This window comes from Hyla sarda, chromosome 7, assembly GCF_029499605.1.
Source record: "Hyla sarda isolate aHylSar1 chromosome 7, aHylSar1.hap1, whole genome shotgun sequence".
Taxonomy (NCBI): Eukaryota; Metazoa; Chordata; class Amphibia; order Anura; family Hylidae; genus Hyla; species Hyla sarda.
The window spans coordinates 180963934-181036022 of NC_079195.1; the positions used below are offsets into that span (position 1 = coordinate 180963934).

The 72089-nt window shown below is 44.2% G+C and overlaps 1 protein-coding gene across 1 annotated transcript; it reads left to right on the forward strand.

Annotated features, from left to right (window-relative positions):
- The first annotated feature begins 28736 nt into the window (after window positions 1-28736).
- On the forward strand, window positions 28737-44568 carry LOC130282833 (zinc finger protein OZF-like). The gene is made up of 5 exons (XM_056531658.1): window positions 28737-29991; window positions 31391-31551; window positions 33088-33167; window positions 37724-37829; window positions 38889-44568. The coding sequence occupies exons 2-5, from the start codon at window positions 31425-31427 to the stop codon at window positions 40001-40003; spliced, it is 1428 nt and encodes a 475-aa protein (XP_056387633.1). The 5' UTR covers window positions 28737-29991; window positions 31391-31424; the 3' UTR covers window positions 40004-44568.
- The last annotated feature ends 27521 nt before the right edge of the window (window positions 44569-72089 follow it).

Sequence of the window (72089 nt, forward strand, 5' to 3'; positions counted from 1 at the left end):
AGTGAAGCATTTTGTGTCCTGAAGTGTTTTCACACTGCCGCTCAGACTATCGCCGGCCGAGTCGGACTGCGCTGCGGCTGGTGATTGGCTGATTCATCCGACCACCGGCAACCACGAAGTGGATTGCGGCAGAGACCGGAGCCGGTTACCGGAGGCCCCGGGGGAGCGGAGGAAAGTATGTACATCTTTATTTTTTTACTGCCGGCACTATGGGGGACAATTTTTATGGTCTGGAGTTCTCCTTTTAAACTCTTTTCTGGCTGGGTACAAGGTATACAACGTCCAGCCATAGCCGTGTGCTATTCAAAGCTGTATACAGCACATAGGGCTACATTTCTCATTCCATGTGCCATTCATGGAATGTTAAATATGTGCACAGCCCACACCACAACAACGATGGCATTTATACCAGGTCTTGACTGGCCTTGGCTGTGTGAAAATCTTTGCGAATTTTTAACACATGACAAAAAAAAAGTTGAACATGACAAATCCTGGCTTTTAAATGGCATCAGGATTAAATTGCCCACCCTCTGCCATTAAATATAGGCCAAAGTACATTAAGTTCTGTGTATGTGATGTGGGTTCTGGGACACTATTGGAAAGATTCATCAAAGCCTGTGCAGAAGAAAAGTGGTGACGTTGCCCATAGCAAGCAATCACATTGCTTATCTATTTGCTGCTCTATGCACTAAGGCTGCGTTCGCCCCCAGTAAAGAGACCGACTAATTATCGTCATAAGTGGCTCATTTCAGGCTGGTCTCATATGCCGTTTAATAAGCAGTGCTGCCACATTTTTACTACTATACATATTACTATACTACTATACATATGGAATTGCCCGCCGCTGAAATTACTCAGTGTGAACGGGTATCACGGAGACCTGTTAACACTGATGCTATGTTCACTGCGCATAATTAATTCAGCAATTCATAATTGATTTCAGCAGTGTGAACATACCCTAAATGTACTAACCCATTTTTGTTTTTTTCTTCTCATTTCAGATACGTGTATCCTGTGGACTACTTCAGATTCAGTGGACAACAGTGAACAATGTTTTTTTGGTTTAATGTTAATAAACTGGTTAATGAGGGCTTTTGGGGGAGTGTTTTTTAGAATACAAGTTTTTTTAAATGTGTTGTTTTTTTAATTTTTTTATTTACTTTACAGGCTTAGTAGTGTAAGTCATCTTATAGAGTCCATTACTAAGCCGGCCTTAGCGTTAGCCCCAAAAACAGCTAGCACTTACCCCCAATTATTACCTCAGTACCCACTGCCACATGGGTACTGGGAAGAACAGGTACCAGCAGGCCCGGAGCGTAAAAAATGGCGCTCCTGGGCTTAGGCGGTAACATGCTGGCATTATTTAGGCTGGAGAGGGCCAGTAACAATGGTCCTCGCCCACCCTGGTAACGTCAGGCTGGTACTGCTTGGTTGGTATCTGGCTAAGAATAAATATACAGGGAACCTTATTATTTATTTATTTTTAACATAAATAAATAAATAACGCATAGGGTTCCCCATATTTCCATTCTCAGCCAGATACGGAAAAAAACAGCAACATACTGACGTTACCAGGGTGGGCGGGGACCATTGTACGATTGTTACTGGCCCTCCCCAGCCTAAATAATGCCAGCCTGTTACCGCCTAGGCCCAGGAGCGCCATTTTTACCCTCTGGGCATGTTGGTATCGGCTCTTCCCGACACCCCTGTGGTGGTGGTTACTCGGGTAATAATTGGGGATTCGTTTTTGTGGCTAACTCTAAGCCCCCGCTTAGTAATGGACTCCGTCTATAAGACAGCTTCCACTACTAAGCCTGTAAAGGAATAAAAAAAAAATCTTTAAAAAATGTTATTCCAAAAACCACTCCCCCACAAGACTTCGTTAACCATTTTATTAACTTAGAAAAAAAACGCTGGTCATCAATGTAGCACCAAAATCCACCAGATCTGAAGTAGTCCACAGAATACACAGATCTGAAATGAGAAGAAAAAAACCCCCACAGAAAATAGGTTAGTACATTTATTGTCACCTGTCTGCACATCTCCCGCCTGAGCAGCACAACTATAACTTCTTACAGTAAAGGCATGCTGGGACATTTCTACCTGAGGAGCACAACTACAACTCCCAGCATGTCCTGTGATTTTTTGTACCACTTAAAAAAATGCTGTCAAAAGCAAGTTTTTTAAGCTAGGTCTGACCGTGCTTACACTTGCAACTTTTTAAAGGGGTTTTGCAACTTTTTTTTTTTGCTTAACTCCTTCAGGACGAAGGGCGTACCTGTACGCCCATCTCCCAGTCCCCGTGTTTAAAACGGGGTCACGCCGTGACTCCGCATCACACCGGGTCGGTCCCGGCTATCGATAGCCGGGACCCTGGGCTAATAGCGTGCGGCACCGATCGTTGTGCCGCGCGCTATTAACCCTTCAGACGTGGCGATCAGAGTTGACCTCCGCGTCTGAAAGTGAAAGTAAACGCTTCCCGGCAGCTCAGTCGGGCTGATCAGGACATTGCGATAAAATCGTGATGTTCTGATCAGCTACGACGCAAGCGGAGACCCCCTTACTTTGCTCCGTCGCGTCCGATCAGCGTTTGATTGCTCCAAGCCTGAGCTACAGGCTTGAGCAATCGAGCCCCTCTCTAAAAAAAGTGGGGAAAAAAGTTAACAAAAGGTAATTTAACCCCTTCCCTAATAAAAGTTTGAATCACCCCCCTTTTCCCATAAAAAAAACTGTGTAAATAAAAATAAACATATGTGGTATCGCTGCGTGCGGAAATGTCCGAACTATAAAAATATATCGTTAATTAAACCGCACAGTCAATGGCGTACACGCAAACTTTAAAAAGGCAAATTTCCCTGGGCTGAGAGCAGAGATGCAAATTCCAAAGTCCAAAATAGCGTATTTTTGGTCACTTTTTATATCATGAAAAAATTAATAAAAAGCGATCAAAAAGTCAGATCAATAAAAAATGGTACCGATAAAAACTTCAGAACACGGCGCAAAAAATGAGTCCTCATACCGGCCCATACACGGAAAAAAAAAAGTTATGGGCCGGTTTTTGCAATAGTTTTTTTTCAGGTTTTTGATAAAAAAAACGGATTCCTCAAAACCTGACTAAACTGTATCAAAATGTGTGTACAAAGTTTTATCTGTATACGGTTGAAAACCGTATACGGTTTGAAAAGTGATGTCCGGTTGCATCCGTTTTTTAAGAAAAAAAACGCATACGTTTTGAACTTTTCACTCCATTATGAATAAAGTTTCACTTGTTTGATTGAAATTCCAAGAAAAAAAACTGTGCAAAGTCAAAAACCGTATGGTAAAAACTGGATGGAACCGTACACACATACAGTTCTGTATGGTTCCCATTGACTCCCATGTAAAAAAAAAACATATACAGGTCAATACGGTTTTTCACCTGGACCAAAAACCGTGGTAGGCCACGGTTTTCTGTCCAGAAAAAAAAAAGTTAAAAACTGTGTGGTGCGAAAAACGGAGACAACCGTATGCAATATGGTGCATACGGTTTTGAATGGAAAGTCTATGGGCACGGTTTTCTGTACAGTTGCATACGTTTTTTGTTTTTTTTTAAACCGTATCCAAAAACTGTATAGAAAATCGTGGTGTGAACCCACCCTTATAGGGGTTAGAAGAAGAGAATTTTTAACATATAAATTTTCCTGCATGTAGTTATGATTTTTTTCCGAAGTACGACAATATCCAACCTATATAAGTAGGGTATCATTTTAACCGAATGGACCTACAGAATAAAGATAAGGTGTTATTTTTATAGAAAAATGCACTGCATAGAAACGGAAGCCCGAAAAATTTACAAAATAAAAAAAATTCTTCAATTTTGTTGCACAATGAATTTTTTTTCTGTTTCACCATGGATTTTTGGGTAAAATTACTAATGTCACTGCAAAGTAGAATTGGTGGTGCAAAAAATAAGCCATCATATGGAATTTTAAGTGCAAAATTGAATGCGTTATTATTTTTAGAAGGTGATGAGGAAAAAATGAAAATGCAAAAACAGAAAAACCCTGCGTCCTTAAGGGGTTAAGTGCGACTTTCGCACTTGATAAATTCCCAACCACAGCAAAGTGAAAACTGAAAATTGCTTAGATAAGGCTGATAGGTACCTTATACTTAACCACAAAAGTCGCACAAAAAATTGCTTAGGCGCATGTGCAACTTTTGTAAGCAAAAAAAAAAACCTCATATATATATATATATATATATATATATATATATATATAAAACTCAATGGGGGGGGGGGATTTATCAATGCTGTCTATTTCCCGCATCAATATAGACCAACCTATAGAGGGTTAGGCTGGTCTATTGTGCACCTAATTTATCAAAAGCCGCACGGCACTTGGTAAATTCTGCGCACAGACCTCGGGATCTACGGTTTAGACTGTATTTAAACCTGCTCCAGCATGGTCTGACATTTCAGCGTACTTTCGCCCGATGCATATTTTTGCCAAAAAGTTGCTATTGATAAATTCAGCACCAATGCATTTTTTTCCCATCTAAAATAGACTAGAATGCATTATGTTCTAAAAAACCTCTAAAGCAATGTATACACTGCGACTTTCTGTGCGACAATTTTAGACAGGAAAAAACTGTCTAAATCCTTTGATAAATCTCCCCCAATGTGTGTGTGTGTGTGTGTGTATGTAGGTGTGTGCGTGTGTGTATGTGAGTGTACATGTTCCAGCATCACGTCCAAACGGCTAAAGATATTAATGTGAAACTTGGCACACGTTACTTATATGTCAACAACAAACATAAGATAGGTAATTCAACCCTTAATCCCCCCCATTTGCCAGGAGCCGTTTTTTTTTTTTTTTAAAGTCCCATACAAATCTATGGGAAATATATGTTACTGCATAACTTCCAATAGGCTGGAGATATTTTGATAATACTTGGACTGCCCAGAACATTGATATAACCATTATAATATATATGTGTATAACTATCCCCGATACTCCGGCCCCGTGGTCGGCACCCGGCAGTTTATGAGCTGGTAGCGTGGCGTGCAACTCAAAGAGGTGAGTGCGGTGGGGCCTCAGCGGCGGGACCCCTGCGGTCAGACATGTCTTAGGGCCAGAGTACCCCTTTAACCCGATAACGACCACGGACGAGTATAGACGTCCAGGTTGGCGGCCGTTCCCGCACCTGGACGTCTATACTCGTCCATTATTCTTGTGGGTGCTGCCCAGTGCACCCACGAGATCGTGGCAGGGACTCGGCTGTATCACACAGCCGGGACCCTGCTGCACTGCCAGGACCGAAGTAAACTTCGGTCCCGGCAGTTTTAACCCTTACAGTCGCGGTTGGAAGTGACCGCGGGCTGTAAGTGTTATGACAGAGGGAGGGAGCTCCCTCTGTCACTCCTGCAGCACCCCGCATCGCGATCGCGGGGTGCTGTGTGTGGCCGCGGCTGGCCGGGACCTGCCGCACTGCCGGGAGTGAAGTTCACTTCACTCCCGGCAGTTTAACGCTTACAGCCGCGGTCAGAAGTGACCGCGCGCTGTAAGGAGTTCTGACAGAGGGAGGGGGCTCTGTAGCACCTCGCAGCGCGATCGCGGGGTGCTGCTGCATACCTGGGCAGCCGGGGGTCCTACAAAGACCCCCAGGTCTGCCCTGGGTATTGCCTGAAAGGACGTGCCAGAGGCACGTCCTAATATGCTGCCTGCTAGTGATAACTGGCAGGCAGCATATAACTGCAATGCTTTGGAATACTAAGTATTCCAAAGCATTAAAAAGTGTAAAAATAAATAAATAAATAAAATAAAAGTGTAAAAATAAATAAAAATGTAATAAAAAAAAAAAAAAATATATATATATATATATATTAAAAATACATTTATTAAATGAATCTAATTTAAAAAAATAAAATGCATAATGTGTAGGATCGCATTGGCGGACATCTGCAGCATGTAATATGTTGCGGATGTCCACCATATGATCCTACACATTATGCAGCAGTCACGGTAATGAGCTCCCTGCTGCGGCTGGGTAGCTTTGTGTGTCCACTCATAGCGGCGGATTTCCCGCCAGCAGTCATGAGCGGACACACTGAGCTACCCAGCCACAGCAGTGATGGATATATTCGCCATGAGCGGGTGCTTATTCCCACAACATGGCGGATATATCCATCAGGAACCTTAACTGTCACAGACAGACGCGTTATACTGCCAGCCGACCAAGGACTAATCAGAGTGGTCCCTGGTGCAGCCAATAACTTGTAGGGGTGCGGTATATAAATGGGGTCACTTGTGGGGGTGGGGGTACTGTTCTGCCCTGAAAGCCAAATGGCGCTCCTCTCCTTCTGAGTCCTACCACGCGGCCAAGGAACCATATATGGCCAAAGCGGGGGTATTTCCGAACATGGGACAAGCAGCTAAATAAAATATAGCATGCATTTCTTTCAATATCAGAAGTGATGTACAAAAAATATGCCCCCCCAAATGATGCATTTGTGAAAAATTGCAAATTTCGAATTTTTAACACTGACTTTGTAATAATTCCTGCCAAAAACTATGGTGTTAAAATACTCACTGTACCCCCTAGCGAATACCTTGAGGGGTCTAGTTTTTAAAATGGGTGCATTTGGGGGGGTGTTCCTATGTTCTACTACCTTTTAATTTCTGCAAACCTTGCATAGCACATAAAAAAGATGTAGGTACTTTTCAAATTTTCAAAATTTTCAAAATTTCAAGTTAAATTGTTAGGCTTCTAACTAATTAAAAATGTTAATTAAAAAAAATGACGTCAAAATAAAGTAGACATCTGAAAGTATAAGTTTCATAAACTATTTGGTCAGTATGTATAAATATATGCAACCTATTAGTGTTAAAATAGCAAAAAATCTTAATTTTTTGTAAAAATTTCATGATTTTTTGCATTGTAAAAAAAAACTACAAATGATATCGGCTTACTTTTACTATGTACATGAAGGACAACTTGTGACAAAAAAACTATGTCAGAATTATCATGATTGGCAAAACATTACCAGAGTTATTCTCTAATAAAGACAGACATCCCCGATTTGAAAAAACAGGCCTGGTCTTTCAGGGGCATACAGGTTTATTTGTATTGGTTCTTAAGGGGTTAAGGACTCAGGGTGTACCTGTACGTCCTGTGTCCCGCTAACGTGGTTCAAACCGTTCTCACAAGCAGAGAACGGGTTAAACCCCGTGGGTCCCAGTTGCTACGGGCAGCCAGGACCCATGGTTAATGCCGGACACTGCTGATCGGGCCGATGCCTGGCATTAACCCTTTAGCCGCCGAGATCAAAGTTGATTCAGTCTAAACTGAAAGTGAAACTATCTCGGCAGCTCAGCTGGGCTGATCGGGACTATCGAGACAGAATCGCGATGACCCGATCATCTTACTGAACGACAAGAAGGTCCTCACTTGCCTCCTCATCGTCCGATCGGCGATCTACTGCTTCATCTGCTGCTCCATAGAGCAGCAGAGCGCCGGTAACACTGATCAATGCTGTGCAAATGCATAGCATTGAACAGTGTATACAATCAGAAGATTGCATAGTATAGCCCCTTAAGGGGCTAAAAAAAAAAAAAGTAAAAAGTGGTAAAAATAAATAAATAAGAGAATGCATGTGAATAAGCCCCCAATAAAAGTTTATATCACCCCCTTTTCCTATTTTTAAATAAAATAATGTAATAAAAAAAATAATCATATATGGTACCGCCGCGTGTGTAAATGTCCAAACTATTAAAATATAAGGTTAGCTAAGCTGCACGGTCGATGGCGTACACGTAAAAAAAATACCAAAGTCCAAAATAGTAATTTTTTGGTCACTTTATATTCCATAAAAATATTAATAAAAAGCGATCAAAAAGTCAGTCAAAACAAAAATGGTACCAATAAAAACTACAGACCACGGCACAAAAAATAAGAACTCATATAGCCCCATATGCGCAAAAATAAAAAAAGTTATAGGGGTCAGAAGATGACAATTTTAAACATACAAATTTTGGTGCATGTAGTTATAATCTTTTAAAAGTAGTAAAATAAATAAAACCTACATAAATTGGGTACCCCTGTAACCGTATGGACCTACAGAATAAAGATAATGGCCCTGATTTACTAAGAGTGGAGTGTTTATTGTGGAGTGTTTTCAACATCACTCGTCTTTTTTTTAGGCTTATTTACTATTCTGTCGCACATGTCGGTTATTTTTCTGTTGCATGTTTTTTTTGTGTCGCACTGGTCAATTGTGTCGCACAAACTCCGAGCTAAAGAAATTAGTTGTGGGAGGCAAAATGGTTTAGACTTGTTTGTTTAAAAATGTTTTAATGAATCAAAAGTATTCATGTGTTATCATTTTTCAAACATTACAATAATTCTCCTTGTTTATCAGCTTGGGTGTTAAATGTATTTAAACCTAATATTGCAAATGTGTTAAAAGGAAAAAAAAATATAGAAACATTAACTATCACAAAAGCATTCAATATTTTAGTCATAAAAGTGTTGAACTGTACAAAATGTTTTCCGGTTATAAAACAAGTTACTTTCACACAAAACACAATGGTAAACAGTCCCTTGTTAGAAATCACTCAATTTTTGGAATTTCACTCGCCCTCTTGGCTGTCGGTTATTGTGTGAGGCAAACTCCCACTTTTTCTCGAGTAATTTTGGAAGTACTCTGAGTATTTTAGGTTTTTTGTCAGTAAAACGCCTATTTTTGCATAAAACACGCCCATTTCAGAGTGAAAAAAAAACCACTCCAAGTGTTTTCTAAAATGTTGGTTGTGCGACTAAAATTTGGTCGCAAAATTAGTCGCACAAGCGTTGCGACCAAAATTTAGGCGACAAAGAGACGGTTGGACTTTAGTAAATAAGGGCCAATGTGTCATTTTTTCCGAAAAGTGCACTGCGTAGAACCGGAAGCCCTAAAAAGTTGCAAAATGGCAATTATTTTCTTCATTTTACCCCAAAAATATTTTTTTTTGTTTTGCCGCAGATTATGTTATAAAATAAGCAATGTCATTACAAAGTAAAATTGGTGATGCACAAAACAAGCCCTTATATGGGTCTGTAGGTGCAACATTTAATGTGTTATGATTTTAAGACGATGAGGAGGAAAAAACAAAAATGCAAAAATGAAGATTGTTTTGAGTCCTTAAAGGGGTAGTCCAGTGGTGAAAAACGTATCCCCTATCCTAAGGATAGGGGATAAGTTTGAGATCGCGGGGGGTCCAACCGCTGGGGCCCCCTGCGATCTCTTTGTACGGGGGCCAGGCTCTCCGGCCACATAGCAGGTGTCGACCACCGCACGAAGCGGCGGCCGACACGCCCCCTCAATACATCTCTATGGCAGAGCCGGAGATTGCCGAAGGCAGCGCTCCGGCTCTGCCATAGAGTTGTATTGAGGGGGCGTGTCGGCCGCCGCTTCGTGCGGAGGTCGACACGCCCCTTCCCGCGGGCTGTCGGGGCTCCGTACAGGAGATCGCAGGGGGCCCCAGCGGTCAGACCCCCCGCGATCTTAACTTATGATAGGATAGGGGATAAGTTGTTCACCACTGGATATCTCCTTTAAGCTTAACCTTAAGGGGTTAAATATATAGAACTTATTCAATACAACTTCAGTTTGACCTGCTTCTTCTTCCTGCTGTAGCAGTATGCCAGCCACCGGCTCCCCGACGGACAGGTGTGCCTCCAGCTTCACCGCTTTCCGATAATATTCCACCGCCAGCTGTGACATGCAATAAACGACAAGGAACAAACTGAGTAAAACAACAAATAAAACAATAATAAGCCACCAGATAGAAAAAGAGAGAAATTGTACCCTCATATATATATATATATATATATATATATATAATATATACATACACACAGTGACCCCCCGACCTACAATGGCCCCGACATACGATAATTTCAACATGCGATGGCCTCTTAGGCCATCGCATGTTGAAGGCAGCATCAACATATGATGCTTTTGTATGTCGGGGCCATCGCATAAACGGCTATCCGGCAGCACAGACTGCTTCAGCTACCGCCAGATAGCCCCGTGTGCTCCGGTGATGGTCTCTTACCTGTCCTCGGGGCTCCGGAGCGTCCTCTTCTGGATCCCCTCCATCACCAGCGCTCTCCGTGGTCATCACGTCGCCGCGTAGTGCGTAGTGACGTGATAGCAGCGACTGAGAGCGAGGATCCCGGGGAAGCAGAGACGTCTGGAGTGTCGGGGACACCCCGGGAATGTGGCAACAGCGATGGAGGGCAACATCCAGGGTAGCGGTGACGAGCGGTGACGGTCCGGAGCAGCGGGGACAGGTGAGTATAACATCCTATACTTTACATTGCACGGATCCCTCAACATACGATGGTTTCAACAAACGATGGTTCTTTTGGAACGGATTGCCATCGTATGTTGAGGGACCACTGTGTGTGTGTGTGTATATATATATATATATATATATATATATATATATATATATACACATATATACATTTTTTTTTTTTTTATAAAACAGGGGTAACAAGAGCAGAGCGGTCCAACAATGGACAAACCCCACTAATAGGACAGAAAAAACACAACATATGATAGGGAAGGAGGGCGGGACAAAATTCTCCCCACGCTGGTAAGTGCCAAAAGAGGGGGAAGGGGAAGAGTAAGGAGGGCCAATATATCAAATGGGTGTACTCTGGACTTCTCTCCCAGGATGTCACAGTTAACCTCTTGTGGTCCGGCTGCTCTCTCTTCCTACTCCATTAAAGGGGTCCTCCACCATAAGGTGATTTTAGTACGTACCTGGCAGGCAGTAATGGACATGCTTAGGAAGGATCTGCGCTTGTCTTGGGGCTAAATGGCTATGTCATGAGATTACCATAACACTGTGGCTAGCTTTTTGTGAACTGGTATTTCCTGTTTGACTTTTCTTTTTTTTTACTACAAATCCCACAATTCCATTTTCCTCCCTCCCACACATCAGCCACCCCGCCCATTGAAACATAAATGAGCTGCATCCATTCAAAAGACCTGTGGTTTTCAATTAGGGTGCCTGCAGCTGTTGCATTAGTTGCAGATTGATCCCTCTCCCACCAAGCGATCCCTCCACCCACTGAAGCAGACAGACTCCTGTCATCAGCTGACTAGTGAGTCAGGTCTCGGCCACATTGCAAGCTGGGAAGAATCTGAGACAACAGTCATTTTGTATGCTGATAAAAAATAAAAATTGGAGTGAAAATTACAGAAGAATTGTGAGAAAACCGTCACACACAGGTACAGACACTATATTATGAATTACACTAACTTTACAGCCCCTGTAGCATAGTCAAATAAAATAAAATCCTGGAATACCCCTTTAACCCCCAATGCCTTGCCAGTCAGAGTCACCTAGCCCTATGTGGTCTGGTGACAGAGGTCACATGTTACTTATATGTCCACTTAAAATAAAGGATTGTCAGTTCAACCCTTAACTACCCCGATTTGTGAGGGTCGGGGGTTTTGTTTAAAGTCCCATGCAAATCAATGGGAAATGTATGTTCCCACATAACATCCGTACGGCTGGAGATATTTCAATAATACCTGGTCACATGTTACTTATATGTCAAATAAAAAATATATGATAGTTAAATTAACCCTTACCTACATATAAAAGATGGGTTTTTGTTTCAAGTCCCATACAAGTATATGGGACTTCCATTACCTTACTCCACAAGCTCTTCATCTCCTGGTGAATGTGTCATTCTGGCTTGTAAGCTACACCCCATCTCACAAAGACATGCCCACTGTTTAAGCCCCACCCATTTTATTCTCTACCCTTTTTGTGCATCTGTCTGGCTTGCAAATCATGCCCAGTCCCACAAAGCCACGCCCCCATCTATTTTCAACTTACAATATCTTCATCACAAATCAGTCCCACCTGAGGACAGGATATGAGGATGGAACATAAGGATGGGATATGAGGACAGGATATGAGGATAGGATATGAGGATGGGATAGGAGGTCGGGATATGAGGTCTGGATATGAAGAGAGTATATGAAGATAAGGAGGGGATAGGAGGACAGGATATGAGGATGGGATATGAGGACGGGATAGGAGGTCGGGATATGAGGATAGCATATGAGGACAGGATATGAGGTCGGGATATGAGGAAGGGATATGAGGTTGGGATATGAGGACGGGATATGAGGTCGAGATAGGAGGCCAGGATAGAAGAATGGGATATGAGGACGGGATATGAGGTCGAGATACGAGGACAGGATATAAGGTGGGGATGTGGGGACAGGATTTGGGGTCAGGCTATGAGGAGGTCGGGAAATGAGGACAGGATATGAGGTTGAGATAGGACGACAACTTATGAGGTTTGTATGGGGAAGAAAAAACAACAGGGAGAGGAGGGAAGAAGATGATGATGCGGGCCGTGTGGGCCCCTTAGGCAGTAGCTGCTCACCTTAAAGCAAGTTTAACCGCTTAAGGACGCAGTTCATTTTTACCTTAAGGATGGAGCCCTTTTTTGCATATCTGACCACTGTCACTTTAAGCATTAATAACTCTGGGATGCTTTTACTTTTCATTCTGATTCCGAGAATTTTTTTTCCGTGACATATTCTACTTTATGTAAGTGGTAAAATTTCGTCAATACTTGCATCCTTTCTTGGTGAAAAATTCCAAAATTTGATGAAAAATTAGAAAATTTTGCATTTGTTTCAACTTTGAAACTCTCTGCTTATAAGGAAAATGGACATGCCAAATAAATTATATATAGATTCACATATACAATATGTCTACTTTATGTTGGCATCATAAAGTTGACATGTTTTTACTTTTGGAAGACATCCGAGGGCTTCAAAGTATGGCAGCAATTTTCCAATTTTTCACTAAATTTTCTAAATCTGAATTTTTCAGGGACCAGTTCAGTTTTGAAGTGGATTTTAAGGACCTTCATATTAGAAATACCCCACAAATGACCCCATTATAAAAACTGCACCCATCAAAGTATTCAAAATGACATTCACTAAGTGTGTTAACCCTTTAGGTGTTTCACAGGAATGGCAGCAAAGTGAAGGAGAAAATTCTAAATCTTAATTTTTTACACTCGCATGTTCTTGTAGACCCAGTTTTTGAATTTTTACAAGGGGTAAAAGGAGAAAAATCTCCTAAAATTTGTAACCCAATTTCTCTCGAGTAAGGAAATATATCATATGTGGATGTGAAGTGTTCTGTGGGTGCACTAGAGGGCTCAGAAGAGAAGTAGCAACAATGGGATTTTGGAGAGTGAGTTTTTTTTTTAATGGTTTTTGCATGTCACATTTAGGAAGCCCCTATGGTGCCAGAACAGCAAGAAAACCCCCACATGGCATACTATTTTGGAAACTACACCCCTCAGGGAATGTAACAAGGGGTCCAGTGAGCCTTATAACCCCACAGGTGTTTGACGACTTTTCGTTAAAGTTGGACGTGTAAATGAATATTTTTTCACTAAAATGCTGGATTTTCCCCCCCAAATTTTTCATTTTTACAAATGTCCCCAAAATTTGTGACCCCATCCCTTCTGAGTATGGAAATACCCCATGTGTGGACGTCAAGTGCACTGCGGGCGCACTACAATGCTCAGAAGAGAAGGAGCGCCATTGAGATTATGGAGAGAGAATTTCGTTGGAATAGAAGTCGGGGGGGGGGGGGCCTTGTTCATTTACAAAGCCCCGTGGTGTCAGAACAGTGGACCCCCCCACATGTGACCCTATTTTGGAAACTAGACCCCACACAGAATTTGATAAGGGGTGCAGTGAGCATTTACACCCCGAATTCTTCATTTTCACGGACCACTGTTCCAAAAATCTGTCAGATACATGTGGGGCGTAAATGCTCACTGCATCCCTTATTACATTCTGTGAGGGGGTGTAGTTTCCAAAATGGGGTCACATGTGGGGGGGGTCCATGTTTCTGGAACTATGGGGGCTTTGTAAACACATGTGGCCTTCAATTCCGGCCAAATTTTTTCTTCAAAATCCCAATGGCGCTCCTTCTCTTCTGAGCATTGTAGTTCGCCCGCAGAGCACTTTACATCCACATATGGGGTATGTTCTTAGAAATGGGGATACACATTTTGGGGGGCTTTTTTTTCCTATTTTCCCTTGTGAAAATGAAAAATATAGGGTAACTGTTACGCCGAGCGCTCCGGGTCCCCGCTCCTCCCCGGAGCGCTCGCTACACTCTCGCTCCCGCAGCGCCCCGGTCAGATCCACTGACCGGGTGCGCTGCGATACCGCCTCCAGCCGGGATGCGATTCGCGATGCGGGTGTCGCCCGCTCGCGATGCGCACCCCGGCTCCCGTACCTGACTCGCTCTCCGTCGGTCCTGTCCCGGCGCGCGCGGCCCCGCTCCCTAGGGCGCGCGCGCGCCGGGTCTCTGCGATTTAAAGGGCCACTGCGCCGCTGATTGGCGCAAGTGGTTCTAATTAGTGTGTTCACCTGTGCACTCCCTATGTATACCTCACTTCCCCTGCACTCCCTCGCCGGATCTTGTTGCCATTGTGCCAGTGAAAGCGTTTCCTTGTGTGTTCCTAGCCTGTGTTCCAGACCTCCTGCCGTTGCCCCTGACTACGATCCTTGCTGCCTGCCCCGACCTTCTGCTACGTCCGACCTTGCTTCTGTCTACTCCCTTGTACCGCGCCTATCTTCAGCAGTCAGAGAGGTTGAGCCGTTGCTAGTGGATACGACCTGGTCACTACCGCCGCAGCAAGACCATCCCGCTTTGCGGCGGGCTCTGGTGAAAACCAGTAGTGACTTAGAACCGGTCCACTAGCACGGTCCACGCCAATCCCTCTCTGGCACAGAGGATCCACCTCCTGCCAGCCGGCATCGTGACAGTAACAACAGCATTTTAGTAAAAAAAACGTTTTTTTTCATTTTCCCATCCAACTTTAACGAAAATTCGTCAAACACCTGTGGGGTGTTCGGGCTCACTATACCCTTGTTATGTTTTGTGAGGGGTGTAGTTTCCAAAATGGGGTCACATGTGGGTATTTATTTTTTTGCGTTTATGTCAGAACCGCCGTAAAATCAGCCACCCCTGTGCAAATCCCCAATTTAGGCCTCAAATGTACATAGTGCGCTCTCACTCCTGAGCCTTGAGGTGCGTCTGCAGAGCATTTTACACCCACATATGGGGTATTTCCGTACTCAGGAGAAATTGCGTTACAAATTTTGGGGGTCTTTTTTTCCTTTTACCTCTTGTGAAAATAAAAAGTATGGGGGGCGTGGCTAGCCATGGAGCTGTGAGGTCGCACGCACTCTGAGCTCCGAGCCCGGCGCCCTGTTTTGCCCCGTTCCACCAGCTACTTCTATGAGGAATAAGCACAAGAACACCCAGAAAGGGACCGGGACCCGTCCCTCGTCCCCTCAGGCGGACATTTCGTGATATTTCACCCGCTCAAGCCGCGGAGAAGCTCCTCCCTGCCTCCCTCCAAGATGGCGGCGGTCCCTGACTCCTCACCTGTACTACAAGAAGCGGAGCCGCAACCTGCGGGCAGGTCGCCTCCTCCTGCTGCCGGGCTGGTCCCATCCTGCGGCACAGTTCCTACGTCCTCACCGGAGTCGCTGGACCCACCTGCTCCTGCTACCTTGTCACCGCCGGGGCCTCCGCCTCCTCCACTGCCCGCGCCGCGCCTGATGAAAAGGCCCCCGCCTCGTTTTCGGAGAAGGCCCCTGCTGTGGATTCAGACGTTCAGCCGGTGGGGGACCACGGCACTGCTCCGGCTGTCCCTCCATCTGTTGCTTCTGAGGTGAGAGTGTCGCGGCCCCTGCAGGCACTAGGCCACGCTGAGGCAGGGGGGAATGGCCGGCTGGAGTCTTCTCTCCCCCACAATATCAGGGGGGGGAGCTGTTACCTGCGTCTCCTGTGGAGAAGGTGTCAATGGGGGGCCTGCCATCCCCCCGGTGATTGAGGGGGGCCATATCCAATGCCATGCCCGAAACGACACCCCTGTGGGCCCCATGCTCACCCCTGTGGACTGTCCGCCTCTGCCTCTTACTGGCCCCTCGCCCATGACGCTCATATTGAATTATCCCCCACACTCCAGGGGCCTCAGCAAGCAGGCGCACCCCCTTCCTCGCAGTGGCCCTCGGGCTCCCCCTGGGGTCCCACAATGTTGCAGGCTACCCCAATGCCTGGCCATGGCCCGGGATCCCCCTCTCCTGCTCCACCGACACTAGCCGTTGCCCTGGATAATGGGACCTCACACTCCTCTCTGAGAGTTCCCCCCTCCAAGTCTCCAGGGGACCCCGCTTGCCTTCCGGACCCCTGTCCTGGACTGCCCTTCTCATGCTTCATCTATGAGCTCTGCTCAGGATTCTTCCAGGGAGGCACGGTCTCCTGCTGAAGACATTGACAGATCAATCACCCTAGCGGATCTTCGCTCCCTGCTCTCCTCTCTGCCTACTAAGGAGGACTTTTCTGCCATAGCTAAACAACTGGTAGACTAATGTAAGCAGGAGTTTGTACACCTTCGCTCTGAAGTGACTGTCTTATCATCTAAAGTGTCGGTGATTGAGACTGTTCAGGACACTACTGCCACTGCTGTTAAAACTCTCCAAGACACGGTTCAGAGACATAGTGAACAATTATTTGTACTGCAACAACATCTTGATGATGTCGAAAATCGCAATAGGCGCAATAACATCAGAATCTGTGGTTTGCCTGAAAGGGTGGGCCCCGATGAACTGTATCCGGCACTGTTGGCGATATTCAATGACTTGCTGAACAGACCTCTGGACGCTCATATTGAATTGGACAGGGCTCACAGAGCCCTGCGCCCACCGAACCCTGATGATAACCGTCCCAGAGACGTCATCTGTAGATTGCACTTCTATGCCATCAAGAAGGACATTCTCCGTTTTGCCAGGTCACGGCGGCGTATTTTGTACAAGGACGTTGAGATACAATTGTTCCCTGACCTCTCCCGCCATCCATTGGCTCAATGTGCAGCCTTGAAGCCCCTTCTTGAGGTCCTTAGAGGAAAACACCTCCCCTACCGCTGGGGGTTTCCCTTTGCCCTTCTGGTTCGCAAGGAGGGCAGGACGCATACTCTAAGTTCACCGGACGTTCTCCCCGGATTTCTGAAGGACTTGAACATTCCTCCTCTCTCTCTTCCGGACTGGCCCTCTCTGACACCCTCAGCACCCAAGAGACAGTTGCCACAGTCTCCTCAACAGTCCCCAAAGCAGGCCCACTCAGGCGCCCCCTCCAGGGGTCGCCGCCGTCAGAGATGGGTCACCCACTGGTACTCCATTCCCGTACCTTCTAGAGCGGACCGAGCCCCTGATGGATAAACTAATTATTGCTGTGACTTTGTTTTGATTGCCATGATTGTCTTTTCTCTCTTTTGTATTTGCGGATCAGTATGGGAAGGACTGTCACCTCTCGCTCCTGTTTGACCTCATGTTACCTTCCCTTCTGGGTCCTGTTCCGCCTTTCCCTCTTTTTTGTGCTTACTTGTTTCCTCTACATCTGATCCCTTCATGTCTGCTGGTGTTGCTCTCATGCTTCCTTTTTCTGCTGAGCTTCATCCTGGGGATGCTGGGCTCGGGCTCTCCCTCTTGCTTCTTCGCTACCCTCTTTCCATTCGTAGGTTGGAGATCTCTCCGAGGGTTTCTCCCGGTTGTGATCTTCCTTGGTTGAGTGCCACTTCTTGTTTAGTTGGTGCCGCGGCAGTTTCACTGCTGTTACCCTGTTCTTTTCTCGGGTGTGTGGTTGTCTCTGTCTTTCTCATCTTGTTGGTGTTTTCTCCTCTACACTGTTTTTCCATCTTTCCTTGGAGGCTGCTGCCCAGTAGTGTTGCTCGCGAATATTCGCAATTCGAATATTATTAGCGAATATCGCATATTCGCGAATTCGCGAATTTCGCGAATTTAGCGCTATATATTCGTAATTACGAATATTCGTTTTTTTTTTTTTTTCTCTTCACACTACACATCACAGTGATCACCCCTCTCTGCTTCCAGCTTGTGTGGTGTAAAGAAGGCTGTAATACTACTGTGTGAGACTGGCGTGCAAAAATTCGCATATACGAAAATTAGCATATGCTAATTTTCGCATATGCAAATTTTCGCATATGTTAATTTTCGTACACGCGTATTTTCGCATATGCGAAAATAAAACGAGAATATAACGAATATGCGAATATTCGCGAATATATGACGAATATTCGTCCATATATTCGCGAATATTCGCGAATTCGAATATGGCCTATGCCGCTCAACACTACTGCCCAGCTTGCTTGCAGAACCTGTAGCTTACGGAGTGTGACATTTGGGTGGGGGACATCCTCTTCGCATGGCAACTCTTAATGTGGCATCGTACAACGTAAAGGGGCTCAATGCGCCGGTGAAGAGAACCCAGAAACGTAAGATACACATTGCTTGTTTTCAGGAAACCCACTTTAAGACAGGCCATGCGCCGGCGCTCACCAATAATAGACATTATACAATTTGGTTCTGTGCCAATAACTCAGAGGCGCGTGCTAAAGGGGTAGCCATAGCAATACATAGGTCCCTGGCCCATCAGGTCTTGGATGTTACACTAGATGCGCATGCAAGGTATATTATCTTGTCCTTATCGCTTAATGGTAGACTCTTCACTGTCATCAATGCATATGCTCCTAACCAGGGCCAGGTGGAGTTTTTGCTTAACCTAATAGATGTTGCGCTGCCCTTGGTTCGGGGGACGGTGGTTCTGTGCGGGGATCTGAACTTGACTCTTGACCCTACTTTGGATAATTCCACGGGTCGCTCTAGCTTGTGCAATGCGGCCATCAAGCGCGTGAAGCGGGCCTTGGCTTTATTGCAGTTGAGTGACGTTTGGCTGTTGCAACATCCCCTGGACAGAGATTATAGTTTCTTCTCTTCCCCGCACGGAACCTACTGTTGACTAGATTATGTGCTGGTCCAACATGCTGCCCTTCCCTGGGTGGTCTCTTCTTCAATTGGCAACATTTTATGGTCTGATCATGCTCCTGTCTTCTGCTCTCTCCATCTTCCTTTCCTAACTAAGTCGGCCTGGTCGTGGAGATTGAACGAATCCTTGTTACTGGACCCGCCTTGTTTGGCCGATCTGTCGGCGGCTGTTGCCGGTTTTATGAGAGATCACGAGGGAGACTCTACCAGTCCGTTTATGCAATGGGAGGCTCTTAAGTGTGTCCTCTGAGGGGTCCTCATTAAACATGGGTCCCTCGCCTCAAACAAGGCAAGGCTCAGGCGCTCGTAGGGCTCTTTCTGCTGTTTCTTCCCTTGAAGTTCTACACAAACATTCCCTTTCCCAGATGGTACTCCGGGACCTGCAGCTGGCTAGGCTTGAGGTTAAAAGGCTTCTAGAAGAGTCTTGGGGGCGCTGGCTACAGATGGGTCGTAGTAGGTTCTATGAGTATGGGAACAAGAGTGGCCGCATGCTTGCCAGGGCTCTGCGCTCCAAGATAGCTCAGTCACATATCACTTGCATTCGCACACCTTCTGGCCAAGTAGCTCACTCTACTGAAGACATTGCCTCCACATTTAGGTCCTTTTTTTCTGATTTGTATAATCTTCCCTCTCCCTCGGCCTCCCCACCCACACTCCTGCCCCTCCATTCCTTCCCTGCCCTCGGAGGTCATAGACGGGCTTGAGACTCCTTTCTCTCCAGAGGAACTGGACCGTGTTGTTCGGGACCTCCCGGGCGGGAAGAGCCCTGGTCCGGACGGCTACACGTCCAAATTTTATAAAACCCTTTTTGCTAGCTTGTCTCCCCTCATGCTTAAGGCCTTTAACTCCGTTTCCCCTTCAATGCCCCTCCCGGAATCTTCCACCCTTGCCCACATTGTGGTGCTCCCGAAGCCTGGGAAGGACCCTCAGGTTTGTGGCAGTTACCGGCCCATATCCCTTTTGAATGTAGACATCAAGATTTACTCGAAATTGTTGGCAGTTTGTTTGAATTCCATTCTCCCCAGTTTGGTCCATTTAGATCAGGTGGGGTTTGTGCTGGGGAGGGAAGCCAGGCATAATACCAACAAGACTTTGGATATTATTCACCATGCCAAGTCTTCTAAACTGCCTCTGATGATTCTTTCCCTGGACGCCGAAAAGGCTTTTGATCGCATTTTCTGGTCCTCCCTGGCACAGACTCTACGACATATTGGTTTAGGCCTGGTTTTAGCAGCTAAAATTATGGCCCTGTACTGCTCCCCTGCGGCCCGACTCAAAATTAATGGTGCCATGTCCTCCCCCTTCCAGATAAAAAACGGCACGCGACAGGGGTGTCCCCTGTCCCCGCTCCTCTACGTTCTGGTGATGGAGCATCTCTTGGCCTCTATTCGATCAGACCCCAACATTCATGGTGTGCTGGTAGGTGGGCACGAGTACAAGTGCTCGGCATTCGCCGACGACCTCTTGATCTACTTGACGGACCCCATAGTGTCCCTGCCGAACCTTATGCACAAGCTCACTGAGTTTGGCTGAAGGTCAAATTTTTTTATTAATTTCTCTAAATCGGAGGTTTTGAATGTTTCATTACTGGGGCGTGTGGAGGCTTCCCTTCGCTCTGCATTTCCTTTTACTTGGGATTTCATACCTGGGCACAAGGATCTCATCCGACCTTTCTCAACTGTTCTCCCTTAACTTCTCCCCACTGCTGGCCCGTTTCCACTCGGACCTGTCGGTCTGGACTAAGAGGGAATTTTCTTGGTTTGGTCGAATGAACATCCTGAAAATTACACTTATGCCCCGTTTATTGTACCTCCTGCAGACCTTACCCATTCATATACCCACTTCCTTTTGGCGCTCGATGCGTACTTGTTTCGGCTTATTCGTCTGGTCCTCGACACGTCCTCGCCTGAATCGCATCCTTCTCTCCAGACCCAAGTTGTCAGGAAGAACTGGATTGCCTGACTGCCGCCTGTACTATTTGGCATGTGTAGATGCTCGTGTCCTGGACTGGTTGCATAATCTTGAAACTAAATTGTGGGTTCGCCTAGCCCAGGATCTTTCTCAAAGACCATTAGCTACCCTGCCGTGGACATGGTCTCCCGCCCGACAAGACACATTCCCCTCCTCGTTCACCGCACGCCACACTCTAGCCTCCCTGCATGCGATAGGTGGTGAGGAGAGTCTGATTGACAGAATGGGCCCACTTCTCCCGGTGTCGGGTAATCCATCCTTCCCGGAGACCCCTCGGGAGGTGACTTCTTTGGGGCCACACCAACACATCCTCTCAGGCTCCAGGATATAGTGACGTATGGGAGACTCAAAACCCTAGAGGAGCTGCTCGCTGATAGGCCCCCATCCAGACACGCCCCATTCGCTTATCTTCAATTACATAATTTCTTTTCCTCGCTCCCCCATCAAGCTAGGGTGCACCGCCCACTATCACCCTTTGAGAATCTCTGCCTTGCCTCCTCTTACCCTCGGCATGCCACCTCTTTAATGTATGATCTTTTACTATCGACCAGATCTAGCTCCCTTTCGGCCTATTGTCGGGCTTGGGAAACTGAATTAGGCAAATCATTTTCTGATGAAGAATGGGCGAAATGTTTTTACCTAACACACAAAGCGGTTATTGCCTCTAAATCCCAAGAAACATGCTACAAAGTCCTTTCTAGATGGTACAGAGTGCCGTCGATGTTACACCGCTGGTACCCTTCTGTACCCAGTACATGTTGGAGATGTGGTACTGCTGAGGGTACGATGACTCATATTTGGTGGGCGTGTCCGGTCCTGACCGGGTTTTGGAACTCTGTACTCCGGGTCGTGGGGGAGGTCACGGGCATTAAGGTACCTCACACCCCAGAGGCTACGCTTCTCTTCATGTTTCCCATGGCGGAGGCGAAATTTAAACGATCATTAGTCAGGCACCTTCTGCAGGCTGCCAAATCAATCATCCCTCGGAAGTGGAAATCCCCGGACCCCCCCCCCCCCCCCACCACCACCATAGAAGAATGGATGGCTGAAGTGGCACAAACGCATCGCATGGAGGAGCTATTAGCTGTCCTCCCGAACGACGTTGCGAGAGTGGGTGCCACCTGGCTTCCATGGGGGGAATTCTGTTCCTCCGGGGGGTATAGTTCGCTGTTGTAATGTGAGCCTGCTTCATCCCCTGCTCTTATGCGCTTCTTTTACTCGTGTGCTGTCTGCCCCCGCTGGTACTCTGGGTAGCGGTCTCTGCCTACGGATCTCTTGTCCTTTATCTTTTACATGTTCTGTCTCGATGTACTTCCTTAGTCTCTCTTCCTTGACCCCTTTTCTCTTGTGTGTCTGTGAGTGTGCTGTCTATCCTCTTCTTATTCATAGTTTTATCTTTCTGTTGTATCCTTGCTACTTACATCTTGTGCATCCAGCGAGTCACCTTTCTCCATACTCATTTATTTTCTGGTCACTCGAGCAGGATCTAATTGAACCTTATACAGTATATGCCTTTTGCGTTCTGCTCATTGTTTTGATGCACTTGTACTCCAAGATTAAGTATCAGTTTGACTTTCTGCCCCTTATATTTTGGGTCTCTCCAGACCGACAGGCTTGACTATTGTTGGTTCTTTTTATGTACACTTGTTACTTCTTTGCTAATAAAATTTCTTTTGAATTTGAAAAATAAAAAGTATGGGGCAACACCAGCATGTTAGTGTAAATAAAATGTTTTTTTTACACTAACCGGCTGATGTAGACCCCAACTTTTCCTTTAATAACGGGTAAAAGGAGAAAAAGCCCCCCAAACTTTGTAACTCAATTTCTCCCAAGTACAGAAATACCCCATATGTGGCCCTAAACTGTTTCCTTGAAATACGACAGGGCTCCGAAGTGAGAGAGCGCCATGCGCATTTGAGGACTAAAATAGGGATTGCATTGGGGTGGACATAGGGATATTCTATGCGGGGGATTCCCAAACAGGGTGCCTCCAGCTGTTGCTAAACTCCCAGCATGCCTGGACAGTGAGTGGCTGTCCGGAAATGCTGGGACTTGTTGTTTTGCAACTGCTGGATGCTCCATTTTGGAAACTGTTGTATGATATGTTTTTAATTTTTATTTGGGGTTCACAGTGTAAGGTAAGTGTATATGTAGTATTTTAGCCTTTATTTTGTGTTAGTGTAGTGTTTTTAGGGTACATTCAGACAGGCAGGGGTTTACAGTGAGTTTCCCGCTAGGAGTTTGCGCTACGGCAGAAAATTTGCCGCAGCTCAAACTTGAAGCAGGAAAGTCACTGTAAACCCGCCCGTGTGAATGTACCCTGTACATTCACATGGGGGGAGAAACCTATAGCGGTTGCAAAACTACAGCTCCCAGCATGCACTGACAGACCATGCATGCTGGGAGTTGTTGTTTTGCAACAGCTGGAGGCTCCGTTTTGGAAACACTGACATACATTGTTTTTTATTTTTATTGGGGGGGGGGGACAGTGTAAGGGGGTGTATATGTAGTGTTTTACCCTTTATTATGTGTTAGTGTAGTGTAGTGTTTTTAGGGTACATTCGCACTGGCACAGGTTTACAGTGACTTTCCCGCAACAGCTGGAGGCACACTGGTTGGAAAACCTTCCGCTAGGTTCTGTTACCTAACTCAGTATTTTCCAACCAGGGTGCTTCCAGCTGTTGCAAAACTACAACTCTCAGCATGTACTGATCGCCGAAGAGCATGCTGGGAGATGTAGTTATGCAACAGCTAGAGGTACACAACTACAACTCCCGACATGCCAAGACAGCTGTTTGGGCATGCTGGGATTTGCAGTTTTGCAACATCTGGAGGGTTACAGTTTAGAGACCACTGCACAGTGATCTCCAAACTGTGGCCCTCCAGATGTTGCAAAACTACAAATCCCAGCATGTCCAGACACCAAACTGCTGTGTGGGTATGCTGGGAGTTGTAGTTTTGCAACTACTGTACAGTGCAGGCAGATTTTAGCACACTCAATGAAAATTTCTCCTTGTGTAATATAAAGATGCCCTTCCACACAAAAAAAATAATAGCACTTGTTTTTTGGTCACTACCTTTTTGGATATAACATAGGGGCCATTATTCTTTTTATTTCTTTCCTCACTTTAGTGACCCATTGGCGTTTAACCCCTTAAAATCACTAGTTACTTATTCAAAATGTAGAAAATGTATATAGTCGGCAAGGTTGGCACCTGTTTTCCTGCCAATCCACAGTTTGGACCAGGCTGGATACATTTGTGTATTATGGAGGGGCCCTTACTCTTTATAATTCCACCCATAGGTCAGTGGCCCAACAGCATTTAACCCCTTAAAATCACCAGTTACTTATTAAAAATGCAGAAAATGTACACAGTTGGCAAGGGTGGCACCTGTTTTCATGCCAATCCACAGTTTAGGCGAGGCTGGATACAGTTGGGTATTATGGAGGGGCCCTTACTCTTTATATTCCCACCCTTAGATTAGTGGCCCAACGGTGTTTAACCCCTTAAAATCACCAGTTACTTATTCAAAATGCTAAAAATGTATATAGTTGGCAAGGTTGGCACCTGTTTTCATGTCAATCCACAGTTTGGACTAGGCTGGATACAGTTGAGTATTATGGAGGGGCCCTTACTCTTTCTAATTTCCACCCTTAGGTCAGTGGCCCAACAGCGTTTAATCCCTTAAAATCACCAGTTAATTATTCAAAATGCAGAAAATTTGCATAGTTGGCAAGGGTGGCACCTGTTTTCATGCCAATCCACAGTTTAGACGAGGCTGGATACAGTTGGGTATTATGGAGGGGCCCTTACTCTTTATATTCCCACCCTTAGATTAGTGGCCCAACGGTGTTTAACCCCTTAAAATCACCAGTTACTTACATAGTTACATAGTTAGTACGGTTGAAAAAATACATAAGTCCATCAAGTTCAACCAAGGAATTGAAGGGTAGGGGTGTGGCGCGATATTGGGGAAGGGATTTTATATTTCTTCATAAGCATTAATGTTACTTTGTTCCAGGATTTGTATCTAATCCTGTTTTAAAGCTGTTAATTTTTCCTGCTATGACCAGTTCCTGAGGTAGACTGTTCCATAAGTTTACAGTTCTCATGGTAAAGAAGGCGTGTCGCCCCTTGAGACTAAACTTTTTCTTTTCTAGATGGAGGGAGTGCCCCTTGGGGGGGTTTAACCTGGAACAGTTTTTCTCCATATTTTTTGTATGGGCAATTAGTATACTTATATACATTTATCATATGCCCCCTTAAGTCTCTCCTCAAGACTAAACAATTGTAACTCCTTTAATCGCTCCTCATAGCTAAGATGTTCCATGCCCCATATTAGTTTAGTCGCACGTCTCTACACCCTTTCCAGCTCCGCAGTGTCCCTTTTATGGACTGGTGACAAAAACTGAACAGCATATTCCAGGTGAGGCCGTACCAATGCTTTATAAAGGGGGAGTATTATGTCCCTGTCCCTCGAGTCCATGCCTCTTTTTATACATGACAATATCCTGCCGGCCTTGGAAGCAGCAGCCTGACATTGCATGCTATTCTGTAGTCTGTGATCTACAAGTAAACCCAGATCCTTCTCTACCAATGACTCTGCCAGTTTAACACCTCCTAAGACATACGATGCATGCATGTTATTAGTACCCAGATGCATAACTTTACATTTATCCACATTGAACCTCATTTGCCAAGTGGATGCCCAGACACTTAGTCTACCCAAGTCATCTTGTAACTTATGCACATCCTCTATAGACTGTACTGTGCTACAAAGCTTGGTGTCATCTGCAAAGATAGAAACAGAGCTGTTAATACCATCCTCTATATCATTGATAAATAAATTAAACAACAGCGGTCCCAGTACTGAACCTTGGGGCACACCACTAATAACCGGGGACCAATCAGAGTACGAATCATTGACCCCCACTCTCTGGGTACGATCCATGAGCCAGTGTTCAATCCAGTTACAAACTAAAATTTCCAAACCCAAAGACCTTAACTTACCTGTCAGACGTCTATGAGGGACAGTATCAAATGCTTTAGCAAAATCCAGAAACACTATATCCACAGCCATTCCTCTGTCAAGGCTTCTACTCACCTCTTCATAAAAGAAAATTAGATTGGTTTGACAACTTCTATCCTTAGTAAACCCATGCTGGCTATCACTTATAATACTATTATCCCCTATGTATTCCTGTATGTATTCCCGTATAAGTCCTTCAAACAATTTACCCACAATGCACGTTAAACTTACCGGTCTATAGTTTCCTGGGGAAGACCTAGAGCCCTTTTTGAAGATTGCCACCACATTCGCCTTGCGCCAGTCCCTTGGCACAATACCAGACACCAGTGAATCTCTAAATATCATTAACAAGGGTACAGATATTACTGAACTTACCTCTCTAAGAACTCTTGGGTGTAGTCCATCCGGTCCTGGAGATTTGCTTACATTTAAATAACTTAACTTACCTTGTACCAACTCTACATTAAGCCAGTTCAGTACATTACATGATGTGTTACCAGCACTGACCCCTGGCCAATGTCAGCTCCTTCTTCCTTAGTATATACAGAACTAAAGAACCCATTCAGTACCTCTGCTTTCTCTTTATCGCCTGTGACAACCTCCCCATTATCATTATTAAGGGGTCCTACATGCTCTGTCCTACTTATTCAAAATGCAGAAAATGTATATAGTTGGCAAGGTTGGCACCTGTTTTCATACCAATCCACTATTTGGGCCAGGCTGGATACAATTGTGTATTATGGAGGGACCCTTATTCTTGATATTCCCACCCTTAGATTAGTGGCCCAATGGCGTTTAACCCCTTAAAATCACCAGTTACTCATTCAAAATGCTAAAAATGTATATAGTTGGCAAGGTTGGCACCTGTTTTCATGCCAATCCAGTTTGAGCCAGGCTGGATACAGTTGAGTATCATGGAGGGGCCCTTACTCTTTCTATTTCCACCCTTAGGTCAGTGGCCCAACTGTGTTTAACCCCTTAAAATCACCAGTTACTTATTCAAAATGCAGAAAATGTATATGGCTGGCAAGGTTGGCACCTGTTTTCCTGCCAATTCAGTTTGGGCCAGGCTGGATACAGTTGGGTATTATGGAGGGGCCCTTACTCTTTCTATTCCCACCCTTAGATCAGTTGCCCAACAGTGTTTAACCCCTTAGATTCATCAGTTACTTATTGAAAATGTATATATTTGGCAAGGTTGGCACCTGTTTTCCTTCCAATCCACAGTTTAGGCGAGGCTGGATACAGTTGGGTATTATGGAGGGGCCCTTACTCTTTATATTCCCACCCTTAGGTCAGTGGCCCAACTGTGTTGGACCCCTTAAAATCACCAGTTACTTATTCAAAATGCTAAAAATGTATATAGTTGGCAAGGTTGACACCTGTTCTCCTGCCAATCCACAGTTTGCGCCACCACTGCTCTGCACTAGAGGTATTGGGGGGGGGGGGGGGGGGGGTTTCAGGGGAGCGCCACCACCACTGCTGCTCTGCCGCCGCTGCTCTACACTAGAGGTATGGGGGGGGGAGCGGGGTTCGGGGGGAGCACCTCGGCAGGCTCTGCACTAGAGGTATTGGGGGGGGGGGTTCGGGGGAGCGTCGCAGTGCTAACAAAGTTATTGTTTTCACCACAGGGTGCCTCCAGCTGTTTCCCCACTACAACTCCCAGCATGCCCTGACAGCCAGTAGATGTCAGGGCAAGCTGGGAGTTGTAGTGGAGAAACAGCTGGAGGCACCCTGTATAGTGAACTAAGGGCGGAAGTGTCAGCCCCAACAGGTATCAGTGACGTCACGCCTGCTGGGGAAGTCTGCCTGGTAGTGAGCACACTACCAGGCAGACAAAAAGGCGTTTTAATATAGTAAAAAAAAAATGTAAAGGCAGGGAGGGGGTTAGGGATAGATGGGCAATAGGCAGGGGCAGAAAAGAAAAACGGATGGTGGGAGCTACCCTTTAAATTCCTCAGTTACTTATTCAAAATCTAGAAAATGCATATAGTTGGCAAGGTTGGCACCTGTTTTAATGCCAATCCACAGTTTGGGCCAGGCTGGATACAGTTGGGTATTATGGAGGGGCCCTTACTCTTTCTATTTCCACCCTTAGGTCAGTGGCCCAATGGCATTTAATCCCTTAAATTCCTCAGTTACTTATTCAAAATGCTGATTTTTTTTCATCCATTGTTTAATATTGTTTTTTTCAATAGAAACACAATCTGGATTTTTTTTATTTATTCATCTGATTGTTCCAATATTTCACATTTATGTATAAAAAAAAAACAGATTTACTGCAAAAGAATAAGAGGAGAAAGGGTTTATTTTTCATAGTCATGTATAAGAAATAGAGATGAGCGAATTTACAGTAAATTCGATTCGTCACGAACTTCTCGGCTCGGCAGTTGATGTCTTATCCTGCGTAAATGAGTTCAGCTTTCAGGTGCTCCCGTGGGCTGGAAAAGGTGGATACAGTCCTAGGAGACTCTTTCCTAGGACTGTATCCACCTTTTCCAGCCCACCGGAGCACCTGAAAGCTGAACTCATTTATGCAGGATAAGTCATCAACTGCCGAGCCGAGAAGTTCGTGACGAATCGAATTTACTGTAAATTCGCTCATCTAATAAAGAAACCAACTTCAGCCTCGTCAGATCCCTAAGCAAATTCAGTAAGGTGTGAACATACCTTTAGGGTACAGCAGTGCTTCCCAACCAGGGTGCCTCCAGATGTTGCAAAACTACAACTCCCAGCATGCCCGGACAGCCATTGGCTGTCCGGGCATGCTGGGAGTTGTAGTTTTGCAAAAGCTGGAGGCACCCTGGTTGGGAAGCACTGGGGTACAGGATAAAGATTATCCATAGATATGAAATGGACAGAGTCATGGAACCCGTGAATTATTTCTTGTATTATTTCCTATAGGTCAGTCAGGAGGGCCGCTGACTATTACCAGAGGATAAGGGCATTGTAGCCGCCCGGTGGTGACTTTCTGGTCACGGGGTGTCTTGTCCAGTTTCCCTCCGCTTTACTGCTCACCCTTCACTTCAGGCTGTGAAGAAGTAGCGGCGCGGCAGCTGCTGAGGACTTCCTGTTTGCGCCTCAAAGGACGGAAGTGATGCTAGGAAATGCGGGGGGGGAAGAGGGGGCACACGGAAGCAGGAAGGACTATGAGCTTTTCTTGTTCTGCTCATTGCTCTTCCGATGACGCTCTCTCGGCTCCTCGGCCGTCACCCGCAGACGGTAACCTCCCGCCCGCCTCCTACGTGACCCGGCAGCCTAATCACGTGACAGCTGAGTGGCACATGCCGATTATACAGGCCCATCCTCCGCAGGGTTGGTGGAGCACGCTCCTCCCCGCAAAAGTCACGTCCTGTTAGCTCCGCCCCTATCCTGCTGCCTAGGGGCCCCTCATTACCTCAGCCCTAATAGTGTTTTACAATGTATAAGGGGTTGTAATACACAGTCTGCCTCCACCCCAGTGCTGGTCAGTGTCAGGCAGCCTGGATCATTCACATTGCCCTATACTTTGATATTTTATTGGCCGCACTTTCCTTATTATACAGGGTTGTGTGCAGCCAACAAAGGGTGAATGGCTTCCGCATGTAAGGAGGAATAATCACCCCATGTAATGGGCTCTAAGAGGGAGGAGGGTGATCCGGGTGGATGTTGGTGCCTAACCGGCAATCAACTGGTGTCAGGCCCAAGGCCTGGTACTGGAATCCTACATGTGTATTATAATTGTATTTGTGTATAATCTAAGACATGGGTGAGGGGTCATTGGGACTGTGTATTTGTTATAGTGTATTCCAGTTTTATTGGGGGGTCTGTCTCCATTGAAGTCAGGAACTCTGGCCATCATAAAACAAACTGAGATAAGGGACCAGGAAAGAGGGATGCCCCCCACCTGGTGGGATCAGAGGGGAGGGGGATGGAGTTTTCCCTCCTGAAAAACCACTCTAAAAGTGAGATGCCGGTCAAACATTTGTTCAAGCCTGTGGCAAAACCTGACAAGACATCCTAAGATACAGCTGGACTCTCACTCACAAGGACTGCTATACCATTATGCTGTAAGGACTGTTCGTTTTGTTTTCTGAACTTGTCTTGCCAAACTCTTCTATATATTTTTGTACCTGTATGTCATTTGTTTATTTTATACGTAGCACTGTGATACTTTTTTTTCAGATTAAATGTTTAATGAATCAGCTCTGGTCTTTGATCTCTAAATATAAGAGCTCACTTTTCTGAAGGAAGCTCTGGTGAAACACGTTTATCAAAGGGTTAATTTGATGACTTGCTGGGACTAATAGTGGATATCCAGAGGTCTGGTGGCTTTAACCCTTGCACCATCACACTCTCTCTCTAGCGTCTTGGCTGGACCGATAGGGTGTGATCGTGACACAGTGTCGAAAGGATTAAAGGAGATGTCCGGTGCGGACTATTCCTATTCCATCCTGCCCGGGCTGCAAAAAAAGAGAAAACAAACTTTCACTTACCTTCCTACGTTCCCCCAGAGCTCCCCTGCGGCCAGTGATAGGCTAAAGCGCCGTGTGACATCCCAGGCTAAGGGAAGTAGGAAGCAGACAGCCCAGCCGACTGATCAGCTGTTGAGGAGCTCCAGGGGAATGTAGGAAGGTAAGTGAATGTTTGTTTACTCTTTTTTTGCAGCCCGAGCAGGATGGAATAAGAATAGTCCGCACCAGACATCTCCTTTAATGCCAGACATTGGCCTGATTGGTGATGTCCGGCATTAGCCATGGGTCCTGTCTGCTAATAGCAGCTGGGACCAACCCAGTATGACGCGCATTCAGCTCTCCAGCATGCTTCGTAGACCGGGCACATTTATGAAAATGCAATCTCATTTTTTGGTGGTTTTGCCACAGGTTCTCTCCCACAACTCAGCATGACCCACTCAAATTACATGTCTTTTAAACTGCCCTTTCGCGTGCCATGGGGTACCTGTTCTTTACTTTCATTACACTCTGCAACCCAATTTCCAAACCTACAGGGATCTCATCTACTTTATGTCCTGCTACTACTTTTTAAAGGGACACTACATGTCCATTACTCTTACCAATCTTATGTCCTATTCCCATATCAAGAAGTTATTCTTCCTCCATAGCATAGAGGATAGCAAGCTGATCAGAAGGGGTCTGACTGCTGTGGCCCCCAAAATCCCAAGAATCTAAATGAAAATACCCCAGAATGAACAGAGCGCACTGAGCGTGCAAAGCGAGAGCTCAGTTCATTCTCTGAGTCTTTCAAACAGGCTGCATGAAAAACAGCCTGAAAAAACATGCACATCAAAAATGTGTCTGTAAAAACATATACCACCATGTAAAAAAATGTCTAAAAGCGCATGCTGTTTTTTTTATAAGCCAAAATTAAAAATATCCCCAAAAAACTGCATAAAGAAGGCTTTTGTGATCTCGGCTAAAGTAATTTCACTTATATATCTATAACTTACAGAGACTATGACAAACTGCTCTAAAAGACAGTGATAATGGAGGACAACCAAAGTGGGATCCCGGATGACATTAAACCTGAAGAACTAGAGGGAGAAGATGAGATCTGTACGAAGGTCATCCAGGAATTTAAGGAAGAGGAAAAGCCTACAGATATTGGAAGAGGTGAATATTGACATGTAAACAATCTGTTTGAAAGACCAAACTATGGAGTTTGACGTGAGGTGAACACAACAATGGGAACCAGTGTCTTGGTAACATTTGAGAACCAATTTAGTTTACGATTTGCTGTGTCAGGTAAAAGTCTCAGCTAATAGACCATTGACCAGTAAGAAGCCTTTAAAAAATGTAATAAAAAAATGCCATAACCTAGATTTCCTAATGTATCCCTACATTATCAGAAATGTGCATGTATTTTGTGTTTTTTTTTTTAATAATATGAAATAAAATATTTTCAATTCAGTTTTTAATGTCATTTTATACATGACACCCAAAATGCTACATGTAAAACTAAAGTTAAAGGGGTTGTTCGGGGAGCAGAAAAAATCCAAACTGTGTGTCTGCGGCACTCTACTTTTCCTTTTATGGGAGTTATGAAACCGCGCAACTATTGGACATTGTTGGCAGCCATAAGAATGTCCAAGATAATTTCTGCACATAAAATGAGTGGAGTAATCCTTAAAGAGTTATTCCGGTGGAAAACAATTTTTTTCAAATAATCTGGTGCCAGAAAGTTAAATTTGTATATTACTTCTATAAAAAAATCTTAATCCTTCTAGTACTTATAAGCTGCTGTATGCTCCAGAGGAAGTTGTGTAGTTCTTTCCAGTCTGACCACAGTGCTTTCTGCTGACACATTTGTCCTTGTCAGGAACAAATTTTCTAGAGCAGGAGCAAATCCCTATAAAAAACCTCTCCTGCTTCAGACAGGTCCTGACACGGACAGAGGTTACAACAGAGAGCACTGTGGTCAGACTGGAAATAACTACACAACTTCCTGTGGAGCATACAGCAGCTGATAAGTACTGGAAGGATTATGATTTTTATATAGAAGTAATTTACAAATCTGTATAACTTTCTGGCACCAGTTGATTTAAAAAAAATTATTGTTTTCCACCAGTACCCCCTTTTAATAAGGTGAGCACAGAAAACCCGAGATCACTAAGGACATTCTTTTCAAATGGAGAAGTCTTTTATGACTCTTATCTCAGGATTACTGACACTTTAAAATATCATTGCCAAAGTACCTTTAAAAACGGAGCATATTAAAGATCATTTAATGTAAGGGTTTACCTGCACTTAATTTTATTCAGTATTTGCTGCTTTTTATTTTTGCTCCATTAGGGAAGAGCTGTGATGACTATTAAGTTACCAGTGGTCATAAAAAAATCAGTGTAACCTTTACATAGCTTAAGGGGGCTGATCACATATCTTTTTATAGCATGTCGATCGCCCCCATCACAGTCACCACACTGAATGTAGACCATATTATAATCATGGTTTCCATCCCTCTGATGGATTACCTGAATAGTCAGTTTGACTACAAAGCCCTATTACTCAGGAACCGGTGGAACAATCTACATGCTACAAAAAGATATGTGATCAGCTATATAAACCATATACTAACTTATGTTTTTCAAGTCCTCTTCAAAGAAATGTGGTTGGAGATGTATTTAGCTTTTGAGTGTGTATTCCCTACAGATGGATCCAGTGATGAAAATACACCAGAGACAGACTGGGATAGTGCAGACGAGAATGATGACTTCTTACAGGATCATGAGGTAAATGGCGCTAAGAGTTTAGAGTGGTGAATATACTCTACTTGTTTTACGCTATGTGTTTTATCAAGTCTTAGCATCTTGGGGGGGGAGGCATTGCAGTTTCAAACAAAATTTGACATGTTGGTGGTGAAACAGTAAAAATACAAAACAAGTAATACTTGCCTACCAAGGTAGGCGAGTATGACTTATGTTTTTTATTTTTTACACTCTGTCAGCAATATATCAAAATAATCATAAACTTTATGACCTATTTATGGAAACCTAAACCTGGAACCTTGAAAAGGGGTTGTCCAAAATCTCGATATTGAAGGCCTATCATCTGGATTGTTCATCAGTATCTTATCACTATCCACATAGTTACATGGTTCATAAGGTTGAAAAAAGACCAGAGTCCATCAAGTTCAACCTATAACCCTAATGAGTCCCTACTGAGTTGATCCAGAGGAAGGCAAAAAAAACTCATATTAGAGGTAAAAATTCCTTCCCGACTCCAAATATGACATCAGAATAAATCCCTGCTCAGGCAGAGAATTCCACAGTTACTGCTCTTACAGTAAAGAACCCCCGTCTGTGCTGGTGTAGAAACCTTCTTTCCTCTAGACGTAGAGGATGCCCCCTTGTTATAGATACAGTCCTGGGTATGAATAGATCATGGGAGAGATCTCTGTACTGCCCCTGATATATTTATACATAGTTATTAGGTCGCCCCTAAGCCTTCTTTTGATAATCTTTCTGGGTACTGTAGTCCTCCCATTCCCCGTATTACCCTGGTTGCCCGTCTTTGAACCCTCCCCAGCTCCACTATATCTTTCTTGTACACTGGTGCCCAGTACTGTACACAGTATTCTATGTGTGGTCTGACTAGTGATTTGTACAGTGGTAGAATGATTTCCTTGTCGTGGGTATCTATGTCCCTATTGATGCACCCCATGATTTTATGTCCCTTGGCAGCAGCTGTCCGACACTGGTCACTTCAGCTAAATTTACTGTTAACTAAAACTCCCAAGTCCTTTTCCATGTCAGTCGTCCCAAGTGTTCTCCCATTTAATACATAATCCCAGCCCAAATTTTTCTTTTCCATGTGCATTACCTTACATTTATCAGTGCTGAACCTTATCTGCCACTTCCCAGCCCAAACCTCCAACCTATCCAGATCCATTTGTAACAGTGCACTGTCCTCTATAGTGTTTACTACTTTACAGAGTTTAGTATCATCTGCAAATATTGCTACTTTACTATTCAACCCCTCTACAAGGTCATTAATTAATAAATTAAATAGAATAGGACCCAAGAAGGACCCCTGTGGTACCCCACTAGTAACAGTCACCCAATCAGAATAAGTACCATTAATAGCCACCCTCTGTTTCCTATCACTGAGCCAGTTACTTACCCACTTGCACACATTCTCCCCCAGCCCAATCCTTCTCATTTTATGCACCAACCTTTTATGTGGCACCATATCAAATGCTTTGGAAAAATCCAGATATACGACATCCAGCGATTGCCCCTGGTCCAGTCTGGAGCTCACCTCCTCATTAAAAGCTGATCAGGTTAGTTTAACAGGACCGATCCCCCATAAAGCCATGCTGATATGGGGTCATACATTTATTTTTATCAATAAACTCCAAAATAACATCCCTCAGAAAACCCTCAAACAATTTACATACAACGGAGGTTAAACTAACAGGTCTATGACCCCTTTTTAAATATTGGCACCACATTTGCCATGCGCCAGTCCTGGGGAACAGTCCCTGTCACTAAAGAGTCCCTGAATATTAAAAATAGGGGTCTGTCTATTACATTACTTAATTCCTTTAGAACACGGGGGTGAATGCCATCTGGACCTGGTGATTTATCTATTTAGATTTTTTGTAGGCGGCACTGTACTTCTTCCTGGTTTAGACAGGTGACCTGTACTGCAGAGTTTACCTTATGTCACTGTATTTCACCTGGTATTTCATTTTCCTCGGTGAACACAGTGGAGAAGAATGTGTTTAATCGATTTGCTTTTTCCTTATCCTCGTTTATCATTTCTTCCTCATCATTTTTTAAAGTGCCTACACTTTCATTTTTGACTATTTTGCTATTTATATAGTTAAAGAACATTTTGGGGTTAGTTTTACTCTCTTGTGCAATGAGTCTTTCTTTCTCTATTTTATGCGGCTTTTAATCTGTTTTTTACATATTTTACATTTTTCTCTATAGCTTTTTAATGCTTCTTCACTGCCGTCCTGTTTTAGTCATTTAAATTATTTATTTTTGTCATTTATTGCCCCCTTAACATTTTTATTCATCCATATTGGTTTTCTTTTATTTCTGACCCTTTTATTCCCAAAAGGGTATATACATCTTACAATGAGAATTTAAGATATTTTTAAAAAAGTCTCCCATTTAGTGTCAGTATTCTTGTTTTTGAGGACATTATCCCATTTTACATTAAAGGGTTACTCCGATCCCAAGCATTCAGGAACTCAATGTTCACATTGAGTTCCTGAACGCTGTGTGCGGGCTTCCGTGTTCACGCCCACCCCCTCACACCCCCTCCCATAGACTTGCATTGAGGGGGCGGGACATGATGTCACATGACGGGGCGTGACGTCACGAGGGGGCTGGCGTGAACACGGAAGCCCGCACACAGCGTTCAGGAACTCAATGTTCCGGGTACTGGGGAGCGGAGTAACCCTTTAAGGGCTTCTCTGAGCTGATCGAACTTTGCCTTCCTAAAGTTCATTGTTTTTGTGGCCCCTTGAGAGATTCCCTTATTGAAGAACAAGTTATAATGTATAATATTATGATCACTATTTCCTATTGTGTCCTTCTACTTGCACCTTAGTTACTCTGTCAGGTCTGTTGGTTAATATTAAGTCCAGTAGGGCGCCCCCTCTGGTGGGGCTCTGCACCATTTGGGACAGATAATTGTCTTTAGCTATAATCAGAAACCTGTTTCCTTTATGAGATTCACAGGTCTCAGTCTCCCAGTTTATATCATGATAGTTAAAATCCCCCATTATTATCACATCATTCTGATCTGCTGCCTTGTTTATTTGCCTCAGTATATGATCTTCTGGGTCTTCCAATATGTTTGGTGGCTTATAGCAAACCCCTATCAGAATTCATCCAACCAAGTCTCTGTTATACCCACTATGTCATAATTCTCCTCAGACATTTTCAACTCCAGTTCATCAGTTTTATTGGACAGACTTCTGGCATTAGTCAACATGCAATTTAATGGTGTATGTTTTTTTTTCCTATGAAGCCTATCCCTATTAACTATTTGAACCCCTCCCTCCGGTCCACCCCCAGGTACATTAGTAAGTTCCCCCTCTCTATCTACACTATCTTCCCCCTCTATGTTGTAGGTTCCCTTCCCCCCAGTCCCTAGTTTAAACACTCCTCCACCTTTCGAGCAATCTTCTCCCCGAGCACAGCTGCACCCTCCCCATTGAGGTGCAGTCCGTTCCTACGGTAGAGTCGGTAACCGACAGCAAAGTCAGCCCAGTTCTCCATGAACCCAAACCCCTCCTTCCTACACCAGCTTCTGAGCCACTTGTTTACCTCCCTTATCTCCCGCTGCCTCTCTGGTGTGGGTCGTGGTACAGGTAATATTTCAGAAAATATTACCTTGGAGGTCCTTGCCTTAAGCTTGCGGCCTAAGTCCCTGAAATCATTTTTAAGGACACTCCACCTACCTCTTACTTTGTCATTGGTGCCAATATGTACCATGACTGCTGGGTCCTCTCCAGCCCCGCCCAGCAACCTGTCAACCCGATCCGCGATGTGCCGCGACTCGAGCGCCAGGAAGACAACACACTGTTCGGCGATCCCAGTCTTTGTGACAGATCACCCTTTCTGTCCCCCTAATAATTGATTCCCCCACTGCCAGTACTTGTCTAGCCTGCCCTGCACTCCTCCCTCCCTCCTTACTGGAGCAGACACCCCCCTGGCGGTCAGAGGCAGCGTCTTGCTGTAGTACTATTAGCTCTGAAATGGCATCCCCCACATCTGCCAACCGGGCAAACTTGTTGGGGTGTGCCAGTTCAGGACTAGCCTCCCTGACACTTTTCCCTCTACCCCGTTTTCTAACTGTAACCCAGCTAACTGCCTGACTTTCCGGCGCCTCCGTCCCACTATCCTCCCCCACCTCTACCCCAGAAAGTACTTGCTTAGTGAGCAGGAGACTCTTCTCTAGGTTGTCAATGCGTCTCAGTGTTGCCAGTTGCTCCCTAGATCCAGGATCTGGGCTTCCAAATGAACAACTCGCACACATCTCACACAACAATATGCACCCTCAAACTGCTGTTCAAGGATTGCATACATTGTGCAAGATGCACACTGGACTGCCTTTTCCAACATGAAGGCCATACTAGATTTGGGGATTGCAAAAATTAACAGCAAAAAAAAAAAACAATCAAATATTTCATTTAAACTCCCTGATCTGTTACTGATGGCCAATGCTCATAATATAAATAACTCTTTAAACTTTTCATTGGTGTGGCAAAGCTTATAGACAGACATTACTCTAGGATTAGTTTTTGATTGTCCTTATGTCTCTTTAGACTAAAGATTTGGTTATTGTTAAAGTAGAAGATATAGATGATAATGAGGAAAACACAAGGGGAGATCTATGGAAGGAGGCAGCAATTGCTTCGGACGCAAACACAGGTGAGTCAGAGCCAAATGAACTTCAGAAAATACTCCAATATACAGCATACAGTATGTGTAATACTTGACTGCCATCCCCGCTCTACAGCTGCTCCTGGGCATTGGTTGTTTTCACATTCAAAAGTTATTGAACATGCAAATGAAATAGGATGGGGAGAGATACAGAACATAAAAACTCGAGCGCGTGGGGGGGGGGAGGGGTGGAGGTGCGTATCTGGGAGAGAAGGAATGAACATACAACAGAAAAGAGCCATATAGCTGTAAGATTAAGATAACACAACATTTTTGGCATATCAAGAAACAGAAAAGAGAGGCTTAGAACACATTTCCAAAACAGGAAAAAATATACATAAGGCTAACTAATAATTAATTTGCTAAGCAGATTTGGTTTATTTACCTTAATACGCCTGTTGGAAGTACACCATGGTATATTTCAGCAAACTTTGATAGATTGATGAGTGATACCCCAAGCATATATGTGGTGTGTACATAGCCTTACTTATGTGTACACTAAAATATGAAAACATTCATGATTTTATTAAATATCTACAATAATTAATACAAGACAAGGACAAGAAAATCCCCTAAATCCATAAAAAAACATATAGCCCGCAAAATACAGGGGTACTTTACATGTATATAAGTCCTTGAATATAAGTATGGGGGGGGGGGTAGAAGACCTCAGGACCAGATCCTATACTATCATGTTAATAATTAATTCATATAGTATATTGCACTTGGTACATAGTTGATTTATATAGTATATTGCACTTAGCCCATTACCAATCCCAATACACAAGTGTGCACCCAAGGTACATGTACACAAGGCTATTACACAGAGCAAAATTATTTCAGTGTCTATTACCTGAGGTATAAATCCCATCCAAGACCATGTGGGGTACCCCACAAACCTCTGAGAAGTCAGGTCCTGTTAGGACTTATGCCAAACAGCTAGTTACTCAATAGACTAAAACAAGTAAGGGTGAGACTAAAAGAAGTTTAGATGTTTTGTCCCATTTAGTAATTTTTATCTTAAATGTTTTTATGTAATTCCTTTAGGTGAACATGATGATATTGAACAAAACACAAGTCTGTATCACAACACTGAAGATGATTACTTCATTCAGCACTCTACCTTGGAGCACACCATCATTCACCGACCTTCAGCTCACTCTTACCTTGAGAACATAGATATTATTACACATAACATTGATAATGACAAAATATATCCTTGTTCTGAATGTGGAAAAAGATTCAAGCAGAAGTCACACCTTCTCCGACATCAATTAATTCACACTGGAGAAAAGCCATTTTCTTGTCTTGATTGTGGCAAATGTTTTCCACAGAAAGTTAAACTCCTTTTACATCAGCGGACGCACACAGGAGAGAAGCCTTTTCCTTGTCTTGTGTGCGGGAAACGTTTCACAATTAAATCAAATCTTGATGCCCATCAGATTGTGCACACAGGGGAGAAACCATTCCCTTGTTTGGAATGTGGAAAATGTTTTACCAAAAAATCTAACCTCATTAGTCACCAGAGAATACACACAGGTGAGCAGCCATTTTCATGTTCAGAATGCGGGAAAAGTTTCACACAGAAAACTGCACTCCTCAAACACCAGAGAATCCACACTGGGGAGCTGCCATTCTTTTGTTCTCATTGCGGAAAATATTTTAGAAATAAATCAAATCTTGATAATCATCTAAAAGTCCACACTGGTGAGCATCCGTATTCATGTTCTGAGTGTGGAAAAGGTTTTGTTCAAAGAGCTAAACTTGTCCAACATCTGAGAGTTCACACAGGGGAAAAGCCGTTCACTTGTTTGTTGTGCGGGAAGTGTTTCACAATGAAATCAAGTCTTGATGTGCATCAAGAGGTTCACAATGGTCAAGATACGCTGTCTTGTCCTGACTGTGGAAAATATTTCAAACGCAAGTCTAATCTTATAATACACCAGAGAATCCACACAGGTGAAGAACTTTTTTCATGTACAGTGTGTGGAAAGGGCTTTACACGCAAAGAGACTCTAGCAAAACATCATAGGACTCACACAGGCGAGAGGCCCTTTCCTTGCACCGAATGCGGGCGATGCTTCACTCAAAAGTCTCACCTCATTAAACATCAGCAACTTCACATATATCCTAACAATCTCGGTGAGTCTGCAAGCAAGTAATAATTTCATCCAAAGATCATAACTTTCTTCACATCACCCGCACACAAACTCATTACTGATGTCTCATTTCTTAATGGTGTTATCATATACATTTTTAGCCCCTCTCTCTGAACACTATCATTATATTGAATTCACATGGTATATTTGATGCGGAAATTCTAAGACAGTCCTATATTATCTGAATGGGGACTGCAGAAATCCATGTGTCTTCGCAGGCACAATCCCATTCAGGTACATGGAACTGGTTTTCAGTTGTAGAAGCTTCTTCAACAAATGTACCGTGCGTTAATGAATTCTTAAATGGGCACTGCCACTTGGTCCTAGCGACATGCCAAAAGTTTTGTTTGACGTGAGCCTGAATATTCAGACCTTCACCGATCAGGAAAAGGAGACGGGAGAAGTCTGTGCTCAGAGTGTTCTTTCCTGGCTCTGTGGAAAAAAAAAAAAAAAAAAGAGGAGAAGCTAGCAACTATAGTACTGCACACCAAAAAACAATAAAGAAGATACCATATATCATGAAAATCTCTTTATTTCACATATAAGAAAAAAAGGTGATAAAGACACAGACATTTAAAAACAATTAAAATGACAAAAACTTTTTGTTTTTTGGTGTGCAGTACTATAGTTGCTAGCTTCTCCTTTTTTTTTTTTTTTTTTTTTGTTTAACATGTATATTTCTGCAACTTGCTAGCACCCAATGTTGTGCTTACTTAGGCGGTGCCCGTTCTCTTTGTAATCTTTCCTGGCTCTGTCACATTATTGAGACACACTCTCATTGTAAGCCTATATATGGTGTCTTGATCATGTGACACAGAGCAGGGAGAGGAGTGTGTGGCCGTTTAGTCTTCTCCTATCTCCTACTACTGATCAGTGAAGATCTAAACTGTAAGCTCTATATTAATGCTCAGAGCTGCATGCACAGAAGATAAAACATGATCTGTCTCTTAGCCGATGGCTGTTTGCAAAGTTATAAAATTGTTTTCCTTTATAAGCTTTTATGGTGGCAGTGCAGTGCTGCAGCATGCATGCCACCTCTACCCCCTCCCCTTGGCCTCAAGCACTGAGCTCTATACCTCAATCAGTCAAGGTAGGGGGAGGAGGCATACATGTGGCAGCTCAGCAGCACCTCCTTGACACTTGAGCTCTGAGCATGAAATAGACCTGACAGATTCCAATCATAGGATGCTAAAAGCCCTAAAGAAACACATTGTAGGTTTTATCTGGGTGCATAATTGTCATTATTAGACATTATTGTGCTTACCTGACCATTACTGCAATGCAGAAGACAAAGAACTCATGCACTTGATCTTTGGAGACAGCATACAGAGAAACTATATCGCTTTGATTATTTGGTGCAGAAGTAACTAGAGCAAAAACATAGTAAAGAGTTGACTACATTAGGAAATTAGACTGCAAAGGACAGGGATCAATGTGAGTGATTATAATACATATGTAGCATTGTGGAAAATGTTGGCACTTTATAAATTAACACAATTTCCCCAAGGGCTGAGCTAACCGGCATTGATTTCTCTCGTTTTAGATGCCACAATCAACTTTGATTGCGGCGTCTAAAGGGTTAATACCGGACATCAGCCCGATCGGCCATGTCTGGTATTAGCCGGGTTGCTGATAGCAACCAGGACCCAGCAAATACGAAGCGTGCTCAACTGGGGGGGGCGGGGGGTCTGGGAGAGAGGGAATGAACATACAACAGAAAAAGGCATATAGCTGTAAGATTAAGATAACACAACATTTTTGGCATATCAAGAAACGGAAAAGAGAGGCTTAGAGCACATTTCCAAAACAGGAAAAAATATACATAAGGCTAACTAATAATCTGCTCAGCAAATTTGGTTTATTTATCCTAATGAGCCTGTTGGAAGTACACCATGGTATATTTCAGCAAACTTTGACAGATTGATAAAAAGGGTTAATACCGGACATCAGCCCGATCGGCGATGTCCGGTATTAGCCGCGGGCCCTGGTTGCTGATAGCAACCGGGACCCAGCAAATACAAAGCGCGCTCAGCTTCTGAGCTCGCTTCACATTTCGGAAGCCGGCCACAGACGTAAAAATACGCCCGTGGTCATTAATGGGTTAAAATTGATTGGGACCTCAGCAGTCAGATTTGTCATCCCCTATTTCATGGATTGGAGATAACTTTTGGATTTAGGAATACCCCTTTTAACAGTTTAGTAGTTCACTTCTGCACCAGATGATCATAGAAATGTTGCCCTCCTTATTCTTACATTAAAGACTTGCACATTTTGTAAGCTGTTATATAGCTTGTGCAGATTTCACTTTGTTAGGGTTTGTTCACATTGAGTAATATGAACGGAATCTCCGCTCCCAGAATTCCACGAGCGGAGATTCCATCTGGCGGCAGCCGGCAAAATACAGTCATGGCCGTAAATGTTGGCACCCCTGAAATTTTTCAAGAAAATGAAGTATTTCTCACAGAAAAGATTGCAGTAACACATGTTGTGCTATACACATGTTTAGTCCCTTTGTGTGCATTGGAACTAAACCAAAAAAGGGAGGGGAAAAAAAGCAAATTGGACATAATGTCACACCAAACTCCAAAAATGGGCTTGACAAAATTGTGGATAAATAAGATTGTTTCGAGCATGTGATGCTCCTTTAAACTCACCTGGGGCAAGTAACAGGTGTGGGCAATATAAAAATCACACCTGAAAGCAGATAAAAAGGAGAGAAGTTCACTTAGTCTTTGCATTGTGTGTCTATGTGTGCCACACTAAGCATGGACAATAGAAAGAGAAGAAGAGAACTGTCTGAGGACTTGAGAACCAAAATTGTAGAAAAATATCAACAATCTCAAGGTTACAAGTACATCTCCAGATATCTAGATTTGCCTTTGTCCACAGTGTGCAACATTGTCCACAAGTTTGCAACCCATGGCACTGTAGCTAATCTCCCTGGGTGTGGATGGAAGAGAAAAAATTATGAAAGGTGTCAACGCAGGATAGTCCAGATGGTGGATAAGCAGCCCCAAACAAGTTCCAAAGATATTCAAGCTGTCCTGCAGGCTCAGGGAGCATCAGTGTCAGAGCGAACTATCTGTCGACATTTCAATGAAATGAAACGCTATGGCAGGAGATCCAGGAGGACCCCACCGCTGACACAGAGACATAAAAAAGCAAGACTACATTTTGCCAAAATGAACTTGAGTAAGCCAAAATCCCTCTGGGAAAACGTCTTGTAGATAGATGAGACCAAGATAGAGCTTTTTGGTAAAGCACATCATTCTACTGTTTATCGAAAACGGAATGAGGCCTACAAAGAAAAGAACACAGTACCTACAGTGAAATATGGTGGAGGTTTAATGATGTTTTGGATGTGTGCAATGCATCATGAAATCTGAGGATTACCAAGGGATTTTGGGTCGCACTGTACAACCCAGTGTCAGAAAGCTGGGTTTGCGTCCGAGATCTTGGGTCTTCCAGTAGGACAATGACCCCAAACATATGTCAAAAAGCACCCAGAAATGGATGGCAACATAGCGCTGGAGAGTCCTGAAGTGGCCTGCAATGAGTCCAGATCTAAATCCCATTGAACACCTGTGGAGAGATCTTAAAATTGCTGTTGGGAAAAGGCGCACTTCCAATAAGAGAGACCTGGAGCAGTTTGCAAAAGGAAGAGTGAGTGGTCCAACATTCCGGCTGAGAGGTGTAAGAAGCTTATTGATGGTTATAGGAAGCAACTGATTTCAGTTACTTTTTCCAAAGGGTGTGCAACCAAATATTAAGTAAAGGGTGCCAATAATTTTATACAGCCCATTTTTGGAGTTTGGTGTGACATTATGTCCAATTAGCTTTTTTCCTCCCTTTTTTGGTTTAGTTCCAATACACACAAGGAGAATAAACATGTGTATAGCACAGCATGTGTTACTGCAATTCTTTTCTGTGAGAAATACTGTACTTCGACAGGACTGCACGGCACTGCACCGTCACCATTGACGGCTATGTAGTGCTCGTGGACTACCGTGCAAAGAATGAACATGTTCGTTCTTTGCGCGGATCAATTCCAGCGGCGAATTGTCAGCCGCTGAAATTCTGCAGTGTGAACCAGTCTGTGGAAGTCCCATTCCCACTAATGTTAGGAGTTCACACTGCGGAATTCCAGCACAAAATTCTGAGCTAATTACTCAGTGTGAACATACCCTTAGGGTGGTTACAGGTGTCTATTCAAGTTATCAGTCTGGTTGTGGACTTATAGCCAAAATATGGACACAAAAATGCATCTGTAATGTGCCATTGTAAACCAGCCTGACCCATAGTTGTTAGTATTTCATCTGGAGTTGTTTTTTTTTATACAGTTTGTGATATTAGACATTGACTTATGAAATGTTATTTATGTTCTTCTCATTTTGGTTATAGTCTACTTTGAAATTTTTATTTAAGCTGCATTAAAAAAAATAACTGGTTATTTGCTGTGGTCTGATGCCGCTGTAATAATGTGGGCACACTTCTAACATTCACTATTTTAGTGGATTTTATACATAAAGTATTTCAAAATTTAATAAAGTCAAAATCTGCTGTTTTGCTTAAAGAGTATCTCTTATGATCTTGTTAAATTTTATAATCCTCCCAGTTTACTGCCCCCATCATGATAAACCACCCCCTGCTTTTATTGTTATTATTTTTTAGATTTCTACCCTGATATTGCTCTGTATTTTCTGCTCAGTCTCAGTCAGATTAACAGACTGGGAATGGATTGTTACCCAGCAGGCATGACATCATCTAAAGCCATACAGAAGAGAACTTCCTCCCTCACTATGCTACACACAGCCCAGAGCAGTTCAGTGTGAGATGAGCTATGATTGGATAAGGCTGACCCCCTTACCCAGCATTTCCTGCTTTTGGACTTCTGCCAGGTCAGCAGGAGTCCAAAGTTTGTGCAAAAGATGGGGGAAAATGTGCTCTGGACAAGTAGGGAGACACCTAGTGGTAGCTTTTTTTTAAACACAAAACATAGAAACCTTTTTTTTTTTTTTAACAAAAAACAAAGTACAATGAGGAGTGCAATAGCAAAAATTTGTTTTAATGAGAGTGTCCATTCAGGAGCTTTTTACTGTTTTTGTTTGTCATCAAAAGGAAGATTTTCTAGATGCCAATGGTGTTTTTTTTTTGGGGGGGGGGGTATCATATAATATATTTTTCAGATGTCATGACTATTTTTTATTAGGTTTTAAACTTCACAAGGCATACTGTACAACAGGCACACATAATTAAGGGGGCAGATGTTACACAGAAAAGTTAAGTTATAAGGCTAGGTTCACATTACAAAAGTGGTATATGTCTACATAACAGCAAAGGAGGAAGCTTACTTGGGGTCTGTATGTTTAGTTCGGAAGTCAGTCATAGAAATGGTAAGTAGGAATCCTCCAAGCCATTGTCCATTAGCAGCATACACCATAGCCGGCAAGGCAGGGACCTGTTACAATGTGGCCTCTGTGCAGACAGAAAAACATAAATTACTCTTACTGGTAATTGTTTCTTGTTGAGCCCACGATGGCACCCTTGGAGAGACCACCAACTCATTTGCAGGACAGGAACAGGAACTAATTTACATAAGGATGGAGCCAGCCCCTAATCTCCAGTTCTTAAGCAAGTATCAAGGAGCCAAACGAACATATACCGCGTTATACGCCGATAAGCCACTGCAGTTCAATGATTTAAAGCAGGTGCTTTAAATCAATGAACTGCAGCGGCTTTTGCAGGTGCAGAGACCTGCCGTCGCTGCCGGCTTCTCTGCCCCTGCCTGTCCTGGGGTCTAGAGCCCTGCTGCCGCCGCTTCTCTCCCCCTGCTGTCGGCACCGCTGCCCCTTCTCTCCCCCTTGCTATCGGTGCCCCATTGCCGGCGCCGATAGTCAGCGGCAGAGAAGCGGCGCCGGCAATGGGGCAGCGGCGCCGATAGACAGGGGGAGAGAAGGGGCAGCGTCACCCATTGCCGGTGCCGCTGCCCCGTTGCCTCCCCCATCCCCGGTTGTATAATTACCTGTTGCCGGGGTCGGGTCCGCGCTGCTTCTGGCCTCCGGTGTGGCGTCCCCTGCGTCTTTGCTATGTGCTGCGAGACGCAATAACGAGTCACATCTTCTAAAATCTATTTTATTTTTAGGGTTATCACCAAAAGAGGGCAAAGTTACAACATGGGACCTAATGAATTCAGATACCACTTTAGCAAGGAAGGAAGGATCTGGGAATAACACTACTTTATCTTCAAAAATAGTCATTAATAGTAAAACCAGTAATTTCCCCCACTTGTCTAGCTGATGTGAAAGCTAGTAGAAAAGCAAGTTGAAGGGAAAGGATCTTTATGGACACTTCCTGCAAAGGGAGATTTAGTGAGACTATTTAACACTAAGTTTAAATCCCAGGGAGGAGAAGTAGGTTTAATAACTGGCCTCAATCTAACTGCTGTCTTAAAGGGGTACTCCAAAGGATAGGGGATAAGATGTCTGATCGCTTGGGACCCCCCTGCAATCTTTCCTACAGCACCCCCACTGTTCAGCTGCACTGAGCGAGGATCGCTCAGTGGCTGATGGCGGGCAATACAGACGATGGAGTATCGTGACGTTACACCCCGCCCCCTTAAAGCAAGTCTATGGGAGGGGGCATGACTGCTGCCTCGGCCCCTCCCATAGACTTGCATTGAGGGGGCAGGTCGATGAGGGGCCTCTAATACATTAAAAGGAGAGTCAATAAATCTAAAAAACGCCTTCCAAATTCTTAAATAAATCTGAGAAGTTACCTTTTTACAACTGGCCAGTAAGGTCGTGATCACCTGGTCTGAAAATCCCCTCTGAGTCAGGATGTCCCTCTTGAAAGGTTCTCTGTCTACTCAGTACCCCTGGTACCAGGTCCAATTTGGCTTAAGGCTTGTACTGGCGCCAGGAGAGCGTCTTGTCGGGTGTGGAAAAAATACAAGCACACAGGATACCGTCTAAGAACGCTCTGTTTTACTTTTACCAATATGCCTGTATATATAATTAGGAAACATCAAAATTGTACAATAGTTACACGTCAGCAGTTAAGCAAAGCAGAATAACAGGATGTACGTGACTTAAGGTCTGTACCCTTATATGGATTGGTGTAACTTATGCCTTGCGGTTACTAGAAAGCAGAACTGTTATATGTCATACAAGGAATAAAAGATCTGTATATAAATAATATGAATTTATCAGGATCCTTGCATCCTTCAATCCCCTCTTAAAACCAGTTGTCACTTAGACAACTTGGTTTTTCTTGTTTTACATTTTCTTTTGAAAAGTCTTTATGTAGGCAGTATAGCCCTCTGCTGAGTGACGGTGAAGTAGAGGGACTTGGGTGTCTCTCAAATTCATTATGCAGAGTCACCGTGGGGTGAATCAAAGTCAATAAAGTCATTAATGCAAACATCATGAGAATTAGTTTCTTCGACCATCTGCCAGAACAAGGCCAGGTACATCTTTCAGTAGGCTTTCAAGGTCAGGGCTGTCTGCCCCCATTATTACCTCCTTTGGTGGATGTTGGACGAGTTTGATCCGAGAGGCGTGGATCCAAGAAGGGCTGTCTTCGGTGAGGACCGCCGTCCTCGTCACGGCTACAACTGTGGTTGGGGGTCCAAAGGTGAAGTCTCCGTACTTCTTTCCTTTCAACAGAGTCTTAACCAGGACAGTGTCGCCTTCCTGGAACTGGTGTGTTGGTTCCTGTGGGAGAGAAGGAGAATTACAGACAATTTTTTGTTCTACTTTATCAAGGGTTTGGATAAGGTCTGTGACATATTGTTCCCTTATCTGGTCGAGGTCCCCTTCTTCTGTTATAAGTGGTCGTTGGGCCCATGGAGTCGGGAAAGGCCTACCTATGAGAATCTCAAAGGGGGAGAGTTTTAAAGTCTTATGGGGGGTCATTCTAATTTCTGCGAGTATGATGGGAAGGACTTGTTTCCACTTCTCAAAGGTGCCCCCTGTGGCCTTTCTTATTTTGTCCTTGACTGTTCTACTCATTCTTTCTACTATCTCTGAGGATTGTGGATGATATGGGACATGGAACTTCCAGTCTATTCTCAATAACTTTGAGGTTTCCCTAATTAGTTTGGAGGTGAAAGCTGGACCCTGATCAGACTCAATTACAAGTAAAAATCCCCATTGAGGGGAAGATGTGTTGTGTGAGTATGTGTGTAGTGGTTTTTGCATCTTCTCTCTTGGTAGGGAATACTTCAGGCCATCTGAAGAACATGTCTATGATGACCAGGGCATTTTCTTGTTTCCCTTTTGGTATGTGGGTGTAGTCAATTTGTAGGTGAGTGAAAGGTGTTGTGGGGTACTGCAGGTGTTGGTGTTGTACACAGTGGTGTGTATTGGGGCTGTTCCTGAGACATATGAGGCAACGTTTAATGTAGTCGTTTACCAGTTGTTTTAAATTCATGATGTCAAAATGTTGGGAGAGGAGGGTGTGTGTGGTGGAGATGCTGTTGTGGCCTACTCCGTGGAAATGAGCAATAAAGACTGGGGCACTGTGTTGGGGTATGTATGGTTTCCCCTCTTTATAGATCAATCCTGTTACAGGATTTTTCTGCAATACCGGATAACACCAATCATATTCCTCTTGTTTGGGAACAGAGGACTGGAGAGAGAGAAGAAGTGTTTGTGTCTTCGAGGAAAGGAGGTGTAAGAACTGGTAACATCAGTGAGGCAGGTTGTTGTGTAGCAGCCAGTTTGGCGGTGTGGTCTGCTAAAGCATTGCCCTTTGAAATGTGATCAGTCCCACGTGTGTGTGTCCTACAGTGAATGATGACTAATTGTGATTGTAGGGTAAGTGCATGTAAACTGTGACAGGTTCTTGTGAGGGCGATGAGTTCTGCAGCTTGTGCGGACTTATAGGGGATGGACTGGGTCTTGAGGACAATGTCAGGTAATTGGACAATAGCATAACCGGCATGGTAAACATTGTCATTGGGGCGGGTGCATGACCCATCTACAAAGACTTCTGAAGCATCAGGTATGGGCACTGAAGAGAGGTCGGGTCTGGGTGAGGCATCAGTGTGGATGACTTGCAAGGAGTCATGTATGTCCGGCATTACATCATCATGAATTTTCAGGCCAACTAGTGCGTTGAATATTGGAGCAGGGCCAGATGTAGGGGAGGCATACACTATTTTCAAGGATGGATTACTGAGGAGAATTGCCTCATATCCAGAGAGCCGTTGTGCTGACATGTGTTTTGTATGTAGGCTCTTTAAGGAGAGTTAACATCATGAGAAGTGTACAAGGTAGTGTCATGTCCTAAAGTGAGGATGGTAGCTTGTTCAACAACCATAGCACAGGCAGCAAGAGCTCGCAGACATGCTGGCATCCCCTGTATGGAGACGGCATCACCTTTGAGAAAAAAGGCACAAGGACGTAGATTACCTCCGTGAAACTGTGTCAGCACACCCGCCATGGTTTTACAATTGTCTTGTGCATACATGTGGAAAGGCAAATTGTAATCTGGGAGGCCTAGCCCTGGACTTGTCATTAAAAGCTTTGTACATTTATGAGGACCATTTGATTAGATCTGGTTTGTCCGACAGGGTAGCATCTCTTAAGATTTTGTCATAATATGAGCAGTCGGGAATCCACTGCCTGCAGTAGTTAATCATACCCAAGAAAGATTGCATTTCCTTCTGGGTGTGTGGGGTGACCAGGCCCGCTACAGACTGAACTCTAGACGTGCTCAACTCCCTTTTCCCTTTTGGCAGAACAAAACCCAGATATTCAACCTGTTCACAACACCATCCTCAAGGCAGGCCTCCTCAGAGAAGCTATACAGTAACAAATCATCAACATATTGGAGGAGAACAGAACCCTGGGGGGCGTGCCATGATTTCAAAAAGGCTTGGAGGACAATGCTGAAGACAACTGGTGAATCATCAATCCCCCATGGGCATTCTACACCAGGTTAACTTTAGTCCCTCAAAGGAAAAAGCAAAAAGGAGTCTGGTCTCCTTGTCCACTGGGATCGAGAAGAAAGCATTCTTCAGATCGAGGACAGAAAAATGAGTTGCCTGTGCTGGGATTGATGACAACAGTTGGGTGACATCAGGAACTATAGGGGCAATAGGCACAATTAGTCTGTTGATGGCTCTCAGGTCTTGTACAAAACAGACAGTACCATCGGGTTTGGGGACCGGATTAATTGGAGTGCAGTAGGGAGAGACAGTATGTTCTTAAACTCAAGTTTGTAGGAAATGTTTGATCATAGGGCGGATACCTTTGATTTTTTCCGGTGACAAGGGGTACTGTTTTTGGTAGACTGGGAGAATGTCTGGTTTGAGTCTTGCCTTGTATGATGTACAGTTAATGTGTCCCACATCATGGTCTCCATGTGATCAGACAATGGGGTCTACCTCAGGTGGGACCTGGGACGGGGACATAACAGGATAATGTCCTGCAGGACAGTACCCTGCAGGTGTGACTATAGGTGTGAGGTCAGACATGACTTGTAACTTGGACGGGGATGCAGTGATATGTAATTTGAGTTTACATGTAAGGTCTCTTCCCAGGAGGTTTACAGGGCATTCAGGTATGATACGAAAGGAAAGGAAGGTTAAATGGTCACCCTCGGGGTATTGTATATACAGGTACTATGAACATACTCAATTTCAAACAGTAGACATATATATACACATATATATATACACATACATATATATCCCCTGAAAAACAAAATTACACCAGATCCGAAGAAGAAGAGGCTGTCATGCTCCCTGTAAACCGTGCCTTACTCCTCCCAAACCTCTATGTCACCAGTCACCATGAAATGTCTAGTATTACATGTGTTACTGACTGTGTTACTTTACATCAAGAGTCATACAAGAAACATGTAACAATACCGACATTTACAAATACTTAAGGTACAACACACAGGGCCCACATTCTCACCAAGAATGTAAAAAATAAAAGTGTACACAGCTCTCTCCAAAATTTTAAAATAATTATCTCCAATATGCATTGTTTATAATCCAGTAAACCATTAGCTTGATTTTAAATGCCTAAAGTAATATTTATCAATTAAATAGTGATCACTTTTTTAAAAATTTATTTTATATCTTATTATATTCTTCTTGGCCAAATTTCTACTCTTATTACTCCTGTAATATAATCAGACAATTAATCGCATTTGCTGATACATTTCATTTTTTGGCATCAACCCTGTGTTACTGTGAAGACAAGAAATTTATGAAATATCATCAAATAGTTCAATTTAATACCACGTGAATATTTTTTTCTTTTAACACCATTTTCATTACAACACAACAGCTTTACAGGGAAAACATTCACTGGCCATATTCTATACACTCCTGATTTATTAATACACCTCACACATATACAACATACTTTATATCATAAGAACCATCCTATGAATGCCATCATATGACTACATACACAGGGCTTTCCTAGCGATTTACCACATCAATGTATTCCATAGCACTGAACGCTCATCTTTACTTCACTTATTCAAACAGTTTCAGCTCTGCTAATCCTACAGACCTCACGCTGCTTCACATGCTTTTCCCTTCACAAATCACCTGCTTTTCCACCAAAACGTTGAGTCTCTATTTCTGACAACAATCTCTAATCCTATAAAACAATTTACACAGCCCTGCATCATAACGCCAACATTCTGTGAACCTTTTCCAAAATTCAGCAATGGGCAGTGATGGTTTTTGTTAGAAAACTTGGTTAAGTTCCTCTTCTAATTCTCTCCATATACGCTCTCTACCCTTCTCAAGTATTACAAATGTAGTTGTTAGTGTGGGGGTCAGGTGGCATTTATCATTGGCCCCCTCCCTTGGGAATGGGCTGGAGTCCTCCATGAATTCTGACCAACCAGCTATATCATCTACCTACGGATTCACTAAGTTCCATCCTGTAGGGCTAACTCGGGCCACATCATTTTTACATGTTTCACCGGGAAGGGGAGGAGGATATGACTTAGATTATTTGGAACCCATGTTCTGTAATTGGTGCAAAACCACAGTCTCTGGAGTGGCTGTACTGAACCGTGAAGGCTCCGAAAATTCCTCTCAACAGAGTAGGGATTCTCTAATTTAATTGCACCAATCACTGAGCATGCGTAGTATCTCTGAACAAACTGTCACTTGCTTTCACTACATCCCAGGTCAAAAAGTTTCCTCTAGCCGGGAGGGTGGGGCGTCTTACAGATGTTCTGAGAACCAGCAGATTATCATTGTTATTATTATAACAGTAATTTGCACCTTATACTCTATACATTAAGGCAAAGGTTAGTATACTCACGTTTCTTCTTAAGCTTAAGGGGAAAAAAACACTAAACAGAAGTGCAAGAAGTTTCTTAAGCATTAAGCCAAATTAGACAACAATCTCCCTGGATTGTCAGATTAGTCTTAGTTCCTCATTTCGCCTGTTCCCTGAACAGAAGTCAATATTGTGTCCCAGACACGATATGAAAGTAAGTAACTGTTATACTTACTGGGATCGAGACATGGCCAGTGCCCCCCGGGTCGACAATACCACACAAGGATATGGTTCTTACCAGTCCGGAGGATGACCCTCTCGATCCCGGACGAGCCCCCAGCTGAAAGGTTCTCTGTCTACTCAGTACCCCTGGTACCAGGTCCAATTTGGCTTAAGGCTTGTACTGGCGCCAGGAGAGCGTCTTGTCGGGTGTGGAAAGAATACAAGCACACAGGATACCGTCTAAGAACGCTCTGTTTTACTTTTACCAATATGCCTGTATATATAATTAGAAAACATCAAAATTGTACAATAGTTACACGTCAGCAGTTAAGCAAAGCAGAATAACAGGATGTACGTGACTTAAGGTCTGTACCCTTATATGGATTGGTGTAACTTATGCCTTGCGATTACTAGAAAGCAGAACTATTATATGTCATACAAGGAATAAAAGATCTGTATATAAATAATACAAATTTATCAGGATCCTTGCATCCTTCACCTCTCAACAGTCATGCCGTCAGATGCAGATTGGAAATCTCTGGATGGAAAAACTGGCCCTTAGTGTAGCAGGCTCAGGGATTCTGGAAGGATCCAGGTGGGAACAACGGACAGCTTCCAGAGCCATGTGAACCAGACTCTCCTGGGCCAGAAGGGGGCGATAACTATCACTGTAGCCCTGTCTTGTCTTATTTTCCTGAGGACCCTTGGTAACAGCCTGATTGGGGGAAAGGCATATAGCAGACCTTCCCCAATTCTGGGAGAAGGCATCTATAGCTAGGGGGCGATCTGCTGGGGACAGAGAGAAGAATTTTACTAGCTTCTTAGTTTGACCTGGAGGCAAAGAGATCTATAAGAGAAAGACTCCATAGATGACAAATCTGGGAAACCACTACTTGATCCAGCTCCTATTCCCCCTGATTCAGATAATGTTTGCTTAGATAATCCGCTATGCAGTTCTGAGAACCCTTCAGATGAAGTGCGAACAGGTAAAACAGATGTAACTCGGCTAGCCCTAACAGGTGATGACAGGTTCTCATCAGAGCAGGGGACCTGTGGGGTGGTGTGGCCTAAAGCCAGGGGCTTGGTCGGGCAGCAGTGGGGCTGCTTGGCCCCTGGGTCGTTCCACCTGTGGGCATGGTGTCTCAGAGGTGGTGGTCACCGCCCGGAGCTACGCCAGTGTTAGGTTAGGGACCCATTCTAACTAGGTGGCCTTGATGTGGCGAGTGGGCTTTTACTTTTTGATCAAAATGAATACTAACAACCTGCTAGTTTTTAAATTATGCTGAGAAGCAAGTAGATCAAAATACAAATGGTGGATGTGCGGCTTTGTTTCTCTATTTGTGTTGTACAAGAGCAGGGGACCTGGTACCCCCCTGATGGTTTATGTAGGCTACCACGGTAGAATTGTCTGTCATCATTTTTCAATCCTTCCCGGCAACCAGGGGAAGAGACTGTGATATGGCAAAGAGAACTGCTTTCAGTTCTCTTACATTTTGAGATTCCAGGGATTCCTCTGTACTCCAATGACCCTGTAAAACTAGCGGACCATCTTGAGCCCCCCAGCCCGAGGTGCTTGCATCTGTAGTGAGAAGAAATTATTCCTTCTTTACCCATGGGACCCCCTCTCCAAGTTCTTTTGTTTTAACCACCAAGAGAGGGATCTTTTTACCGAGGCTGAAAGAACCAATAGGTCATTTAATGAGCTCTCTGACCTGTCCCATTGAGAAAGAATCTCCTCATGCAGCTTCCTGGAATGATACTGGGCCCACTGGATGGCGGGGATGCAAGAGGTGAGGAGACCCAAAATGGACATGGCTTGTCTGAGGGACATCTGACCCTCCTCTATGAGAAGAGATACTCTGTCGTGGATCAGGGCTATCTTTGGCTGCGGGAGGAAGGAGATCTTGCACCTGGAATCCAGACCTATACCTGGGAAGTACAAACTTGACTTGGGACTAAGTGGGATTTGTCTAAGTTTACTTCTAGACCTAATTTCACAGGAATGGCCCCCACCTCTTGAATCTTCTTTAACAGGAGCTCCCCTGAATCTGAAATGATCAGGAAGTTGTCCAGGTATGGTACAATCATGACATCTTGCTCCCTCACATGGGCCATCACTTCCGCCATAAGATTCATGAAAACCTGTGGATCCTGGGAGAGACCAAAGGGAAGGGCCTGAAACTGCTGGTGAACAAGGGAATCCCCTAAGACTACTGCCACCCTGAGGAACCTCTGGTGATCCTGGAAAATTGGAACATGATAGTATGCATCCCTTAATTCCATGGTGTCCATGAAACAGTTCGGGCTCAGGTTCAGGATAGCTGACTGAATCGTTTCCATGGGAAACCTCTCGTATCTCAGGGAACAAATTAGCAGCTTTAGATTTATAATGGTACGAAAGGAGCCATTCGGCTTTCTTACCAGAAACAGGGTTGAATTAAACCACTGTCCCCTCTCTTGTACTGAAACCTGAGCCAGAACCTTTTTCTCTAGTAGGTAGAAAACTTCCTTGTAGAGGGCAGCTTGCTTCTCTGGGTGTGACCGAAGGTCTGTGATCACAAATCCTGAGATCGGAAGACAAGAGAACATAATTTTTAAACCATGCTTTATTGTATTTAACACGCAGGGGCTTGCAGAAATCCTTTCCACTCTAGATAAAAAAGGGACAACATGCCTCCCACTGGGTACCTCCAGTCATTGCTGACCGGGCTTCTTGACGGAATCAGGGGTGGTGAACATAAATCCCCTGCCTCTCTTCTGGCCCCTCCAATCTTTAGACTTAAAGTACCCTTTACGGAAATCCCCCCTCCCCCTCCCTCAAAAGGGCTTCTTATCAGGGAAGGGAAAGGAAGGAATAGCAGGGAAGCTCTTCTTTCTATCCAAGGCCTTCTCTAGGAACTGGTCCAACTCTGCCAAACATGGCAAGGAACACAACTTGGACTTAGAAAACACATCCCCTTTCCATTCTTTCAGCCAAAGGGCTCTTCTGGCAGAGTTGGAAAAAGCTGAGGCCCTAGCCAAAAGCATCAATGTATCAGCAGAGGCATCTTAGGGACCTGGCTACTGATGTAGTGGCAATAACAGGCTTAAAGGACCCAGCAGCAGACTCCCAAGTCTTCCATAAGACTTGGGAATTTATATCCATGGGTTCCTTCAATGAACCGGTCCCCTTAAATGGCAGAGCTGCCTTTCTAGCCACTGGTGGGTCAATTCTAGGAGACCTGTCCCAATTACAACAATCCTCCTCCTGAAAAGGATATTTCTGTTTGATGGAAGCTGGCACCACCACAAATTTCTAATCAGGCTTCTGCCACTCTGCCACTCACATTCTGCCAATAATGGAGGCCAGCGCCTCATGGACTAGAAAAACTGCACACTTCCTGGGAGCAAGACCCTCAAACATGCGATCCTGCACCGATTTAGGTTCTATCTTATATTCATAGTAGCTCTAACCACTCTTACCAGACCTTCCACATCTCTGTTGGAAACAGGGATCCACTAGCGCATTCATCCAGGTTAGAATCAGACTCCTCATAGCGTTCTCCTTCCTACACATCAAAACCGTCTGACTCATCCGGAATAACCACTACAGATGGGTGCTCTGGCTCCACCCGTCTACTTAAACAGGGCTGCTGAGTAGGCCAGAAATGGATGCTCTAATTTTCATACTCTTAGTGAATGTCGGAGAAACATCCTCTACAATTTTCCTAACACAAGATTCACAGTGGGAGCCCACATAAGCTGCGTCCATCTTTCTTCTACACACATTCTCTACTCTTGCATTTTGCTTTCTTAGGAACTTCCTTAGCCTACAAATAAAACCAAGCATCAGAAAGGCTCTACCCAGAGGGAAAAAAGTTTGGGACGCAGTCCCCTTACCACACAATTAGGTACCGTCTCCACCACTGTGGCAAGTTCCATGCTCTCGGCACGGGATACCGGCTCCATGAGTCCTCCGACTGGAGCTTACCTTCTCCTGGGTCTGGAGAGGTCTCTGGACTGGCTGGGCACCTCTCCTGTTCAAGTCTCCCGCACTTAAACTTCCACCCTTCCCATCTGGAAGTCGGCTGATCTCCCCTCTCTAAGATCCTTATAGTGGCCTAGAACACCACTTCCTCCCCCCAGTCACATGACTTCCGGCACGCCGCGTGCGCCTACATGCTAAGTCCCACCACCTGTTGGTCGCCCACAGCTCTGCCAGTAGAGAGAACGGAACTAGTGATTGCCGACAACAGAGGAGCATGCACCATAAGCTCTGTCCCTCACCGGCTGCCCACAGCGAGACCGACAAAGAGAACAGGGCCTAAAGCAATCCGGAACCGTAGCATCGTGCATTGCACAGGCGGGGAGAGGCTGCACCAGACTTTCACAAAGGCCTCTCGGAAAAGGACTTCCGCCGCTGAGGTACCCTGTAAGTCCAGCAATGACCAGGGCTCCCACAATCCCCATCCTTACATGCTCAATCCTAAAAACGGAGATCCATCCCGTTCCTCCACAGGACAGGAAACTGGAGATTAGGGGCTGGCTCCATCCTTATATGCAATTTAGTTCCTGTTTCCTGTCCTGCAGATGACGCGGTGGTCTCTCCAAGGGTGCCATCATGGGCGATAGGGAGAGTTGGCCATGGTATAGGTTAAGTCCATTGGAAACAGTAAAGCCCCAACACTCCATAAATACAGTAGCCAAAATAAGTAGCTCAATAGGAAAAAAAAATCCCTGCACTATTGTGTAGGGTTTAGTTTTGTTTTTCTGCAATGCTATATCAGCCCCAGGCAATTTTGTTATGCTGGAGAAACAATCATTGCTCTAAAGATAATTTACCAGTCACCTCTTCAGTTTATGGTGCCCCTTCCCTACCAATGTCCCCCTTCCCTACCAATGAGTTAAAATTAGTTATCCCAAGATTAAAAGTTTATTGTTATCCCCTGTCCAGAGGGAGGATCATTGGAGGTCTAACCGTTGGAAAGGAGAACAGAGATCTTGTCCCCCAAGTGAATAGAGTGCTCATGCTTGGCCAACACTCTGTTCACTGTCTATTGGTCTTCCAGCACTCAAATAACTGCACTGTGTGTTTCCCTCTTTGCACCTCATTCCAAGAGTACTATGAAACATCAGGGACACGAAGGCCTCTGCCACCATTCCATTCTTGACATTTTTGCATATTCTGGAAGTTTTCACACAATCTATACCTCCTTCTACAAGCAAGATTATACCTTCCACATCCAGAGGTTTTTCATATGATGACTGAGAAACAGAGAGAGAGAGAGAGAGAGAGAGAAAGGAGGTTGTCAGGATCTCTTATTTGTACCTTCCTGGTGGCCTGTAAACCTACAACCACTAAAAAGTATAAATTAATATGTAAGATCTTCATTCTCTTGATTCAGTTCCTCCGCTTGTGTTCTCCCACCACTGCTCCTGGCTTTGGCTCCCTCCTCCTATGGCTGTTTCTTGCCTTTCTCCTGGGTTGCTCCGTCCTCCAGAGCGGCCGCTCATCTCTGAGCTTCTCCCTCAGCTCTATGGTCTCCAGCCGGAGACCCGGAAGTTCCGCTTCCGCATGTTCCCCCATCTTGTCCCGTTGCTCCACGCTTGCCAGCGCTGGTATCAGGGATGTCGCTCCATGTCTGGCCCACATCTGTCCCGGTGTTCTTTCGCTCATCTCCATACCCCGTCCACCAAAGCCTCCGCTCCTCCCGGCCGGTGAGAAGAAGTTTGTGACTTTCGCAGGGCTGTTCTTCTTAGCTCTGTTGCGGGTCATTCTCGTTCCCTGCTTGTTGGGGATCTCCTTGCCTTCCCTTTACTAATAGCAGTATAGCCGGTGTGTAGTCGGTGTTCAGCCAGCGATAAAGCGGTGGTGTGGCTCACATACCCACTGCCGCCATGCTCAGCAAGCCACTCCCCTCACTTCAGGGTACAGAGAGAAGTCACAAAGGAGGAACTTCAGACACAGACTGGTCCTCACCCGTAAACGACCCCTGGCAAGAACCAGCTGCCACAGATACAAAGACCCCAATGGTGGTAAGCATAAAGGGGAGAAGCGATAATACAATAGCTTGGGGACTGAATGAGAATGGGGAGAATGAAAGAGTCATGAATAACAATACAATAATAGTAACTCATAAAACAAATCATAGTGCCTCAGACAGCGTAAATGAGGGTGCTAAACAGAAAAACAGTAAAAATTTCCCCTCTTTGGCCACCCTCTCAGGGCCATTGGCTTTTAGCCCAGCAGCATGATCCAAAACCAGATTAAACTTAATGTTTAATTCCCCCCCCCCCCCCATAACCCAGAGCTACAGTACCCCAGTATCTCAGAAGCTATATCTGGCATGCCCCCCCCCCAAGAGAATAAAAGCAACCCAGAATTAATTCCAGTTTCTCAAAATGCCATGAAGCAAATGTTAGTAGAATTAGCAGAACTCCAATCCTCTTTTTCATCAATATTGCAATCTGCATTAACAACTATCCAAAATGAGATACAGGCATTAGGACTACGTACTACACAGATGGAGCATAGATTTGAGGGATATGCACAAGCTCACAATAAAGTAGCTGGATCCGTGGAGGATCTAAAAAGGGAGGTGGAGCAGTTAAAGGCAAAAGTAGCAGATATAGAAGAGCGCTCAAGGAGAAACAATCTCCGAATCAGAGGTATACCAGAGATGGTAAAACAAGAAGAACTAGCTGTTTTCCTTAAAGAATACTTAGTAATCTTACTACCGCAACTCTCCCCACTAGACATGACGATAGATAGAGCGCATCGATTACCAAAACCCCAAAATCTCCCTCCAACACTCCCTAGTGACAATATTTTACGGATGCATTATTTCCATGTTGAGGAAAAAATATTGCAGGCAGCATGGAATCCACCACAGTTATCAGAGCAATTTAAATCCCTCCATATTTCCTCAGACCTGTCAGCAGCAACAATGTCAAAACGGAGAGAATTCTCTTAACCCCTTAAGGACACAGCCCATTTTCACCTCTAGGACGCAGCCCTCTTTTGCACATCTGACCACTGTCACTTTAAACATTAATAACTTTTACTTATCAATCTGATTCCGAGATTGTTTTTTCGTGACATATTCTACTTTAACATAGTGGTAAATTTTTGTGGTAACTTGCATCCTTTCTTGGTGAAAAATCCACAAATGTGATAAAAAAAATTGAAAATTTTGCATTTTTCTAACTTTGAAGCTCTCTGTTTGTAAGGAAAATGGATATTCCAAATATTATTTTTTTTTGGATTCACATATACAATATGTCTACTTTATATTTTCATCATAAAATTGACAAGTGTTTACTTTTGGAAGACACCAGAGGGCTTCAAAGTTCAGCAGCAATTTTAAAATTTTTCACAAAATTTTCAAACTCGCTATTTTTCATGGACCAGTTCAGGTTTGAAGTGGATTTGAAGGGTCTTCATATTAGAAATACCCCATAAATGACCCCATTACAAAAACTGCACCCCCCAAAGTATTCAAAATGACATTCAGTAAGTGTTTTAACCCTTTAGGTGTTTTTACAGGAAAAGCAGCAAAGTGAAGGAGAAAATTCAAAATCTTCATTTTTTACACTTGCATGTTCTTGTAGACCCAATTTTTGAATTTTTACAAGGGGTAACAGGATAAAATTTATACTTGAATTTGTAGCCCAATTTCTCTCGAGTAAGCACATACCTCATATGTCTATGTAAATTGTTCGGCGGGCGCAGTAGAGGGCTCAGAAGCGAAGGAGCGACAAGGGGATTTTGGAGAGTACGTTTTTCTGAAATGGTTTTTTGGGGGCATGTTGCATTTAGGAAGCCCCTATGGTGCCAAAACAGCAAATAAAAAAAACATGGCATACCATTTTGGAAACTAGACCCCTTGAGGAACGTAAAAAGGAATTAAGTGAGCCTTAATACCCCACAGGTGTTTCATGACTTTTGCATATGTAAAAAAAAAAAAAATCACAAAAATGTGTGTTTCCCCCCAAATTTCACATTTTTGCAAGGGTTAATAGCATAAAATACCCCCCAAAATTTGTAACCCCATCTCTTATGAGTATGGAGGTACCCCATAAGTTGACCTGAAGTGCATTACGGGCGAACTACAATGCTCAGAAGAGAAGGAGTCATATTTGGCTTTTTGAGAGCAAATTTTGCTCGGGGGGCATGTCGCATTTAGGAAGCCCCTATGGTGCCAGGACAGCAAAAAAAAACGACATGGCATACCATTTTGGAAACTAGACTCCTTGAGGAACGTAACAAGGGATAAAGTGAACCTTAATACCCCACAGGTGTTTCACGACTTTTGCATATGTAAAAAAAAAGATTTTTTTTTTACCAAAAATGCTTGGTTTAGCAAAAATTTTACATTTTTAAAAAAGGTAATAGCAGAAAATACCCCCCAACATTTGAAGCCCAATTTCTCCCGATTCAGAAGACACCCAATATGGGGATGAAAAGTGCTATGCTGGCGCACTACAGGTCTCAGAAGAGAAGGAGTCACATTTGGCTTTTTGGAAGCAAATTTTGCTCTGGGGGCATGCCGCATTTAGGAAGCACCTATGGTGCCAGAACAGAAAAAAAAAACCACATGGCATACCATTTTGGAAACTAGACCCCTCGGGGAACGTAACAAGGGGTAAAGTGAACCTTAATACCCCACAGGTGTTTCACGACTTTTGCATATGTAAAAAAAAAAAATTTTTTTACACTAAAATGCTTGTTTTCCCCCAAATTTTACATTTTTACAAGGGATAATAGCAGAAAATACCCCCAAAATTTGTAACCCCATCTCTTCTGAGTATGGAAATACCCAATAAGTGGACGTGAAGTGCACTGGGGGCGAACTACAATGCTCAGAAGAGAAGGAGCATCATTGAGCTTTTGGAGAGAGAATTTGGCCATGTGCATTTCCAAAGCCCCCCGTGGTGCCAGAACAGTGGACCCCCCACATGTGACCCCATTTTTAAAACTACACCCCTCACGGAAGGTAATAAGGGGTGCAGGGAGAATTTACACCCCACTGGCATTTGACGGATCTTTGGAACAGTGGGCTGTGCAAATTAAAAATTTTATTTTTCATTTTCACAGACCCCTGTTTCAAAGATCTGTCAGACACCTGTGGGGCGTAAATGCTCACTGTACCCCTTGTTACATTCCGTGAGGGGTGTAGTTTCCAAAATGGGGTCACATGTGGGTATTTATTGTTTTGCACTTATGTCAGAACCGCTGTAAAATCAGCCACCCCTGTGCAAATCACCAATTTAGACCTCAAATTTACATGGTGCACTCTCCTTTCTGAGCCTTGTTGTGCACCCCAGAACACTTTGCGCCCACATATGGGGTATCTCCGTCCTCAGGAGAAATTGCGTTACAAATTTTGGAGGCTTTTTTTCTTTTACCGCTTGTGAAATTTTAAAGTATGGGGCAACACCAGTATGTTAGTGTACAAAAATGTTTTTTTTTTACACTAACATGCTGGTGTAGACCCCAACTTTACCTTTTCATAAGGGGTAAAAGGAGAAAAAGCCCCCCAAAATTTGTTAGGCAATTTCTCCCGAGTACGGCGATACCCCATATGTGGCCCTAAACTGTTGCCTTGAAATACGACAGGGCTCCAAAGTGAGAGCGCCATGCGCATTTGAGGCCTAAATTAGGGATTTGCATAGGGGTGGACATAGGGGTATTTTACACCAGTGATTCTCAAACAGGGTGCCTCCAGCTGTTGCTAAACTCCCAGCATGCTTGAACAGTCAATGGCTGTCCGGAAATGCTGGGAGTTTTTGTTTTGCAACAGCTGGAGGCTCCGTTTTGGAAACACTGCTGTAGGATCCGTTTTTCATTTTTATTGGGGGGGAAGGGGTGGTGGTGGGGGGGGCAGTGTACGTGTGTATATGTAGTGTTTTACTCTTTATTTTATGTTAGTGTAGTGTAGTGTTTTTAGGTTACATTCACACTGACGGCGGATTACACTGAGTCTCCCGCTAGGAGTTTGAGCTGCGGCTGCTGCAGCTCAAACCTGAAGCAGGGAATTCACTGTAATCCGCCGCCAGTGTGAATGTAACCTGTACATTCACATGGGAGGGGGGGGGGGGAAACTACAACTCCCAGCATGCACTGACAGAACGTGCATGCTGGGAGTTGTAGTTTTGCAACAGCTGGAGGCACACTGGTTGGAAAATACTGAGTTAGGTAATAGAACCTATTACCTAACTCGGTATTTCCCAACCAGTGTGCCTCCAGCTGTTACAGAACTACAACTCTCAGCATGTACTGATTGCCAAAGGGAATGCTGGGAGATGTAGTTATGCAACAGCTGGAGGCACGCAAGTACAACTCCCAGCATGCCGAGACAGCCATTTGCTGTTCCTGAATGCTGGGAGTTGTAGTTTTGCAAGATTTAGAGGGGTTCAGGCTGGAGATCACTGACAGTGGTCTCTAAACTGTGGCCCTCCAGATGTTGCAAAACTACAAATCTCAGCATGCTAAGACAGCAAACTGCTGTCTGAGCATGCTGGGAGTTGTAGTTTTGTAATATCTGGAGGGCTACAGTTTAGAGACCACTGTCAGTGATCTCTAGCCTGAACCCCTCTAAATCTTGCAAAACTACAACTCCCAGCATGCCAACACAGCAAACAGCTGTCAAGGCATGCTGGGAGTTGTAGTTTTGCAACATCTGGAGGGCGACAGTTTAGAGACCACTCTCTAAACTGTCGCTCTGCAGATGTTGCTAGGCAACAGACTCCTGGACACGCGGCGTCATACTTACCTCCACCGCCGCCATGATCACAGCCGCCGCCGTCATCTGGAGCTCCGCCGCCGGGTAAGTGACCACCGCTGCCGCCGCCGCCGATACTACACGGTTCCCCCCGCTGTGCCCGGACACCGATGGGCGGGCATAGGGCGGGGAACCGAACTTTAACCCCCCCTGCCCCCAGTCTGCTATTGGTCGGCCGCTCCGCCGATCAATAGCAGGGATAGGAGGGGTGGCAACCCTGCCACCTCACTCCTATCTCTTCAAGGGGGGTCGAGGGTGTCTTGGACACCCCCGATCCCCCTTATTTTATCGCAGAGCCGCCGTTGATGGGCAGGGGGAGAGCGCTCCCCCTGCAAACACCATAGATGCCGTGATCAGACTGATCACGGCATCTATGGGGTTAATGCTGCCGGGACCGGCGCGATCGCGGCCCCTGGCAGCTGCGGTGGGACTCCGGCTGTGATTGACAGCTGAGTCCCACCCGCGATCTCCTGCGCTGCCCGCGGCAGAGCAGGAGATCGCTTGGACGTATGCATATGTCCATTTGCGCGAACGTGTAATTCGCCTGGACGTATGCATACGTCCAATAGCGGGAAGGGGTTAAGGAACCCGCCTCCTCCATGGGGATTCCCAGTGAAAACTATTGTCACATATGAAGGGAAAAAATATGCGGCATCAACCCCCAAGACCTGATACAACTATGTTGCAAATGGGGACTGACAACTAACCGCCAAGGGGAACCAAATCCAGCAAATGACCCTGTGCCATATGTGGCAACAGAATGGACTACAGTTTCCCTTAAGGGGAAAAAGAGCCCCCCCAAAAACAGCCCCAAAATGACATTATAAGTAGACCATAATTATCACGGAATGGATCTAAATATAGATGGAGGTACTACATAAAGGCTGTAATGTTTTTCTTTTCTTTTTTCTTCCCTTTTTACCTTGTTGTCTCTTCCCATTCCCCTTTTCTTTGTCCTTGCTTTTCCTTTTTTGAAAAGCCGGGTGAGCCACAAGTAGGAGGATTATCCCCTGTAGGGCATTAGGAAGAAATGGCCAGACCATTTTCTTTTTTTTTTTCTTTTTTCTGTTTACTTAACCCCTTAATGACCAAGCCCATTTTCACCTTAAGGACCAAGCCAATTTTATTTTAGCGTTTTTGTTTTTTCCTCCTCGCCTTCTAAAATCCATAACTCTTTTATATTTCCCTCTACAGACCCATATAAGGGCTTGTTTTTTGCGTGACCAATTGTACTTTGTAATGAAACCTCTCTTTTTACCATAAAATGTACGGCAAACCCAAAACCAAAAATTTTTAGAGAGGAAATTTAAATGAAAACCAAAATTTTGCACATTTTGGAGGGGTTCGTTTTCACACTGTACAATTTACGGTAAAAATGATATGTGTTCTTTATTCTGTGGGTCAATACAATTAAAATGATACCCATGGCTAGATACTTTTATATTTTTGTACCGCTTAAAAAAAATCTAAAACTTTTTGTACAAAATCAGTAATCTAAAATCGCCCTATTTTGACCACCTATAACTTTTTCATTTTTCCGTATATAGGGCCGTATGAGGGCTCATTTTTGCGCAGTCATCTGTACTTTTTTTTAGATACCACATTTGCATATATAAAACTTTTAGATAATTTTTTATTAATATTTTTTTTGAATAAAATGTGACAAAAAAGCAGCATTTTTGGACTTTTTTTTATTTTTTACGTTTACGCCATTCACCATATGGGATAATTAACATTTATATTTTGATAGTTCGGATGCATTTACGCACGCGGCGATACCAAATATGTTTTGGAGGTAAAATGGAAAAAATTGACAATTTTCATTTTTATTGGGGGAGGGGATATTTCACTTTTTTTTTTACTTTTTTTTTTTTTACATTTTTCAACTTTTTTTTTTTTACACTTTTTATGTCCCCATAGGGGACTATCTATAGCAATCCTTTGATTGCTAATACTGTTCAGTGCTATGTATAGGACACGGCACTGCTCAGTATTATCGGTGATCTTCTGCTCTGGTCTGCTCGATCTCAGACCAGAGCAGAAGACCCCGGGAGACGGCCGAGACAGGTAAGGGGACCTCCGGCCGCCATGCTGGATGATCGGATCGCCGCGGGCGATCTGATCATCCAATCAAAGTAGTGCAATGCCGTAGATGCCGTGATCTGTATTGATCACGGCATCTGAGGGGTTAATGGCGGACATCTGCGCGATCGCGGATGTGGGCCATTACGGGCGTGTCCCCGATGCTCGCGGTCATACACAGGACTTAAATGTACGTCCTGGTGCGGGGAGTCCCGCCAAGCCAGGACGTACATTTACGTCCGTGGTCGTGAAGGGGTTAAACAAGAGTAAAAAAGCACTTAGCTATGCAAACCTTTGTTTATTTGCTTTATATCTTTTAAATTTTCCTTTTGGTTATTAGATGAAACTATAGCGGCGACTATCTTTGACTTATTCTTTGTATCCTCTTTTTTGCTTTTCTTCTCCTGTTCCTTATTCCCCATTGCCGATTACTCTCTGTCATATTCAGGTACATGAATATCCTTATGTTCATTTTTTATTTTTTTAGGTAGCCTATGCAACAGATATCTCAGCCCGAACTAATTGACATCTTTACGGTCAGCATTTGACTTCGCACCCATACAATACACGGGTGGAGACCTCTCTCTCTCTTACATAGCCATAGTCTCGGTACAGGACTGTTATCATATACAAAAAATGACATAAAAAATACTTTCTCTTAATGTAAACGGCCTAAATTCACCATATAAACGCTCCCTATTATCAAAAGAAATACGCTCTCAATATGCAGATATATGCTGCATTCAAGAAATCCATCTAAATAAAGCCGATTTACATAGACTAAAGATTAAAGACTACTCCAAAATAGTGTCCTCACCGGCAGTTCGTAAGAGAGGGGGGTCTCTATCCTGATCCGAGACACAGTTGCCTTTACCCCTCAACAACAAATTGTAGATGAAGATGGCCGGTACATTATATTAAACTGTTTAATTAACAACATACAAAATACATTGGTTTCTGTCTACAGCCCTAATACCAGACAACATGGGTTTATTCTAAAAATATTAAAAGCAACTGCTAGCATCCGACAGGGAACATTATTTATAATGGGGGATTTCAATACGGCATTATGGCCTTCTATGGACTCAACAGCCGCTGGATCAACTATAGAGCCAACCCCCTATGCCAGAACGCTTACTTCCCATCACCACTATGATCCCTGGAGAATACAACACCCAGGAGAACGGGATTTCACATTCTATTCTTCACGCCATGAGACCTATTCGAGAATAGATTTTTTGTTAATAGAACATTTCAATATGCACCTAGTGGAATCGACTAAGATCGACATTATGACATGGTCTGACCATAGCCCTATAATATTATCTCTCAGAGAACAATTCCCACGCTCCTATGATTCCATCTGGCGTATTAATGAGTCGATACTCCACCACCCCGATTACATGCCTCCTACTGAGGAAGCCATCCATAATTATTTTTTTATTAACGACAATGGGCAGGTATCAGAAAGCACACTTTGTTGCGCTCATAAAGCCTTCATATGGGGACACTTTATAAAACAGGCATCCCATTTTAAGAAAACCAACACTCAGGCAATCTTGAGCATTCAACAGAAGCTAGCAACTTTGCATAGTTTAAATAAATCCAAATTTGATCCCCAAAGGGCCAATGAAATATCCCAACTCATGGCTCAACTACACTCTTTGCAAAGTCATAAATTTGATTTGGCCATACGTAAGAAAAAATTAAACCATTACTGGCATGGGAGCCGCCCTGGAGCATTTTTGGCTAAACAGTTAAAAACTGAAGAAACTAAAACTTGCATTCATTATATATTTAATAAGCAGGGAGACAAAATAACAGACCCTAAATGTATCGCAAAATGTCCTGTCAGATTACTATAACACACTTTATAATCTTAAAGATGACCAGAGACATTTCAGCCAACTTATAATGATATTTTGGCCTTCCTAAACAATTTGCAGCTCCCCGTGTGTCCATAGACCAGTTAGGTTCTCTTTCTGCCACAATGACCTTAGATGAAATTATTTTAGCAATAAAAGCGCTAAAACTACACAAGTCACAAGGACCAGATGGGCTATCCAACGCATACTATAAATTGTATAAGTCCTGCTTGGCACTCTATTTGGTTAAAACGTATAATGAAAATATCACATGTGGTCACTTTCCCCTCGAGATGCTTAGGGCATTGGTAGTTACCCTTCCAAAACCGGGCAAAATCCCTGACACACCCAGCTATTTCAGGCCCATAGCCTTGTTAAACATGGATCTTAAGATATATGCGACTATATTGGCCAAAAGGGGCAAAAAAGTTGTTTTGCCCCTATTCATAAATAACGACCAGGTGGGATTTGTGAAGGGGCACCAGACCTCAGACGGAACCCATCGATTTATCAACATTATATCAGTGCTGGAGCGCTGTCGAACACCTTCTCTTTTTCTTACTTTGGATGCGGAGAAGGCTTTTGACCGCGTGCACTGGGGTTACTTGGCACAGGTACTTGCTAGATTTGGGCTTGGGGGAGCATTTGGGAAAGAAGTCATGGCCATGTACACTAAACCATCGCAAACGTCCGGGTGTCGGGTACATTATCAGAGAATTTCCAAATATCAAATGGTACAAGACAAGGGTGCCCCCTGTCCCCTTTGATATTTGCCCTGGCTATGGAACCACTAGCTCAAAACATCTGTTTATCTAATGAAATCTCAGGGGTGACTATCGGATTTAAAGAACATCGCATCAGACTTTTCGCCAATGATATTATATTATCTCTCACCTCTCCCAGCTTATCCATGCCCGATGTAGCAAAAATCTTTCAGAAGTTTGGTAAAATAAGTTACTATAAAATCAACCCTTCTAAATCCCTTATCTTAGACATTGGTATCCCACATGATGTTAAAAACAGCTTGAAAAAAACATACCCTTACAAATGGACAAATGGACAAATTCCGTATTTAGGAATTACTCTCACTTCCCCTACGTCTAAGTTAAGCTTGGTTAATTACTCCGATTTAAACACTATACTGCTTCGGGACATCACTAAATACTCTAAATTCCCAGTTTCTTGGGATAAAGTCCTTTATTATAACCGCAACTTACCCATCCCAGTACCTAAAAGCAGGATCCAAGCCTTGCAACGCCTTTTCATGCAGTTCATTTGGAAAAATCAAAATGCAAGAATATCTGCAAAGCTATTGAATTTACCGAGCAATAGAGGAGGCTTGAAATGTCCGGACCTACTTCGGTATTATCAAGCTATATTATTAGATCAGTTAAAAGCATGGTGGATAAACGACCGCTCCAAATGATGGGTAGATATAGAATCTTCCCTGATACCAACAGATTCCCTTCACACTACACTGTGGTTAGCTCGAGTAGGCAAAATTATTACACAATTTTGCCCAATGATTAAGGCATCACTCCAAATATGGTCTCTACCCCTTATTCAGGAGTCTATACTCCCATTGAGATTGGAGGATATGCCTCTAGATCACAGATCACAGATTCACAGATTCCTAACACTGATTTTTCTAGTTGGCAACAGAAAGGTATCTCAACATGCTTAGATATTTCAGATACAAGGGGACTTTTACCATTTACTACAATAGCTCAGAAATGTTCTCTTCCCAATACTGAATTTTACAAATATTTACAGTTAAGACACTACGTCACGTCCCTTCAATTTGTAACTTCTCAATCTGAGTCCGTGTACAGTTTGTTTTTTTCAAACCCTAATCTCTTGCATAATGCATAACCTAGAGCCTACCACTCTCTACTCTCTACCACAACCTTACCGACTTGCTGTAGGAAATGGGAACATGACCTAAACAAAAGTTTTACGGATGATCAATGGACCCATTCCTTTACACTAAGTAGCAAGGTTTCTCATAATGCCTCCGACCTAGAGACTGCAAGAAAAATTTTGTACCGATGGTACTTATCCCCATACAAACTTGCACAAATGTTTCCGGTTCACCCTAACCAATGCTGGCGCTGTAATGAGGATATGGGCACTATATTCCATATATGGTGGGAATGCAAAATGATCAAACCCTTTTGGTACAAAATATATTCCACCCTGTGCACCATTCTGGGCTATGCTGTCCCTTGGGGCCAGAAGTGGCGCTGCTCCACCTAGGCTTAGATGATATTTGTTTTATCAGATGTCACTATCATGGTGCATTTTCTCACCGTCGCTAAGGTGGTGGTGGCATTTAAGTGGAAGAGTGGAGAACTACCAGACCTCCAGCACCTAATTAACAAAGTACATATTAACTACACTATGGAGCGCTCCATCGCAATTGCTGGTAACCGATTATTAAAATTTACTACTATATGGGCCAAATGGCTTGAATTTAGATCACCATAAATATATCTTACCCCATTTCTTATCTCTTTCCTCCTTCTTTTTTCTCTTTTTCTTTTATATATAGTTTAAATTCTAAAAAATAACAATCAGCAAAAGTTGACAAGTAATGTATTGTGTTTCAAGTCTTTTCTTTTTTTTTCTCTCTCCTCCCTGCCTGGGAGGTTTCTGTATTTTATGAATTTTCATTTTTGTGTTTTAGTTTTCTCCTTTGCACCTTCTGTACTTATAATGGGTACCACCAAAATACTCACTGTACCCTAAAATATCCTGCAAAACCAACAAAAAAATTATTTGTGTTGAACCTGGCTTTTCCTCAGTGGGTGGGATCCTGGGATCTTCCCTTTCCCATCCAGTACATTTTTTTCATGTCCTTGACCAGAGTGTCCTGAAGCCCTTGACCACCATATGGCACTCCTGGCCCACCACTCGTAGAGCTCTGTTTGAATACCTCCAATTACAACATTTCTACTCTTCACTTAAGGGCGATCTCCACCTGCATCGCTCACTCATCCCTTTGAACAGTTTTGTACAACCTCGTCCTGCCCCTGGCATTCCATTTTGCTCCTTTACGCTCTCTTGCTTTCCCCCAGATATCAATCCCTCCCACCCAACTGTACGGCGTGGGAGGCGGAATTGGGTAAGCAGTACCCTCCTGAGCAATAGTCCCGATGCTTCATCCTCACTCATATAGCAGCTGTCGCCACAAGACCTCAGGGGTCCTGCTACAATATTCTTTCACGGTGGTACCGTGTGCCATCGCTGCTTCATCACTGGTACCCGTTGGTGCCAGATTTCTGCGGGATCTGTGGAGCTGCCGGGTGTCACGAACCGAGACGTGCAGGGGGTAGGATTATCTATAAAATCACTATTTGTCTACACTAGACCAAAAATAATGATAAAAAATCCCTCTTACACCACCCAATTAAATCGTTGCCACCACCTGCCTGTTTCAAGCCGACAGGAAGCTATCAATCCAATCTGGATATGTTACAATTCCCAAATATAATCTACTATCCCCAGTAGTATATAAAAACAGGAAAAAGATTAATCCAAATCTATAATGTAGCCGAAGTAAATTTAAGACTATAACTTCAATCTCTTCAAGGACTTTTTTTTTTTTTTATCAACTGGTGCCAGAAAGTTAATGTTACGCCGAGCGCTCCGGGTCCCCGCTCCTCCCCGGAGCGCTCGCTTCACTCCCTCCGCTGCAGCGCTCCGGTCACGTCCTCTGACCCGGGGCGCTGCGATCCCGCTGCCAGCCGGGATGCGATTCGCGATGCGGGTAGCGCCCGCTCGCGATGCGCACCCCGGCTCCCCTACCTGACTCGCTCCCCGTCTGTTCTGTCCCGGCGCGCGCGGCCCCGCTCCCTAGGGCGCGCGCGCGCCGGGTCTCTGCGATTTAAAGGGCCACTGCGCCGCTGATTGGCGCAGTGGTTCCAATTAGGGTTTTCACCTGTGCACTTCCCTATATTACCTCACTTCCCTTGCACTCCCTTGCCGGATCTTGTTGCCTTAGTGCCAGTGAAAGCGTTCCTTGTGTGTTCCTTGCCTGTGTTTCCAGACCTTCTGCCGTTGCCCCTGACTACGATCCTTGCTGCCTGCCCCGACCTTCTGCTACGTCCGACCTTGCTTCTGCCTACTCCCTTGTACCGCGCCTATCTTCAGCAGCCAGAGAGGTGAGCCGTTGCTAGTGGATACGACCTGGTCACTACCGCCGCAGCAAGACCATCCCGCTTTGCGGCGGGCTCTGGTGAAAACCAGTAGTGGCTTAGAACCGGTCCACTAGCACGGTCCACGCCAATCCCTCTCTGGCACAGAGGGTCCACTACCTGCCAGCCGGCATCGTGACAGTAGATCCGGCCATGGATCCCGCTGAAGTTCCTCTGCCAGTTGTCGCTGACCTCACCACGGTGGTCGCCCAGCAGTCACAACAGATAGCGCAACAAGGCCAACAGCTGTCTCAACTGACCGTTATGCTACAACAGTTGCTACCACAGCTTCAGCAGTCATCTCCTCCGCCAGCTCCTGCACCTCCTCCGCAGCGAGTGGCCGCTCCTGGGATACGCTTATCCTTGCCGGATAAATTTGATGGGGACTCTAAGTTTTGCCGTGGCTTTCTTTCCCAATGTTCCCTGCATCTGGAGATGATGTCGGACCTGTTTCCCACTGAAAGGTCTAAGGTGGCTTTCGTAGTCAGTCTTCTGTCCGGAAAAGCCCTGTCATGGGCCACACCGCTCTGGGACCGCAATGACCCCGTCACTGCCTCTGTACACTCCTTCTTCTCGGAAATCCGAAGTGTCTTTGAGGAACCTGCCCGAGCCTCTTCTGCTGAGACTGCCCTGTTGAACCTGGTCCAGGGTAATTCTTCCGTTGGCGAGTATGCCGTACAATTCCGTACACTTGCTTCAGA

Bases quoted from the DNA above. Each gene is read 5' to 3' on its own strand.
- LOC130282833 (XM_056531658.1), top strand. From the start codon at position 31,425: ATGGAGGACAACCAAAGTGGGATCCCGGATGACATTAAACCTGAAGAA. The intron at 33,168-37,723 runs GTAAATGGCGCT...ATGTCTCTTTAG, and splicing joins ACTTCTTACAGGATCATGAG to ACTAAAGATTTGGTTATTGT. The intron at 37,830-38,888 runs GTGAGTCAGAGC...TAATTCCTTTAG, and splicing joins TGCTTCGGACGCAAACACAG to GTGAACATGATGATATTGAA.